Source organism: Andrena cerasifolii, unplaced genomic scaffold, assembly GCF_050908995.1.
Source record: "Andrena cerasifolii isolate SP2316 unplaced genomic scaffold, iyAndCera1_principal scaffold0040, whole genome shotgun sequence".
In the NCBI taxonomy this organism is placed as follows: Eukaryota; Metazoa; Arthropoda; class Insecta; order Hymenoptera; family Andrenidae; genus Andrena; species Andrena cerasifolii.
This window is the reverse complement of record NW_027484933.1, coordinates 39,901-111,989: the sequence shown is the minus strand read 5'-3', so window position 1 is coordinate 111,989 and position 72,089 is coordinate 39,901. Positions and strand designations below refer to the sequence as shown.

At 36.9% G+C, this 72,089-nt stretch overlaps 2 protein-coding genes across 2 annotated transcripts; one reads left to right on the top strand and one right to left on the bottom strand.

The window, feature by feature from the left end:
* Window positions 1–28,456: 28,456 nt before the first annotated feature.
* On the top strand, window positions 28,457–30,052 carry LOC143378056 (uncharacterized). The gene is made up of 2 exons (XM_076829900.1): window positions 28,457–28,732; window positions 28,816–30,052. Exon 2 carries the CDS (start codon window positions 28,900–28,902, stop codon window positions 30,040–30,042), a length of 1,143 nt encoding a protein of 380 aa, XP_076686015.1. The 5' UTR covers window positions 28,457–28,732; window positions 28,816–28,899; the 3' UTR covers window positions 30,043–30,052.
* A 15,325-nt stretch (window positions 30,053–45,377) lies between these two features.
* On the bottom strand, window positions 45,378–58,365 carry LOC143378057 (uncharacterized). Its single transcript, XM_076829901.1, has 3 exons — window positions 58,109–58,365; window positions 57,004–58,027; window positions 45,378–45,431 (listed from the first exon to the last, which is right to left on the bottom strand). Exons 1-3 carry the CDS (start codon window positions 58,363–58,365, stop codon window positions 45,378–45,380), a joined length of 1,335 nt encoding a protein of 444 aa, XP_076686016.1.
* Window positions 58,366–72,089: the final 13,724 nt, after the last annotated feature.

Sequence of the window (72,089 nt, the reverse complement as noted above, 5' to 3'; positions counted from 1 at the left end):
TTTGGTGCGTCTTCCGGCTTCATAGGGATTTGGTGGAATCCAGAAGCGAGGTCGAATACGGAGAAGTATTTTGCTCCTCCCAATTGATCCAATATCTCATTGATATTAGGAATTGGGTAAGCATCAGGAACGGTCTTTTTGTTCAAATCTCTAAAATCAATCACCATTCGCCACAGGAGTTCCCCATCGGGTCCCGGTTTTTTGCACACGATCCAAATAGGCGAATTGTAGGGTGATAATGACGGCTGTATAATTTCGTTTTCTAGTAATTTACAGACTCGTTTACCAATTTCCTTCTTGTGTATTGGAGGGAAGCGATATTGTTTAGTATTGACAGACACTGGATCCGTTGTCTGGATCCCATGCTGGATAGGTTTCGTATGACCCAACTTCTCATCTGGTAGATGGAAAAGGTCATGGTATTTACTTAAAATTCCTTGGACATGAAGTTTTTCTTCCGGATTCATATGTTCCGTTGAAATTAATTCGAGCACTTGTTCCATCCTTGTTGTGGGTTTTTTCAGAAATTATCGATACCTCACCCGACGCAATAGTAAGGGACTCACGGAAATTTGGGTAGACGGTTGATCTGGCATAATGCACAGGGGGTGAGAGTGAGTGCACTTTCGTGGGTGCCTCGATTTGGTGGATCGACGGATCCTGGGGTAAGAGGGACTTGTTTGAATTTAGGGCGGGGATAGGAGTGACGCATTTAGACGTCATAATCTCTTTTGTTCGTCTTTGTTTGGGTTCTGGAATCACAATTTCAAATTCTTCCAATTCAACAGTAGGTGTTGTGATCGTTATGTCCATTTCATTAGAATTTATTATTTGTAAGTACGCTTTGCCGTCTCGATTACGGACAAGAGCGTTACCAGCGTGAATCCCAGTGCCTAAGTCTAACCGGGGTACATACCCTTCCTTTATATTCGAATTTAATATATTAATAAAGGAAACGGTTTTTGATCTAGCAGGTTGCATGACTTGGTTATTATTTACGAAAGGAATGGAGTTTCCTTGGAAGTCCAACTCCCTCTTGGAATAGTGTATCGAGACATTCTGTTTTATAAAGAATTCCGTGCCTAATATTCCTTGCGGCTTAATTGGGAAGTCGTTTTCGACTACGTGGAACGTGACGTTATCGCCCGAAAGGGTTATCCTTACTGTGCCAAGCGTGGTGACAGGGCCTGGAGAGATGCCTTTGAGTATTAATCAATTTTCCGTGTTTATCTCTTGCGGTAGCTTTACAGTTTGAATTTTCAATAAGTTCACCTGGGTCCCAGTATCAATCATTAATTCAGGTGTAGTTTCGAAGTCGGGGGAGGAAATCATTACAGACGGAGCTTCATCGGCAGTGGTTAACCATGCTGTTGCGATTCTAGTTTCGATATTCCCGGTTCCGTTTGTATTTCTATTGGACGCGCTCCTGCTTCGCCCGTTCCACGGTACGCCTCCATAGTTGACCGTAGGGGCAGAGCGTTTCCCGAGTCACGTTCTTGGAAGGTTCCAGGATTTCTCTCATTGCGATTGAATAAGCGTTTTCTACATTCTGAGATTAAATGTCCGGGCTTTTTGCAATACGCACAGATCCGCAATTCTGTAGGTCTTGAGGGAGGAGGTCGAGTTTTGTCCCAGTAAGGGAGCAGAGGATTGGGTGCAGGGTTTCCGTATCCTACAACGCGGTTTGGAGGGTATCTCTCGAAGAGTTGTGAAACTATATTTTGATTGCCTCGGCAGGACCGTGCGTCGTGTCCTGTCTTATTGCAGAGTTGGCACGTTAATTTCGGGGCCTTTTGTTCTGAAAACCATTGACGATCCCTCTCAATCTTCTTATCCACGTGTACAGCTAGCTCAAAAGCTTCATCGAGCGTTTCGAAATTATGTTGGAATAATCTTGTTCGTATATGGGGAGGAAGGCCATCTACAAATGAGTCTAACGTCAAACGATCTAGGTCCTCAGGGTGATTCGGTGCGAAATCGCGATAATATTCTCTGTCCTCTTCCAAAATAGCGAATCGGAGATCCTTAACACGCGAGATGTATTCTAGTACGTGTTTGTTATTTCCTTTAATAATATTAGCAAGTTCCCCACGATAATGGTCCGAAGTTTTGGCAGGGGAGAAAGTGCGTTTAAGTTGTTTAATTAAATCATTTACAGAGTCAAAAACCCTATCCTCAACGGCCAAACAGGCGTGGTCCTACAGTTTATTGCGTAACAACCTCGCCAGCTGGGGTTCAGCCTGCGGGGGAACCAGAGCTTTAGCCCTATTGCAGGCTCTCGCGAATTGCACCACTGGTATATTATGTCAGTTAAAATTAGGGACCGTTTCTATGGCGTCTCTTAACGTGATCTGGGGTGTTGGATCCTGGTTCGGAATATAGTTACGATTCATTGCCTCAGGAACGTTATTATAATTTGGCACCGGTTATCTATCGAAACGGGAGGAACCTGGAGTAGTAAAATTGTTTGCCGTTGGCGGGGGTGCAAGATGTTTTTCCATAATTTCGCGGATGGCTTGAATTTGACCGGAAGAACCTTCCAATGCGGGGCCATCTGAACTGGCGGCCACGCCCGAACGCGTGTTGGTTTTCGGGTTTATAACATAACTCCCGTACAAGCTCTCAATTTCAGCTTGTTTTTCCCGCAATAATTTCACCCGTTCCATTAATTCGGCGGTTGCGGTGTCTACAGCTTTAGTGGAAGGGCCTGAGTCTTGGTCCACCACGCAAGAATCGTCGGTTTCCCCGTACACGGACATGTTTGATTTCTCCCGAAATAGTTTTGGGTTTTCTTAATTTGGGCGTACGGTAGCTGTTATTCAAAGCCTACCGTGCTCTCTACCCGGGTAGTTAATATCGAATCTGTTATGATTTTTACTTATTTGACGGTAATGCTCTGTACACACGGTAGGTAACTTTGAACAAGAGGTTTTTGCAACGAGGGCATTCAGGGAATATATCGTTAGGTTGGTGGTAGTGCACTTGATATATCTCGTCCATTTCCACCGGGTTTGAATTAAAACAATTTAGGCAAAATTTTACGCCTTCCGTGGTCGTTGCTACGCCCCCCGTAACACAGATTAATGCGTTTGAATCTGACAAAACGCCCCGCAGCCTGCGGCTTCGGTAATATAACGTGTTTTGACGTTAACGCGAATCGCGCATGTTAGGTATCAATGTATTATGTCTCGTCAGGCAGTTTGTTTAGATTTCGTAGGTAAATGTTTCCTAAGTGATTCAGACTTGGTTTGAAAGAAAGTACCACCGTGTGCACACGACACAATTGGTTGCGGGACGCGTTTGTAATAAAACTGTATTGCACCGAGGGCAATTAGGGAATGTATAAGGCGTATGTAAGAAATGAATTTGATACGTTATCACCGTATTTGTTGGATCTAGTTGGGAGCAACTTAAGCAAATTTCGTCGTCTTCGTTATTTGCTACTATGGTTTCGGAAACACAGACCATCCACTGTATAGATGCCGTCAAATTTTGTAATTGGCGGCTCCTGTAGGCTGGTTTCCACGGACTAACGTATTCTGTATACACGCTAAATAGGCAATTGTGGGTACAGTATGTTTGGGAATTTATTCCTATTAACAGTTGACGGATCCCACCGCTTTCACCAAAAATATGTCACGTCCCGGGTGAGGTCTTTAGGAACGATGACTATGGGGAAGGAAAAAGACAGGCGCGAATCTAAAATCCAGCACTCTGAGATTTTGGGGGAAGACCAGGCGCGAATATTAAATCCGTCACACTGAGGGTTTGGAAGGAACTTAGGCGCGAATATTGAATCCGTCACACTGAGGGTTTGGAAGGAACTTATGCGCGAATATTGAATCCGTCACACTGAGGGTTTGGAAGGAATTCAGGCGCGAATCTATAATCCAGCACTCTGAGGATTTTGAAGGGGATCAGGCGCGAATATTAAATCCGTCACTCTGATCGACCAGGGAAGGTTTTAAAAGGCGAATACACACCCTGGAAACACCTGTTAGGTCTTATTTTAGTTTTGGCTTGGTAATTGGATTTACCGTTATATTATTCGGCTCATGCAATAGTATGTTTGTAAACAGAGTAAGCGTCTCGCGTTCACTAACAGAAATCAGCTGTTGCGGCAGCTTGTTTGTTTGGGATCTTGGTAACCAAAGGGTGCACACAATAATTCAAAGCGTGATTTAAAACTAAGCGGTTTATTAATAATGCTATGGATTTTGAGCATTGGCACATGACATTGATATAGATGGTAATTAATCACAATATGAAAATATGAATATGAAGTACATAGATATAAGCAAATGATATTATTATAGAAGCAATAAGCGTTGCTAATACGAAATATAAATGATCGCAATAAGCTTTAGAATGCAATATAACATGGAATACAGTAAGAATAGTAATGCAAAAAATATATATACACAAAGAAAGCATTAATGAGAATATATATATGTAGGTAATAAACGTTAGTAATACAAAATAATGAAGTTTCGCAATAAGCTTTGATAGACAAAATAATAATAGTCAATGGTATGGAGATGAATAACAATATTAATAATTATAATTGCTTACGGTAGTTGCCGTAGAGCACTGATTTGAACACTTTTGGAATCATCTAATTATAAACTTTTCGTAATATAATTTAGTTGTTCACGGACTTTCGTGACAGAAAAATGAATGCTCCGGCCTCTCAGGACCTCGTATTTATAAGATTTTACAGGAGTATCGCGGGGGGTACGCGCGGTAAAGACCTTGACACAATTAAGAAATAAGTCGTAGTAGAACTTCAGGGGTTTTTTATAAACGGTACGTCTATTAATAGACGTATTTATGTCACGTACGCCAAATATACGTCGCAATTAGATTTCTGGGGTTTATATGACTGCGAAAAGAGATACTCAACTCGTCGTATGGATTTCGGGTGTTTTATAGGAAAGGGGTTAGATTGGCTTGGACTCTGTGAGTCGTAAAGAGGGGATTGAGACGTGGTGTCGATTTAAGAGGATTTTTGTAACGATGGACTTGTTTGAATTCGTTTTAAAGGGAAGGATTCGTGCCTCATGTGGCGAATAGGCGAAGGGGTTTTGTAACGATTATCTCGTGATGGGGATCTCTAAGATACATCATCGAGGTGGAGTTTTGTATCGATCATCTTGTATTGGGGACCGCTAAGGTACAACATCAAGGTGATCGACGATTGAGGAGATGGGGTAAGAGTTGAGTTTCAGGGACTTCGGTGGAGTGGTTTTGAGGTTTACTAATAGATTTTTGGAATAGGACCGCGCGAAAAATAGTGAGACGTCAAACTTCTTTTATTTTTTTTTAATTTTTTAAAATGTTATTTTATTTTTTTTTTTAATTTTTTCTTATTTTTTTTTTAATTTTTTCTTATTTTTTTTTTAATTTTTAAATTTTTTTTTATATTTTTAATTTTTTTTAAAAAATTATTATTATTTTTTTAATTTTAAATTTTTTTTATTATTTTAAATTTTTTTAAATTATATATATATTTTTTTTATTTTTTTAAAAATTTTTTTATAATTTTTTTAAAAATTTTTTTATAATTTTTTTTTATAATTTTTTTTAAAATTTTTATAATTTTTTTTTTAAATTTTGTAAAAAATTTTTTTTTAATTTTAAATTTTTTTTAAATTTTTAAATTTTTTTTTAAATTTAAAAAAATTTTTTTTGCTAATTTATTTTAAAAATTAAAAAAAATTTGTTTAATTTTTTTTTTAATTTTAAAAATTTATTTTATATTTTTTTGTTAATTTTTTTAAACTAAAATTTTTTTTTAAATTTAAAAATTTTTTTTTTTAATTTGAAAATTTTTTTAATTTTTTTTTTAAATTGTTTTAAATATTTTTCTAAATTATTTTAAATTAAAAAAAAAATTATAATGTTTTTTTAAATTTTTTAAATATATATATTTTTTAATTTTCTTTTTCAAATTTTCTTTTAATTTTATTTAAATTTTTTTATATTTTTAATTTTTTTTTAATTTTTTTTAATTGTCTTTTTGTTTTTTTTATTTTTTTTTATTTTGGTTCATTTTTTTATTTTTTTTTTTAAATTTCATTTATTTTTTGCTTCTTATTATTTTTTTTATTTTAATTTAAATTTTTTTTTTTATTAATTTTTTTTTAATTTCTCCTTTTTTAAATTTCTTTTAATTTTTTAATTTTTCTATAATTTTATTTGATTTTATTTTTTTTTTAAATTTTCTTTAATTTATTTTTGAATTTAAAAAAATTATATTTTTTAAAATTTTTTTTAAAATTTTTTAAAAATCCTTTTTTAATTTTAAAATTTTTTTTTTTAATTTTCTTTAATTTTGTTTAATTTTTCATGTTACATGGGCCCTTTAGGTCCATCCCGTGCTTGCTGTCCACGCGTCGCTTTTGTTTCGCATGGGCGATCCAGCGGAATCGCCTCGCGTGTAGCAATCGAGGGGTGCTGAGCCCGTGGCAACAGCGATGGGGACAGCGACCGCGCTCGGCCCAATTCCCACAATTATTTCTCAATAATCAGGGAATTGGTGAAGCAAGCGACAGCTGCCGACGGGGCAGTTTCCCCCATTCATAGGGATCGTTCGTGGTTCGGCCCGCGATCGGGAGCCGCTAAAAGGTTCATTATTATTCGAGTGCTCGAGTTAGGAAGAGGACCGTCTAGATACCGCGACCACGTCTCCACGCAGATTCCGCGAAGCGCGATCGGCCGATAGTAATTCGTAAGAAGGGTAACTCCGTCCGACACACAGGAAACGGCATAGCCGGGAGAGCCCTTGCGCGTCAATCGAGACCGACGTAGGACCGCGTAGAAGTACGTTAGAGACAGTGCGGTACGACGGGCTCTAGGCCACCGACATCCGAGAAGCACAGCGAGCGACCACGACCTACCCGTGGGTCAGCGACACTGCGAGCGACCGAAACACGAGACGGCAAGCGTGCCGCGCGACACCCGAGCGACACAGCGAGCGACAGCTGAGACGAAGCGCTGTCTCGAGGTAGGATAATCTTATTTATGTAACAATATATTTATCCTTATCGTTTCTCCCTTATATCCCCTGTACTTTATTCTTTCAACCCCTTGTCACCTTCCATATTCCCGGTAAGTATAGTCAACGTGGGCCTTAGCCCTTCGATAGAGCAAGAACCCGGTAAATCATTCCAACCGCTCGGGGTGATTTACAGGAAGTCCTATATCGGGACGTAACATTCACTTATTTTTTCCATTTTTATTATTTTTTTTATAAAATTTTTAAAAAAAAATTTCTTTTTAATTTTTTTAATTTTTCTTTAAATTTTATTTTAATTTATTTTTAAATTTTTTAAAAAAAATTTTTTCTTTTTCATTTTAAATTTTTTTTTATTTTTATTTTTTTTTAAATTTTATTTAATTTTATTTTTCAAATTTTCTTTTACTTTTATTTTATTTTTTTTTAAATTTTTTCTTTCCGATTTTTTATTCTTTTTTTAATTTTTTTTTAAATTTTTTAAAATAAAATTTCTAAATTATTTTTAAATTTAAATTTTTTAATTTGATTTCATTTCAACTTTCATAAACAAAATTTTTGTTAATTTTTTTAGAAAAATTAAAAAGTCAAAAAATTAAAAAAAAATTTTAAAAAAATTTAAAAAAATTAAAAAAAAATTTTAAATTTTTAAAATTTTTAAAAAATTTAGAAAAACTTTAAAATAATTTTTAAAAAATTTTAAAAAATTTAAATAATTAAAAAAAAAAATTTAATTTTTTAAAGAATTAACAAAAAAAATATATAAAATTTTTTTAAAAAATTAAAAAAAATTAAACAAACAAAAATTTTTTAAAATATTTAAAAAAAAAACAAAAAGTATTAAAATAAAAAATTTTATAAATAATATTTATTTTTTTAAAATAATTAACAAAAATATTAAAAAGAAAAAAAAAATTTTTTTAATTTTAAAATTAAGAAAATTTCTTTAAAAAATCATAAAAATTTTGTTTTAAAAAATTACAAAATAAATTGTTGGAGATAGTGCAACATACATTGCGGACGCACCAGGCAGTCGTGAAAAGGCTGCCTTGATGCCCTGGGACTCCCTCCAGACGGCGACCTCTGGATCCCCTCTCTGTACTCGTCCCAACCTAGCGACACGCGCGGGTTGTACGTCTTAACGTTTTCCAAATTGTACTTTATAAAAGTTAATTATATCACTTGAAACTGACCGCGTATTATCTTCCTTTCTTCGACCTGCAAACTCTAACATAAATAAATAACTAAAGAATTAAACACAAATTTAAGAACAAAAATTTGAAATTTTTTTTAAAAAAATACAAAAAAAAATTCAAAAAAAAAATAAAAAAAAGAATTCAAAAAAAAATTTTAAAGAAATTTAAAATATATATATATATTAAAAAATAAATAATGTTTACAAAATAAGTAAATAAAAATTAATACAAAAATTAATAAAAAAAAATAAAAAAAAAATAAAAAAATTTTAAAAATTAAAAAAAAAATTAAAATAAAAATATATAAAAAATTAACAAAAAATTTTAAAATAATTTTTAAAAAAATTGAAATAATTTTTTAAAAAAATTAAAATAATTTTTAAAAATTTAAAAAAAAAATTTTTAATTTTTAAAAAAAAATAACAAAAATATATAAAATTTTTTTTTTAAAAAATTAAAAAAAATTAAAAAAATTAAAAAGAAACAAAATTAAAGGAAAAAATTTTTAAAAAATTTTAAAAAATTAAAAGAAAATTAAAAAAAAATTAAATATAAAATTGAAATATATTTTTTTAAAAAATTAAAAAGAATTTTTTTAAAAAAAATTAAAAATAAATTTTAAAAGATTTTAAAAAAAATTTCTTTTTAATTATTCTAAAAAAAATTTTGTTAATTTTTTTTTATTTTTCTACAAAAATTTTTGTTAATTTTTTTAATTTTTTTTTTAAAAAATATTTATTTTTATATTTTTAAAAAATTTTAAAATTAGTGTAAATTTTTTTTTTTATTTTTTTAAAATATTTTTAAATACTTTTTTAATTTTTAAAAAATTTTTAAAATTTTTTTTTAAATTTTTTAAAATTTTTAGAAAAAAATTTTAATTTTATTTTTAATTTATTTTTAATTTTTAAAAATTTTTTTTAATATTTAAAAAAAAATTTTTTTAATTTTTTTTTATTTTTTTAAAAAAATTATATTTTTTCGTTATATTTTTAAAAATTTAAAAAAAATTAAAAAAAAATTTTATTTTTCAAATTTCCTTTTAATTTTATTTTATACTTTTTTTATTTCTTTATTTTTTATTTTTTATTTTTTATTTTTTAAAACAAATATTTTAATTTTTTTCTTTTTTTATCCTTTTTAATTGTTTTTTTATTTCTTGTTTTAATTTTTTTTAAATCTCATTTATTTTTTTTGCTTTTTATTATTGTTTTATTTTAATATTTTTAATTTTTTTAAAAATTTTTAAGAAATTTCATTTTTAATTTTTTTAATTTTTTAATGTTTTTTAATTAAAAAAATTTTAATTTTAATTTTTTTTTTAATTTTTAAATTTTTTTTATTATTTTTAAAAAAAATTAATTAATTTAACATTTTTTAAATTTTTAATTTTTAAAAAAATTATTTTATTTTTTTAAATTAGTTTTTATTTTTTTATTTATTATTTTTCTTTTAATTTTTTTTGCTTTTTATTATTTTTATATATACAGGGTGTCCCACTAAGGAGTGGACAGCGCGATATCTCTTAAAGTATTGTCGATAAAAATATAAAAAAATAGGGAATTGCATGGTTCGAGGGGGCCCATTTATTAGCGCGAACGAATTTTGTTTTCGATTATTATTTTAAAAGATACGATGGTCAAGTTCGGTTTTTCAAATGGAACTATTTTTTTTGAACACCTGAGTTGATAGTGCGTTCCAAGACAAATTCAATAAGCTTTAATGTATACACTTTATTTCCACCGGTTTTTAAGATATTGCGCTTGCCAATTTACTGATTTTCACTGCAAGAAACCCCTCTGGAATGGCAAAAACCGGGGGCGGTCTTACTGGCGCCACGGGTGGCACTGCCTGTTGAAATGGATACTTACCTGCCAAAGGTCTACGCCAGAAATGGCAGGCCCAAAGGCTGGACAATTCTTTTCTTTTGACACAATCTGCTCCCTATGGTTGAAATTTAGTCTAGCAACTTTCACTCCTCCTAACCTAACCAATCCAACTTGCATCCCTCCCGAAAGAACCGGCCATCCGAGCGTAGAAGCAAGTGCGAAATAATAGTAACGATGCGCTTCTCGATACCGCAGATGTACCTACCTAAGTAGCATTTCTGACGGAAAAGAATTGTCCAGCTTTTGGGCCTGCGAACCCTGTCGTAGACCTTTGGCAGGTAGGTATCAGTTTCAACAGGCAATACCACCCGTAGCGCCAGTAAGACCGACCCCGGTCCTTCCTATTCCAGAGGGTTTTCTTCCAGTGAAAATCAGTAAATTTGCAAGCGCAATATCTTAAAAACCAGTGGAAATAAAGTGTATACATTAAAGCTTATTGAATTTGTCTTGGAACGCACTATCAACTCAGGTGTTCAAAAAAAATAGTTCCATTTGAGAAACCGAACTTGACCATCGTATCTTTTAAAATAATAATCGAAAACAAAATTCGTTCGCGCTAATAAATGGGCCCCCTCGAACCATGCAATTCCCTATTTTTTTTATATTTTTATCGACAATACTTTAAGAGATATCGCGCTGTCCACTCCTTAGTGGGACACCCTGTATATATTTTTTATTTTAATTTGTGAGAATGTCATGTTTGGTGGCCGTGGATAATTAATCAGAGACTAATTATTGGTAGAACATGATTAATTTTATTGAGATTAACATAATATAACTTTAGTGATAGACAATCACATGTCAACATGTAACCAGAAACTTTTGTATATATAAAAAGTAAGTAGTGCCTGTATATAGACGGAAATCATTATAAGAGAAATAGAGCAATACTTTAGTCAAGTATACACATTATTGTGACGTGACGTATTTGGCGGGAAGATTTGAACCTAACACTCCCCTCTCAAATCGTACGTCACTATAACTTATTACTTTCCTAGTCCAAATATATGAACACAATTTTCACGAGCTGCACGACTTAATGGTTTCGTTAGAACGTCGGCCACCATCTCTTGTGTAGGTAGGTGCTGCACATCCACCAACTCATCCTTAATAGAATTTCGGATGAAATGAAACTTAATGTCTATATGTTTCGGCCGTTTATGGAAAACTGGGTTATTGGCTATACATTCAGCACCTCTATTATCAGTAAAGACTGTTATTTTACTGAGTTCTTTTAGACCAATTTCCATCATTAAGCTTCTCAGGTGTATAGCTTCTGATAGGCTAACATACTCAGCCTCTGCAGTGGATAAAGCGACTGTCTGTTGCTTCTGAGACCTCCAGGATATAGCTGCGTTGCGTAGGTTAAAGACATACCCTGTGAAGGAACAGCGGTCTGTGGGATCACCTCCCCAATCGGCATCAGAATATCCAATAATTGCATTATTTGACTTAGTATAGACTAGTCCTAAATCTTTGGTTCCAGCAAGGTATCTCAGAACTCTTTTTGCTTTAACAATATGCCACCTCTTTGGACAAATAGTGAACTGTGCTAACCTGGTTACTGTATTCGAAATATCGGGCCTTGTGGCTTCCGATAAATACATGAGAGCACCTATCAGTTCACGATAAGGATATTTCTCACATGCGTTATCACTTGAGCCATTATTACTTTCATCATAAAACTTCACTTTAGATGGTGTAGTGACTGTATTACATTTGTCCATTCCAAACCGTTTTATGATATCTAGAATGTAGCCTCTTTGGTTTATCATAATTTTATCTTTGGATTTGTTAGTGGTTAAAATAGTTCTTAGTTTAATTTAACTCTTTATAAGGTAGCTTTAAGTAGGTTAAGGTAATTGTAGCTAGGTTTAAATTAGTGTAAGTAGCATTCTAGATTTTTCACCAGCGCGAGTATCACGACCGGTATTTTGTTTATTAACTGAGAGGTTGATAATAAACCTGCGCACTGCACTTTTACTTGTAAACTATACTGCACAGCACAAAGAAACGAGTCTCAGCCTTTATAGAATAAAGTCCGTGGTTTGGGTTTGAGGTAGAAAAGTTGCAAAGTGAACGACTCCAGGAGACCGACTGCTTGGCTTGGGTTTGAGGTAGAAAAGTTGCAAAGTGAACGACTCCAGGAGACCGACTGGTTCGAGTATTCGCGATCGCGATCGGCGCTCGCGAAAGAGAGAGAGTGGGGAGAAGGCAATTGTTGCCGCGACAATCGACGAGATGGTGACACCGTTAACTTTTCACCCCAAACCAGGGAGAGCGCGTGCAGTTTCGCGCAAGCTAATCTAGTCTTAGTAACTAAAACAATGTAGAACTTAGATCTAATATTTACAATATATACAGTCCTAAACAGGATTGATTTATTTCTAATCCTAAATCTTTAATGTCAAACTTGGCTGCAAGTCCTCTTCTAATTTCTTCTATCCATTTGACATTTTTAGAAGCAATTACAATGTCGTCTACATATAATAACAGGAACAGAATATCATTTTTGCGATGAGCATAATACACACAGGGCTCACCAACAGTTGGAGTCAATCCTAGATTCTTCAATCTTTCATCTATTGCTTCGTTCCATTTTCTTCCTCCCTGGCGAAGTCCATACAATGCTTTGTTGAGTCTACAAGTATCACCACCAGTTTTTATAGAATTTAATAACCTACTAGCTTTGCGACTTATATTCTTGTCATTACTGTGGCTTATTCTTTGTAACATTTCTTCTAGCATGTCCGGCATTTTCATTATCACCTCTTCGTCAAGTCGACCATTCAAATAGGCCGTTACTATATCTATTTGATGCACCTGAAGGCCATAACTAGCTGAAATAGCCATCAACATATGGATCGTTTTTAATCTAGCAACTGGTGCGAACGTTTGATGATAGTCAATTCCAAATCTTTCACTATTCCCTTTTGCTACGATTCTGGCTTTATAGCGGACAATTGATCCATCTGGTCTATGTTTCTTTGTTAGAACGATGCGAGACCCAACTACATTCTGCCCATCCTTGTACTTTACTATCTCAAAAGTATCAGTTTTAATTAAACTTGAAACTTCAGCTTGAATTGCTCTTTCCCATGCTTCCTTCTCCTCACTACTCAAAGCTTCGTTGACTGAAACTTCAGCTATACCAGCAAACATTTCACTGTTTTCCCTTTCCTCATCAGCAAATACATTATAATCACCGATTTCTTCAGTTTGATTGTCGTCTTCACTTCGTTGTGAAGAATGATATATCTTCCATGGTCGACCTCTATATCCAGTACGGAGTAACTTAGTGAGTAGTAAAACAATGGGGATTCTAGACCAGGTCTTCCGAGGGGAGCGCGGGGTGGGGGGAAGTTACTGTGCGCGGGGAGCGCGGCGGAGAGAAACATGGGCGCGGGGCCTGCAGGGAGAGGAAGACCGGGTGCGCGCGCACGAGCCGCGGAGTGGGGGAAGCCGTAAGCGTGGAGGGGATCAGTTCGGGCCGAACCGCCGCGGAGGACTCTCCAGACCTGGCCCACCGAGGGAAATTTTTCAGAGGAAGGCATTGACCCCCGAAAAAATCTCTTTCAGAACTTGGCCCACCCGAAAATTTTTTCAGACCTAACCCAGGGTGGGGACTGTCCTAGAAATTTTTTTCCAAACCAATATGCATCAGAAATTGTTTCGGACGATGTCGGGAAAGATCGGCGTTTTTCGACACCGCGTCTTCGAGGGAAAGAGACGGAGCATTACTTTAAAGTTAAAATTCTAGGAGGGAAAGCGACACCACTACATAGGGGATTGAATCGCATGCATTCTAAAGCGAACAGTATTTCAAAGCGTTCCGATTTAACGTCGCTGCTTTTCGCGCAATCTCGCGTAATTCGACTCCTCTGGAGCAGCCGTGCAGGGCGATGTCACTTGGCAGCGCGAATCATAGAAAGAATTATGCAGCGTCAGCAAATCTTAAAGTTAGGTGACGAGGAGGATGATGGGTGAATGAAATGGAGAAATAATATACGTTTAAGATATTTATATTGTTACAAATATAAAATTAAAAGAATGTAATTTAACATTTTTTACTACGAGCATCATCCACAATAAGATTGATTGCACATGCTAACAATTCGCAATCGATCAATAAGTGCTGTTCGAAGTGTTCGCTTTCAGAAATTAATTTTACATAATCTGTTGGCGCGGTAGCGCTACGTGGAACGTCTACGAAAGTGGCATATTTACTGCTTACAGAGTACATATTTTCTGTTAGCCACGTATACATATGTTCAATGCAATGATTGTACGCGAATATTTTACACATCGTGGCTTCAGTCATATATATGACAACGCGATTATCGGTGATTTTAATAAGTTGATCAACATGCATACGCGTGAACTCTAGTCGTAAATGATCAATTAGAATGTGAGTTTGGGGCGATGTTGCGTTGCTGCGTAATCGTTGGAGTATGTCCACCTCGTTTTGTAGCAAGAGCTTCCACGGATCCAGAACTGTAAGAAACAAGTACATGAAATTGATACTTCGATCGTTTGCGTTTACAGTGAATGAAGTAAATGAAAAGTGTATAGTAACGCGTACATACTTCATATTGGATTGTTGATGATGTTGTTGTTGTTGCTGCTGTTGTTGGCAATTATTTGGAAACCCACCATCGTTGCCGGCTGCGCAGGATGAATCGTTTAAGCTGTGTTTGTACATTTTGATGTGCACTATATTTTTTATGGAGTACCGTCTGTTCCGTCAAAGTCACTGAGGCTACTGAGCGATTGATGGAATAGCGTCCAAGAGCTCGGCTTAAATAGAGGTGCAATTGCCTCCCCCACCACAGCATTTTATTTTAAAGCTACCAATTTCTCCATAATGTTTTCCAATCTTAACATCGCAACATATCGCGCGTTTGTATGTAATTTGAGCCCACCTTCAAGGATAAATGTCTCGACATGTGTTGAATGTAATATAATATCTGTGAAAGCGCCGAATCTTAGAATTATGCGGCGTCAGCAGAAACTGTGTCGGATGATTTTGCGCGCTAATTCGTCATACGCGCGAATCATAGAAAGAATTATGCTGTATCGGCAGAAACTGCACAGAACCATGCTGGGACGGATCGTCGTTTTTGCATGCGGTGCATTCGAGGGATGGGGGTACGCCAAAAGAGTTAGGCAGAGATACCAAACAATGGTATCAGTCTTAAAAGCGCACTCTAAACTGCACAAAGTCTCAAATCGCTGCAACGTGTTGCGCGGAAAAGACATATTCCATTTACAACCATGGGAGAATTCGCGCAAATAGAACGTCAATTGTTGGATCAATCTGCACGATTGATTTCACGCGATGAGTACCTCGCGTGGGAAGAACGGTGCAACGAGTGCATCGAATCGTTGGAAGAACACAGCCGAGTGAAACGCCCGCGATTATCGATCGGTGTTCAACAATCGCTGATTACTCGAATCGCGCGGCTCGAACGATTGAAACATTCGTTGCGCGGTCGTTTCGTGCGCGAAGGTGCCGGACATTCAAGCACAGGACTTTTGTGGCTCGAAATAGACATTGCGTTCGATAGTCTCGTATTAACTGGTGCCGTGTTAAATTCGAACTATATCGAGCCGCGCAACTTCCTCCAGGATGCGGAGACCATTGTGCTGGAGCATGTGCGGGGCGCTTTGAGGAAACGTCGAAGCCTCAAAGTGAACACTGTGTTTAACGGCGAATTTGTGGCAGGTGACAAGCATGCTTGTAAAAGCATCAATACCCGGAACTGCGAACTCTTCGGCACATCCGATCTGCAAGAGTGGTACCGCGACAGCGGATGGGCATTGACGAGGATTCTCAACCTAACCGTCAATGTTAATAAGTACAATCCGCTGCGTGTCGGGTGTCACCACAAGTTGCCGCGGAAATTGTCGCTGAAGAAGGCGACGATTAGTGCGCAATCCCCGGACAATGCATGTTTCGCGTGGGCAGTGGTCGCAGCTCTCCATCCAGCCGAAATACACGTTGATTGCTCAAGTTCACACCCCAACTATGCATCCGTGCTAAATCTCCGGGGCATTGAGATTCCAATGCCCCTGGAGCAGCTTGGGAAGTTTCAGCGGTAGAACGGCATCTCCGTCAACGTGTACACCTTCGGGATGGAGAAAGGATCGTGGGTCTTTCCGCTGCGCCTCACCAGCCAAAAGAGGGATCGACACGTCAATCTGCTCTACACGCCGAATCATAAGCACGGCGATGTAGGGCACGGTTTGCTGATCAAGGACTTATCCAGGCTGGTGGGTGCACAGCTGAGCAGACACAAAGAAAAAAATTCATCTGCGATCGGTATGTATATAAACTTATGAAACGTTGAAAAAATATCGTTGAAAAAATTTAAATAATTTTTTTTTATTTTTTGCAGATGCATGCACTACTTTGGATCTGCCGAGAAGTTGGAGGCCCATTCGCTGGACTGCGGGCAAATGAATGATTGCGCCATCCTGTTGCCCAGCGAAGGAAACAATCTGCTCAAATTCAGCAACCACTGTATGAAGGAGCGGCTCCCCTTCGTGGTATACGCCGATCTCGAGTGCATCATTGAAAAAACAGAGGACAATCACCGAATGGGTGAAATGGATAGTAAATTGCGCGCGTATCAACACCATAAAGTGCACAGCATTGCATATTATATGCATTGCTCGTACGAAATATCAGTGTCGACGTATCGATGTCGCCGCGACGCGGATTGTGTTTCATGGTTCGTCAACGAACTGGAAAATTTTGCAAACTTCGCCAAACCCATTCTGACCAGCAATGTTCCCATGCTTGATTTAACTCCCGAACAATGGACGACATTTCGCAATGCAACACACTGTCATATTTGCGAAGAACCATTCATGGCTGAAGATGTACGAGTTCGCGATCATTGCCATCTATCCGGACGGTTTAGAGGCCCACCACATTCGGAGTGCAATTTAAATTATAAAAATGCGTTTCACATCCCTATAGTTCACCATAATTTATCCGGCTACGATTTGCATTTCATTATCGAGGAAATAGCTACCGGTTTCGAAGGCAGCGTTGACGTATTGACCATAACGAAAGAAAAGTACATTTCATTCACAAAAAATGTTGAAGATACGGCTGACTCAAACTCGCGAAAATGTATTAAATTGCGATTCATCGATTCGTACAATTTTCTCAATACCAGTCTCGACAAATTAGCATGTTTTCTTAGCGCGGATAAAATATAATTTTTACGATCCGAATTTGAAACATTATCCATCGAAGATTTCAATTTATTGACGCGAAAGGGTGTATTTCCATACGAATACCTTGATTGCGCGAACAAGCTGCAGGATCCATGCTTACCACCGCGCGAGTCATTCTACAGTTCGTTAACGGGTGAGACTGTATCCGAGAGCGATTACGCACACGCCGAGACTGTCTGGCAGCGTTTCGGGATTAGAACCTTGGGCGAATACAGCGACTTGTATTTGAAAACAGATGTCTTATTATTGGCAGATATTTTTGAAAATTTTCGCGAAAGTTGTATCAAGAGTTACGGATTAGATTCAGCGCATTATTATACTTTACCTGGCTTTACGTGGGATGCCATGGTAAAACATACCAAAATTACATTCGAATTGCTCACAGACGTTGACATGGTCATGTTTATCGAACGCGGTATACGTGGCGGTTTAAGCCAATGTTCCGGAAGATACGCACACACCAATAACAAGTACATATCATCTTACGACCCATCGGAACAGTCATCGTACTTGATGTACTTTGACGTGAACAATTTGTACGGATAGGCAATGTGCCAGCTCCTACCATACGCCAAATTTCAATGGGCCGAAGATGTCGCAAATTTTGACGTGTTTTCGATCGCTATCGATTCGCCCACGGGATACATTCTGGAGGTAGATCTGGAATATCCGCAACATCTGCACGACGCTCACGCCGATCTACAGTTCTGCCCGACGCGTGCCAAACCACCTGGCAGCAGACACGACAAGCTACTCGCAACATTATACGATAAGCAGCGGTACATTATCCATTATCGCAACCTGCAGCAGTGCACGAGTCACGGTTTTCGTATTATAAAGATACACCGCGCGCTTCAATTCGCTCAATCTCCCTGGCTCCGCGATTACATCGAACTCAATACACGGTTTAGTACATGCGCGACAAACGACTTGGAAAAAAATTTGTACAAATTGATGAACAACGCGGTATTCGGTAAAACTATGGAAAATGTGCGAAATCACGTAGATGTAAAACTTTTAACACATTGGGAAGGGCGATATGGCGCGGAGGCAATGATCGCGAAACCGAATTTCCACAGCAGAAGTGTTTTTTCGGAAAATTGAATAGCTGTTGAATTGCGAAAACTTGAGGTGAAATTCAACAAACCGATATATGTGGGTATGTGCATTCTAGACTTATAAAAAATTTGTTTGTACGAATTTCATCACGAGTACATGTCTCCCCTGCACGATCAAAATTGTAAAATTCTATACACCGACACATACAGTCTCATTTATCATATTCGATGCGATGATATCTACGAGTCCATGAAACGTAATATCGATAGATTCGACACAAGCGATTATCCTACTGACAATCCATATAATATGCCCCGCTTAAATAAGAAGGTCCCGGGGCTGATGAAGGACGAAAATAACGGTGTTATAATGACCGAGTTCGTAGGTCTTAGAGCGAAAATGTATCCACTTCGCGTAGACGGCAAAAGAGATACGAAAAAGGCGAAAGGCGTCAAGACCAACGTCATAGCCAGGACGATAACTTTCGACGACTACGCGCAGTGTTTGCAAAAGGAGATCGAAATGGTTCGCAGACAATCATGCATACGGTCTAAATTGCATAAAGTGTACACCATTTCAGAATCCAAAATCGCTCTAAGTCCATACGACGACAAGCGGTATATCGTACCCGATTCGACCGACACTCTGCCCTGGGGACATTATAAAATTCCGTTGTAAAATTCCATTATAAAAAAAAAGAAATTTGAACTTGATGAAACTACACATCATGTTGATACGAAGTTTTCAAATTTGCGAGCGTGTTATAGCGGTGCGATGTCGTCGATGAAACTTTAGACTCGTGCTGCGCTGTTAAAGCTATACGTGATAGTGAATATTTCGATGATAAATCTCTTGTTGATTGCGAACTGCTGGCATGTGCTTTTGAATGATATTATCGACGGCGCTGGCAGCAAAGTATTAAATAAATTGTTCACATATGTATAACATTGTATTTATTGAACCATGTATTATTATTATTATTATTATTTTACAATACATTATGTTTATTTATCCAAGAATTGTGTGATTTATCAAACCCCAACCACTTGACGTATACCTTGTCCCCCTTTCTACGCAGCACTTTTTCCACTAGATACACATCAGGATCGGTGACGCGTTGCAGCTCGTGTTCATAGAATCCTCCGGCAACGGGTTTTCCACAGGAATCGACGAGCAGATACGTCGCGGGATTAGTTGTCTGTACTTTGGCTATCTCGAACACCTCCGTTGTCCAATTCGGTGTATAGCCTTTATCGAAGATGGTTTTAAATTTGCTCACGCGCACAAACTCGCCGAACTCGAATCTCGCTGGAGCAGCGATTTTTAGGTTGCTGTACACGGTAGCTAGCAGCTTATCGGCGATCGCAGGGGTAACATCGCAAGGACGCATTCCGATGGTTTTATGTTTTCGCGTGTTATACTCTGCAAGTAGACGCGGTAGCGAATCGGTCCATCTATAGGTTCCATTGAGCGTAAACAGTTTCCACATATTGTTCTTCAAAGTTCGATTGAAACGTTCTACGACGCAGGCCTTCATCACCGAATACGTCGAATAATGTCGTGCTTTTTCAAGAGTTTCTGCACATCGGTGTTGTAAAATTCTTTTCCTTGATCGGTTTGCAAATTTTTCGGATATCGATCTCTAAATATCTTTGCAAACGCTTTAGTCACCTCAGCGCCACTTTTAGTTTTGAGCGGCAACGCCCATGCATACTTTCTCAACACATCGATGACGGTGAGTATGTAGTGGTGACCCTGGTTGAATCGCGAGTATGGATGCATTTCTACATTGTCATTTTGCCACAGATCGTCGTATCCACGCACTATGACGCGCCTCCGAGGAAAATGTCTTCGAGCTGGAGCGTACAATTCCTCCACAAGTTGTAGCTTCTTGTGGCCATGGTTTTCTTCACTCATGGATTTCGATAATGGCTGCATGTTTGATCGCAGATGTATCTTTGCCACGAATGATGCGATAATTATCGTGTACGTGCATTATGTGTTCTCCACCGCCCCAAGGAAATTCTGGATAAGTTCAACCGTCTCGCATGATTCTCCTTCGCATTGTTGCTGCGGGATAGGATTCAATGCTTGCGATATCTTTTGAACGCTGTTTTGCAACGTCAGCATATCTCTCTGAAATGCGACCAGCTTCATCTCTAATTCTTCCTGCTGCTCTCTCAAAAGTTTAATGCTCTTTTCCACGTATAGTTTATTAACGGCATCTGTGTCGGCCACCGGCTGAGCTACGCGTCGTATCTTGCGCGATTTTGCATCAAAGTCGGCACCGGTCACGCAAAGAGCGTTATCACGCATATAATTTCGAAGCATGTCGCTCCATTTGTAATAGTCCATTGTAGCTGCTCCACTCTTCTCGAGCGATACCCCAAATTTGTTGATCGGCATCTCGACGCATACAGTGCACATCATCGGCGTGCGGTTTAATTTATAATGAGGCCTGCCTCACAGAGTTCCTCGATGATTGATAGAATTTCGTTGTCGTGCGAGTTGTTACCCGCCTGACGCGACGCTTCCAGCAAACGCAATCGATCCACCAGCTCGTTGGGATCATCCCAGTGCACATAATCGATCTTGTTATCGTTTACCACCATGACTCGCGGTGTCCTTAGACCTTTCACCGCTTTACTGGTCAATACACGGGGTAGTAGTGGCGCAATTACATGTTTGTACTTGTATCCCTTGTTACCCAATATGGGATTTCGTGCGCTATGGCCACGTCTGTGAGCATTCGTCATCAGCAGTATACTTTTTTATTTTTGTTTATCATCATCTGTGTACATAGCATCATCGGGAATTCTCTTGAAAATCAGTTCGTACAGACAGGGCGTTCCTCCATATCTTACACCGTCTATGATTATATTATCATCCTTGTCCATATCGAAAGCCTTATCCCCCAGCATCATTCCACTACCACCAAAGTATACACCGTACACATAATCTATGGTCGTATCCCTATCTCCACTTAGGATTGCGCTCATGTATTTTTGTCCCAGCGGATCGAAATTGTTGCGAAACGTTTCTTGCCCCTCGGATGTTTGGAGTTGCTCTCTAATAGATGCTGCAAGCGACTCATCGGCAAAAGTTTCATACACGTCTTCGTCATCATTGGTTGTGAGCGACTGTACATCGGGAAATGTATTTATTGACGCAGGAGGAACCGTGGAATCGTTTGATGTGACATTCTGTCGTTTCCGCTTCGATTGAACTGGTGTGGAGGTTACGAGCGAATTTTCCAATGACATGTATGACTGTTTACTATTTCTTTTACGCGATGCGTTCCATTTCGGCCGGATTTTTGTTATAGGCGTTAATGTTTCAATGCTCATACTCGTCGCAGGTGATATGTCAGCTTCTGTCTCAGCAGTATTTTCCACAATATGTTTTAAGGGCTCGGTAATAGGTTTAAAGTATCTTTCCAGCGCGATATCTTCATCCATCTTGTCAGTCTTCAAAGACTGATGTTTCCTGCGAATGGATTCGCTGGTTTTTGCAATTTTCATCGCTATTCTCTCACGATCCTTAATCTCCTGACTACTAATCATCATTGTATCGCAGACGTTGCCTTCCCACCGACGTGTTGACGACGATTGAGCATCTCACGGTACCGCAAACTCGTTAAATCCCTTTCTATAACGTCCATTGGACATCGCGCTATCTTTATCTATCACCATGAAACCATACTCCCGCTGCCAACAATTACGACACAAAGCGCAGAAATCCTCGTAAGACATATCAGTGTTTACATGATCGTTGTACACATGTTTCAAGTTGGTACGATCCTGCTTAAACAGTATCAACAGATTCGCATTGTCGCGTATAACATGTTTGGGAATCTTTGCATACGTCTGACAGAGATAGAAGCAGTCAACGTTCGAGTGGTACCCCATTGGAGAGTATTCCCTTATCGTATCTTGTTTGTCACATGCCACGTCATCAATGATAAAAATGGAATTCGGAAGCGATTCGCTCGGTGGGACGACGTCACTGTTATTCGAAAACGTAAAGTAGCCAATTTCATCTATCGGAGTCAATAAATTCTCCAAATACTTATATTTTGGCTGTTGCAACGACTTGGAATACACGTACACGTTCTCGAAGCACACGCCGTGAGGACTTTCCAACAAGCTGACCAGCACGTTGGTCTTTCCACAATTTGATGGGCCACAAATCAGACAGCGTATAGTGTTTGGTAGTATGCTACCGTGTCTGCGTCTCGTTTTCGGAGACATTATTTGCGATTTATCGTCAAAATTAGTCACGCGTATCGCCACAGGTTGTCGCACGAATCACATCCTCTCCGTGAACTGCGAAAAATGATTTTGATACGTCGAAGCTGCGGTGCGCTCTATTTATAGGCTCGCACCGAAGCAAAACAGCTCATTATTCAAAATGCTTCTGATCCTGTCGGATAATTGTGATATTCGAGACCTAACCGCTGAGCAGTTGAAATATATACCAAAGATTATTCTACTGCGAGAGTTTGGCAGACACATCGATCAGTTGTGGGACAGATTCCCCGAGCATATAAAAGCCGATTCTGAGGTTCAGCAGTATCGTCGGTGCTTGGAACATTATAATCGCCCTTGGCAGCGAACGCATATCGACGGTCCAGCACCATTGATTAAAAACTGCAGCGAATGTCGCCTAAGAGAGTAAAGAAAGGTTGTGGTCTGTTAAATCGGGCGATAAACGCGTTACCTGTCGAATTACATATTCCAGGATATCAGTTTTGTGGTCCAGGAACTCATCTGGCAAAACGATTGGCTAGAGGCGATAGTGGTATCAATCCGTTGGACGCAGCGTGTCGCGAACACGATATAGCATATTCGCGTAGCAACGACCTCGGTGAAAGGCACGCGGCAGATTAGGTTCTCGCTGACAAAGCGCGAAAACGCATCGTTGCGCGAGACTCGATTCTGGGTGAAAGAGGTGCTGCTACAGCTGTTTGGGCAGCTATGAAAGCTAAGACGAAAATCGGAATGGGGATGAAAACAAAACCCCGCAAAAGGACTGTAAGGAGAGCATCGCAAAAGCGGATTCTTCCGGTGGCAAAACGAGGTGGCATATTACCACTTCTCCCGCTGCTAGGTTTTCTCGGATCATTAGCCGGTGGAGCAGCGGGGATCGCCAAGGCGGTAAACGATAATAAGGCGGCGCAACATTAGCTGTAGGAAATGCAGCGTCATAATCGCACCGTGGAAGGTCGCGGACTTTATCTCGCACCATACAAGCGCGGACAGGGAATATCGAAACGAAAAAAAAAAACGCCGAGAAGACAATAAAAATGCTTGTGGGTGTAACTACAGATGCGCAATTGGAGGAGTTGGCAAAACGTATGCGTATTCCATTCTTTAGAGGTGTTTGTATGCACATTGCACTACCTGTTGGAGGAGTACGTCGAAACGAGAGCGGTGTCGTGAATTTGGACAATGTTGTGGGACCGGGGACTCATTGGGTGGCGTATGCGAAGAGGGGGCGTCGAGGTGTATACTTCGACAGCTTTGGCAATCTTCGACCGCCTAAGGAATTGGTACAATATCTGGATAAAGATGTCGTGAAAATCGAATACAATCACGCGCCTTATCAGGAGTAGAATCAGAGCAATTGTGGCCAAATATGTCTACGCCTTCTACAAACGATTGGGCGCAAATTTAAGTATTGACTTCTCACCACTTTGATTCAGTACAAGTCCAGTCGTACAGCTTGGAATATGTCGTTAACATTCAGTCTAACCGGCAAGAGTAGCACCCTCGCGGTAAGCTACTTTCCGCCCATAGATTTGAGCGACGATGATTACGAGCTTGGCCTAACAACCCTTGAAACTTATCATACAATACCCAACATCGACTCGAGCAACGATAAATTCTACTTCACCACAAACTATGAGACCAACAACAGCGTCGACACCAGCCATGAATACATTACGATTCCCCACGGTTCATACGAATTAGACGCCATTGCGAAGTATTTGAAACAGCGATTACTTGAGCGGTATCCTCAAAATCTCGATGGCACCGATGCCAACGATGGCGGCGACAATGATGTGTATACTATAGTGTTGCGCCCCAACAACAACACCATGAAAAGTGAACTGTACTGCTCGTTCATTGTAGACTTTACGAAGCCCAATAACATTGGATCGTTACTGGGATTCTCGACGAATCGCGTATTAGAACCGGGACAGTGGCACGAATCGGACGATCCGATTAATACCATGAATGTGAACATTATTCGCATCGAATGTAGCGTGACCGCTGGCGCGTACAGCAATGGGAAGCGCGTACATACGATACATGAATTTTCTCCCAGAGTACCGCCGGGATATAAGATATCGGAAACGCCCGCACAGATCATTTATCTTCCAATCACCGCACAGGTCATTTCGGATCTAACGATACGCGTTGTGGATCAAGACGGACGGTTGCTTGATTTTCGAGGTGAAGAGATTACCATCAGACTGCACGTACGACGACGTCGATGATAATACATGTGGTGTGGTCGAATGAGATGCTTGTGTTGAACGACTCCAGAAACACGTTTCTTCCAAACGAAATTGTTTGCAACAACAACAACAACAACAACAACAACTGCAACAGCTCTGATTACGCTAAAAAGAAGAGGCTCAGTGCTGCGAACACTGCATTTTTGAAATCGCTGGGATTCATTGTACGCAATTAAGTTGAAAAATGACCGACATTCTAAGCATTGGCGCGAAGCCGACGTTTTATGATCGCATCGTCAAGCTTGAGACTCACACATACAACCCTTACGTCAACACGACGTTTGGATACAGCGATGAGATAAGAATACCTATACAGCAACAGGATTTATACACATTACCGAGTGAAAGTTTCCTCTACCTGGAGGGGAAATTGGCGGTAAATAAGCCGAATGATGTATCAACGGTGATGTTGGGAAATAATTGCATGGCATTCATATTTGACGAGATTCGATACGAACTGAATGGTGTGGAGATTGATCGCAACAGATACGTTGGAATAACTAGCACGCTTAAAAACTATGTATCGATGACATCTGATGAAGACAAAAATATGGAGAATGCGGAATGGGGCTTGAAACGGCACGATGAGCTAATAGTGAAAAATCGTTTCAATTTTTGCATCCCGCTCAAATATTTGTTGGGATTTTGCGAGGACTACAAACGCATGGTTATTAATGCGCGTCACGAATTGATTTTAATACGATCGCGCAACGATAACAATTCTCTAATAGGATCGCCGACGTTGGAACCAGAAATTGAATTACTTAAAGTGCAATGGCGGATGCCTCACGTGACGCTGAACGACGTTAATAAGCTATCGTTGCTACATGCTTTGGAAAGTGGACAAAACCTGAGCATTAGTTTTGGCTCGTGGGATCTGTACGAGTATCCTCTCTTACAAAGCACGACGAAGCATTCGTGGGCCGTGAAGGCAGCTGCACAGTTGGAGAAGCCGCGATACATTATCTTTGCTCTACAGACTGCTCGAAAGAATGTGATGACTGAAGATGTTACTCGATTTGACCACTGCAAATTGACCAATGTAAAACTTTTTCTCAACTCGGAATTTTACCCGTACGATGACATGAACTTGGACTTTGACAAGAATAGGCACGCCATCTTATTTAACATGTATACGCATTTTCGTAAATCGTATTACGGACATAGTTGCAACGAGGCATTATTCACCGTGGCCCAATTTTTGCAATTTGGCCCCCTCGTGGTGATTGATTGCTCGCGACAAAATGAGTCGATCAAGAATAGCACCGTGGACGTACGCATAGAATTTGATTGTAAAGAAAACGTACCTGCAAATACTACGGCCTACTGTCTGATTCTGCATGATCGGGTAGTTGAATACAATCCGCTGACAAATGTGGTGCGCAAAATCAATTAAATTACTGCGCTACTTGCCCGCCCTCTCCTGTACCAAATTCGTACAAAATTTCATCGTGATAATCGAGATGCTTTACGAGACAGACCGCATTCTCCAGTCTGTCTTGGAAGCGAACGGACCTCTAAATTTTATCGATAATGGCCGTACCAACATTCGTTGACCTGCAAGGGTTCATCGTCGATGGAAGATTTGTCGCGAAGGAAGTGGCTATCCTACGAAAGGGATACAATTCTCTCGCACTATATTTTTGGGAGTTCGATGCTACAATATCTTCTTACAAAATCCGACAAATCGAGCATCCGGTGGTTGGTGGCAAAACATCATGGACTACGTTGAGAAGATGGAGACGTTCCGTACAGTATGGCTAAACAGCTAATTATGAAATCTGTAGCCGATGCGATCGACGAGGAAGATGACACACCCCATGTCGTATACGTTAAAGGGCTGCAGAAACGCGATTGGCTCGTGGATTTCCTCGATGAAAATACGAGAGCGGACGTGATCATCGAGACGCTAGACATTGACTGCGAGGATATCAAATCCCTAAATAAGCTAAACGTAGTTAATACTCTGCGATGTGGCAGACACGCAAAGCACTGTGTCATGCAAAATGTATTTAAAATATTCATCTGGTGGTCTAAACGCCAGAGGGAAATACACAAATAAAATATAATCAATTTTTAATGCATAACTGTTTTTTCTTCACCCTCCTCAACCTCCAACCTTCTGCATGTACGCTAGATTAAGACGATAGTTGTAATTATTATGTAGAAGTAGTACGATTCATGATCAACGCGGTACCATACACGTATGATAAACGTTTGATAGACGTTCAGAGTGGGACGTTAGGCGTTGAAAGTGGTCCAATACACGTTTGACACACGTTCAGAGTGGTACGATAGACGTTGAAAGTGGTCCAATACACGTTTGATACACGTTCAGAGTGTTACGAAAGACGTTGAAAGTGATACGATAGACGTTGAAAGTGGTACGTTATGTGTTGGAAGTGGTTCAATAGACGTCCAATACACGTTCGATACGCGATCAAAAGTGGTGTGACCTAGTCGAATGATGTGTCCAAAGAAGAAGGGACAAGAATTCGAAGAACATGATAAGTGCACTCTGAAGATGGTTAGTGAATAATTCGAATATGTATAGAAGGTGAGGATGGTCAGCGAAAATGCAGGTGGCCTGTGATGAAGATGGCGAAGAACAAAGGCATCCTACTTTGCAAAGCTATGCAACTTTAGGCATGGGCCCACATGTGGGAGCTTGGAGATGCAGCGAGACCAGTTGTCTTCAAATCGTAGTCAACGTGCAGTCACTTTGACAGTTCTTTGAAACACTTTTTTCATTTTTTGTGTTACGTGAAATTGCTTTGAAGAAAATTGCTTTTGAAGGACATTATCAATCGTTCAACGCATGGAAATACAATCGATTAATACCGTAAGTTTCCATTATCATATTTTAGTGAATCGTTGTGTTAATAACTTTGAGAATTATAAGAAAACTCGGTTTCAGATTATTTCATTGCCCATGAATTTGAAACGTCCGGCTACCGCTACGATCACCGCTGCTGCGGCAGTTATCCATTCATCCAGCCCGAAAATGTATGCGGCCTGTCGAAATGTTGCGGTTCAAACCGAAGAAATTCGATGTGCAGAACTTTATGAGGCGGAAGCTAATCAGGATGGCGACATTTTTTTAAAAGTTTTTAAAAAATGCGATAATCCAATACACGACTACTTCGAGAATGACGAGGACTATTGGATGCATCGATATGAACAACAAACGTTTTTAGGCGATTTCGATGATGATGATAATAAACAAATAACTATATCTCAGAATAATCATGCGTTTCATCCAAAGAGTGTGGCTTGGCGAAACGTCAAAGCGGAAAATATTGATTTTGATACCTATAGGAATAAAGTATCGGGGCTTCGGGCTAGTGTTGTTGCAGTTCAAACTGACCCTGTGCCAGTTCCTATGGATTTACCATTAACTAATCTATTTGCTGATGATGTGATCGAGTGGGATAATTAAGCCAAATAAATTTTAATTATTTTTTTTATATTCTATATTATTCCTTCATATTATTATTTGTAACAATATATATGTAAGCTTCGTGTATAGGCTGGTGAGTTACGTAGATGCTCGAGAGAGGTCAGGACTTGAGAAGATAAAGAAAACAGAGAATAGAGATAGACAGAGTGACGGTTAAATTGATTAATACAAAAATTAATTATATTGATAAATAGTGAGATCGAATTAATGAACCCAGTAGTACAGAATCTACAAGTGCAGGTCCCTATAAGAAAAGATCATATGTTGAGAGAATATAGAGAAGCACAAACATTTAATTGTTGATTCTCTATATTTTTAGGTTAGTGAAACACGTGGAAGTATGTATGTGATAATTATTTATTATGTAATTGATAATAAACCTCTATATTTTTAGACGAATCAACCTTGTGTTTTTGCTTAAGAAGGAATCCGAAATAATATCATAAATCAACAATTATCACGTTTGGGCAAGAAACGCGCACGAGAAGAGACGTCGAATACGCAACATTATGGAAAGGTTAAAATTCCAATTTGAAGTCGTTGCAGCGGAAGACCCCAAATCAAACGTCATAGCCATTACATCCATAACAAATGAAGAAGATATAAAATTTCATATCCCAAGAAACCTGTGGTCGCAAAAACATCATGCAGAGCTCACAGCTCTGCCCGAGTTCAAAAAAGTTACAACGACTCTGACGAAGCGCGGACATACACGAAGTGTATGGTTTAATCTAAGCGAAAAAGTATTAGGTAATTATAAAGACGGGAGTGGAAATATGGTAATAGGAGACTATCTATTAGAAGAAAGTCAAACATCCCAAAAACAACAAATCACGGCTCAAACAACACAAATAGATGAAAACCTACTAAAGATCTTGGAAAAGTTGTCTGAACATAAAGAGGATAGTCAAACTTTGAAGAATCGAAACCTAAGTAAAATCTCCGAAAAATTTGTAATTGAGAAATTCAATGGTAAGAACGTTAGTGTAAAGCTATGGTTATCGACATACGAGAGCGAATGTGACAGATTAAATATTACAAAAGACGTTGAAAAAATTGAAATTTTAAGATTGTTTCTAGAAGATAATTGCAGAGACTGGCATAGTTCTATGTTAATAAGAAATACACTAAATTCGGAATGGAGAATTTGGAGAGAAAATTTCCTAGGAACTTTTGCAGATAAAGGATGGTCACCGGTAATGCATGCGATAAATTACAGGTTTCTGAATGGCTCACTTTTAGATTATGCTTTAAGAAAAGAACGTCTATTGTTAGAAACAAACAAAGAAATAGATAGAAAAACTTTAATAAATCTAATTGCTGCGGGATTACCGGCATTTGTGAGAGACAAAATCGATAGAGAAGATTTAGAAAACTCAAAAGACTTATTTAATGAATTAAGAAGATACGAGAAAACAACGAATAGAAAGATTACAGAGGATAACAAAGAAGTAAGAAGAATTACAAAATCAGAAACGAGAAGTAGTGATAAAAAGCCATGCAAGATTTGTGAAGAAAAAGGTAAGAAAAACCGATACCATCCAGAAAACCTATGCTGGTATAAAGCAGAAAGAAATGGAACTCAAAATAGAAATATATCTACAAATTCAATATTAGAAGTTGAACTTAATACAGAGGATCAAAAAAACTGAATTTCCCGCCGTTAATCAAACTTGACGTTCTATTAAACAACGTATTGAAAGTTAAAGGAATTTATGATCCTGGTTCAAACGTGACCGTGATAAATTCCAAATTAATAAAATTAAAAAACAGAGAAAAAGATCAACAAAGCAGCACGTTAAGATCGATTAATGGCAGGGGAAAAACTGAGGGATTGATAACTCTAAAAGCAAGAATACTGGACGAAGAAAAAAATATAAATGCATTTATATTGGAAAGTAAAGATTTTGATAATGACATGATATTGGGACTAGATACAATAAAAAATTTTGGATTGACTCATGATGAAAATTTAGATGTTAAAAAGCTAAAAGAAAATATGAAAGAGAATAAAAAAAAAGAACAGGACACAGGAAAATTAATTCAAGAATATGAAGTAAATTTCAATGAAGGAATAGACACAAACCGATTTATTACTGACACGGAACACTTAGATTCAGATCAAAGAGAAGAAATAAACGTCTTAATAAATGAATATAAACAGATTTTCGCCAAAGATAAATATGACGTAGGCAAAGTAAAAAATTATGAAGCATTCATTGACCTACAAACGGAAAAATATTGCTATAAAAGACCATATAGATGTTCAATCACAGATAGAATTGAGATAGAAAGACAGATCGCGGAACTATTAAAACATAATTTGATTGAGGAGTCATATAGTCCTTTTGCAGCGCCAGTGACACTAGCCTTTAAAAGAGATGAAGGGAAAAGAAGTCGTTTATGTATAGACTTTAGAGAATTAAATAAGATAATAGTTCCTCAATCTCAACCGTTTCCCTTAATAGAAGACCTAATGACTGAGACCATTGACTGTAAATATTTTACAACTCTGGACATAAACTCAGCCTTTTGGTCCATACCTTTAAGAATTCGAGATAGACCAAAAACAGGATTTGTGACGCAGGAAGGACATTATCAATGGACGTGTCTTCCTTTTGGCCTAAAGACGTCTCCAGCAATTTTTCAACGAATTTTAAGAGGTATTATAAGAAAATATGGACTATCTAGATTTGCAAAAAATTATATCGACGATATATTAATTTTCTCAAGAACATTTGCTGAGCATATAGTACATATTAAAAGATTACTGGACGCTATAAAAAAAGAAGGACTTAGACTAAAATTCACAAAGTGCAAATTTGCATCAAATTCAGTAAAATACTTAGGACACGTAATAAAAGATAATACAATTACACCTCTAAAAGATAACTTAAAATCAATAAGAGAATTTCCAACTCCACAAAACAAAAAACACGTAAGACAGTTTTTAGGGAAAATTAATTTTCATGGAAAGTATATTCCAAATGTTACAATAATACTGGAGTCGCTACACAATCTACTCCGTAAAGATACAAAATTTTACTGGTCAAATGAATGCCAAGAAGCATTTGAAATAATCAAAAATCATCTCTGTTCTAGACCAAATCTTGCAATTTTTGATCCAAAATTACCGACAGTTATTTATACGGATGCTAGCATACACGGTTTAGGAGCGGTTTTGAAACAAATCCAATTAAATGGAGATCTGAAAGCTGTAGCTTACTTTTCAAAAAAGCTGAACGAATCTCAAAAAAAGAAGAAAGCCATCTTTTTAGAATGCTTAGCCATAAAAGAAAGTCTGAAATTCTGGCAACATTGGTTACTGGGAAACTCCTTCACGGTATATACAGATCATAAACCGCTAGAAAAGTTAAATGTCAAAAACAGAACAGATGATGAACTAGGGGATATGATTCACTATTTGTCCCAATACAACCTTACAATAAAGTACAATCCAGGAAAAACGAATATAGAAGCAGACTGCCTCAGCAGACACCCAGTGTTTGAAAATCACGAAAATAACGAAGATAACCTGAAAACGGTAAATATTATTAGTCTAGAAGATATAAAAAGTGATCAAGCACAAAACAAACAGTTGAGAGAGAATGCAAAATTTACTATGGAAGATGGCATCTACTACAAAAAAGATAAAAGAAAAAGGAAAAAAATAATATTAAGTGAAGAATATAGTAAAATTGTGCTGAAGAAAATTCACGAAAACTACTGTCACATAGGAATAAATCAGATGGAAGCTAAGGTAAAACCTTTTTACACGGCACAGAATATAATGAAAAACATCAAAATAATGTGTAAAAACTGTGAAGTTTGCATAAAAAATAAAACAAGAGCAAACAGAAAATACGGTCTAATGTCACAATTAGGTCCAGCCGAGAAACCCTTCCAAATAATGTCTTTGGACACAGTTGGCGGATTTGGGGGTCGAAGATCAACAAAGAAATACCTACATCTACTAGTGGACCATTTTACAAGATTTACATACAGCTCATGCTCGAAAAATCAAAACGCTCAAGACTTCATAAAACTAATTGAGAAGGTTTCGAAAGATAACACGATTGAAATACTGCTCTCAGATCAATATCCGGCCTTAAATTCAAACGAATTCAAAAATTACCTTGAAAATCGAAATGTACAACTGATTTTTACAGCCGTAGACGCACCTTTCTCTAACGGTCTAAACGAAAGGTTAAATCAGACGTTGGTGAATAGAATACGCTGTAAACTGAATGAGAAAGGAAAAAAATCAGCATGGTCCAAAATAGCAGAAGAATGTACAAATAAATATAACGAAACAAATCACACAATTACAGGATTTTCACCAAAATACCTGCTAAGTGGAGAATCTACTGACTTGTTACCACCTGAATTAAAAGAGAAAAATAAAAATACAAGAAGTTTGGAACAAGATAGAAGAATAGCACTGCTCAAAACAAAAAAATCCCATGATTATAATAAATCTATATTTGATAAAAACAGAACACAGTATAATTTCAAAGAAGGAGATTTAGTTTACGTGGTTAATGGAAATAAATTAAACAGGAAAAAAATGGATGAAATCAGGATAGGTCCCTTTGAAATATCGGAGAAAGTATCAGATTCAATTTATAAAGTAAACACGGGTCATAGAAAAAGATCACTTGGTTTGTATCATATAACAAAGCTCACACCTGTGTCGACTGATGTATGGTAAAAATAACGCTAAATTTGCATCTTAGGATGAAAATTAAGCGTCTTGTGGAGGGGAGATGTAAGCTTCGTGTATAGGCTGGTGAGTTACGTAGATGCTCGAGAGAGGTCAGGACTTGAGAAGATAAAGAAAACAGAGAATAGAGATAGACAGAGTGACGGTTAAATTGATTAATACAAAAATTAATTATATTGATAAATAGTGAGATCGAATTAATGAACCCAGTAGTACAGAATCTACAAGTGCAGGTCCCTATAAGAAAAGATCATATGTTGAGAGAATATAGAGAAGCACAAACATTTAATTGTTGATTCTCTATATTTTTAGGTTAGTGAAACACGTGGAAGTATGTATGTGATAATTATTTATTATGTAATTGATAATAAACCTCTATATTTTTAGACGAATCAACCTTGTGTTTTTGCTTAAGAAGGAATCCGAAATAATATCATATATATACGTGCAGTTTTTGATACACGATTATAACGGTGGTGGGTTTAAGGTATTAAAATAAAAGGAGCCCAGTGGGCATTATACCTGTACACGTCCAATTTTCATTTTTCATTGGTTATGGGCCCAGGCACGTGAAGTACAGGCAACATAACCTAAAAACACGCCACGTTGAAAAAGGTTTCAACTCTGCAACAGGTGAGCAAATTAATATCATTTACCACAAGAATGAATGATAATACAAAAGTAGACTTGCAAATTGCAAAGTTATCGGACGGTAACTACCGCACTTGGAAAATAGAAATGAAATGGTATCTAAAAGGTAAAGGCCTATTAAACCATGTGCTCACCAAGACTGAATCACCACAAAACGCCACAGCTGAACAAAAGAAACTACTTGAGGCAAATGACGATAAAGCGATAGCAGCTATAGGACTGCATGTAGAACCGAACCAACAAGTGCACATAGAAGACTGCGCTAACGCACATGAAGCATGGAAAGCATTAGAACAAGTGCATCAGCCCAAATCTAGAGTAAGAATAATGCAATTGAAGAAACAGCTTTACCAGTCTAAAATGAAGGAAGAAGAATCCATATCGTCATATATTTCTAGAATAAAAGTTGTGGCAAATAATCTTAATGAAGCAGGTTCCGACGTAAAGGATGAGGACATGGCATATATTCTACTGGCAGGATTGCCAGATAATTATGAAAACTTAAATATGTCCCTAGCCAGCCTACCAGACGACAAGTTTACATCGGCGGAGATCACAAAATCACTTCTCACCGAATTTGATAGACGTAAATCTCGCCACGGAGATGAGGATGAAGGCCACAAGGAGGCATTGCAACTTGGAAAAGGACCCAGGCAAGTACCGAACAAAATTACAAGCTCGTTAAATAGACCAAGACCGCGTTTTACTCATATTGTAAGAAACAGGGACATGACATAAAGAACTGTTGGTTAAAGAATAAAAACAAGAATCAAAATCATCGTCAAAACTCTAATAATACAAACAGAGTTAATAATGAAGGATTCTTATTGTCGCTAAATAATATTGATATAGAAGGTACATGGTTGTTAGATAGTGGCTGCACACACCACGTATGTATACGTAGAGAATGGTTCAAAACTTTTAAAGAAATTCGATTAGAGCCAATTAACACAGCAGCAGAACCAAATGGGAAAGGAAACGATAAATTTGAGGAGAAGGGAATTGGTGATATCGTAATAAAATCCTTTATCGGCAACGAAACCCAGTATGTAACGTTGCACAATGTATACTATGTACCTAACGTTAGAAAAAATTTAATGTCCGTCTCTCAAATAGAACAAAGGGCAAAAGAGGTCATTATTAGGAATGGAAAAGCAAAAATACGTGACATAACAAATGGACGAATCATGTGCATAGCAGATAGAAAAAATGACCTATACGTAGCACGAGCGAAAACGGTAGTAAACACAGAACAATTAGTAGAATCTCATAGCGTAACGGTAAAAGATAATAGTATATGGCATCGGTGGTTTTGCCACGTTAATCAGAAGACGATCGAAAAGACAGCGGGATCAAATCGTGTTCACGGACTAGAGAACACAATGATAGACGAGAGTATATGCGAAGATTGCTGTATTGGTAAGTCGACAAAAATCCCTTGTCGAAAAATTAAAGATCGCCAGTCGCGAGAAGTCTGCGAGCTCATTCACTCAGATATCTGTGGACCTATGCCAGTCAAATCGCTGAGTGGAAAGCGATATTTCGCTACATTCGTCGACGACTATTCGAGACACACTACTATCGCATTCTTGAACTCGAAGGATGAGGTTAAAGATCACATCAGAAAATACATTGCAAAAGTAGAATTAGAAACAGGTAACAGAATTAAGTGATTTTGCTCCGATAACGGAAAAGAGTACTGTAATAAAGAATTGAATAACTACTTTGAGGAAAAAGGTATAAAACACGAAAAGTCAAATGTAGAAACGCCTCAAATGAACGGAATAGCCAAACGCACCAATAGGACGTTGCTCGATCTAGTGAGATCAATGCTCAGGTCAGCTCAATTACCTCAAAAGTTTTGGGCAGAGGCGGTTGCCACGGCTGCCTACATTGGAAATCGAGTATCCCATACATCCCTCAAGGATCAAATCCCACTCACTATTTGGACAGGGCGAACTCCAAGCGTAAGGCACCTAAAAGTATACGGATCGCTAGCCTACGCTCATCTACCGAAACAGGGACAAAAGAAACTAGACGACAGAGCAGTCCCTTGTATATTCATTGGGTATGCAACTCAGACGAAAGGTTACCGCTTATGGTGTCCAAAGAAACAAGACGTAATTATTACCAAGCATGTGCGTTTCGCAGAGGACAAAATGGGATACGAATGGATATATCGTGGAGATAGTCAATACGAATACACGTACAATAACACTTGGCCAGGAGAAGAAACGGCGATTGAATCAAGACAAACGGATGTCGAATAAACAGAAACTGAACCCCAAGAAATCGACGCGACCGACGAAATAGTGGGGGTAAAGGATACAAAACCAAAGAAAAAGGTTGGTAGACCAAAAAAGATTATCAGAAATCCATACGGAAGGAGGGGCAAACCCAAAGTACAAGAAAGCGAGACAACTCCTTCGGAAGGTGAAGACACAGACAGCGTAGAACTGAATTTCATGGAAATCGTTGAACCAAGCACACTAGATGAAGCCATGTCAACCCCACAAGCAAGCCAGTGGGAACAGGTCATAAGCGACGAGATGAATAGTCTAATTCAACGAGAAACCTGGGAAATAGTAGACCATTTGCCCGCTGGACGAAAATTTATTGGCAGTAAATGGGTTTTTAAAATAAAGAAAGATAGCGAAGGTAATGTACATAGATTCAAAGCCAGGTTAGTAGCTCAAAGTTTTTCCCAACAGAAGGGAATCAATTACAACGAAACTTACGCACCCGTCGCGAATTTCTCAATAATACGACTTCTAATAGCTATTTCAGTTTTCTTCAACTGGTTTACTAGACAATTAGATATAAAATGCACATATCTCTATGGAAAACTCGAAGAAGAGATATACATGAGATTGACTCCGGCACACCAAAATGAAAGAGAAAGAATAGTAAGACTAAAACGGCCCATATATGGACTAAAACAATCTGGGAGAAACTGGAATGACGAATTGGATCGTTTTCTTACGGAAAAAGGGTTTGAAAGATTACGTTCATCTACTTGCGTGTATAGAAATAGATACTGGACCATAGCAGTAGTATATGTAGATGATATTTTCCTATTTTCAAACGACCCAAAGTCAATTAATAATTTTGTAAAGTCTATAAGCCAAAAATACGAAACGAAAGACTTAGGTGATATAAATCACATGTGTAGTAACAAAATAACCGGCAGTTACCGGTCGCGATCAAAACAATTATTAAATGTAAACAGTCGGCGACACTGGCCTCTCCTTGGAGCGAAGGTGTGTGTATGCGTGTGCGTTTGCGACGACAAAGGCGATGCCTCGAAACGGCAGTCGTTAGTCGGGAGATGGTTTTCGAATTCGCCAGACGTTAGGCGAGAAACCGAGAGACAATAGCCGCGGGCAATCAGAGTCTCTATTTTCCTTTATTTTCAATTCAACTTCACTTACTCCTTTTGCGTTTTCTGTGTGTCAGAATATCTACTAATAAATCCAATACAAACCCGCGTATAATCTCATTTTTTATACAATTTCCTACAAAAGTGGGGGCTCGTCCGGGATTGTATAAAACAAGTACCATCATAATCCAAACGCGGGATAGGTTGGACATTTTCCAGTGTGACCAAGAACTATTAAAGACTTTAAAGATGAGTGACGGTAAAAAAGGGGAAGGTACCAGTGCGGAGAACGTACGTGATGAATCCGATCTGGCCAAAATGACAAGGGAGGACCTTCGAGTGGAGTTGAAAAGGAGAAAGTTAAAGATAGCCGGAACCAAAGAAGAGCTACAACGTCGGTTGGAAGCGGCGCTAGCGTTGGAAGGCGAACGTGAAGAAGAAGATGACGCAGACAAAGGCGTGGAAGACGACGGAAGCGACGCTGCTAGCGGACATGCAGACGGCAGTTCTGAAAGCAATGACAATGACGACGATGACGATAGTGATGTGAGATACAGATTAAGACGCAATACTCGCAGAACGGACAGACGTGTAAGGTATGTGCCTAGTTTCAAAGATGTTGAGGAATCGATGACAACGTTTAGCGGTGACGACAAGCGAAGTATAAAACGTTGGATCAGCGATTTCGAGGAAACGGCCGAGATGTGCGAATGGACCGGCATCCAAAAAGCCATGTATGCTAGAAGACTTCTGCGAGGATCGGCGAAGCTGTTCGTCAATTATGAAAAATGTGGCAAGAGCTGGAATTGTTTAAAGAGTGCCTTAAGATCCGAATTCGGAGATAAGGTCTGTAGTCACAAAATACATCGAGAGTTGCAGCAGAGGAAAAAACAGGACGACGAGTCGTACCAGGAGTACACCTACAAGATGCTCGACATAGCTACCCAAGCAGACGTAGACACTGATTCGGTGATACGGTATATAATCGATGGGATTCGAGACGAAGAGGCCAATAAAGTCATATTGTACGGGGCCAAAAGCATCGGAGAGCTGAAGAAGAGATTCGTCATTTATGAAGAATTGAGGAATAACATGAAGGCGAAGGCGAAGCGCCCCGAAGATAGAACGAAGAAACCAGTGCGTGCCGCCAATTCGGGAGGCAGAATATGTTTTAATTGTGGTTTGCCTGATCACATTAGTGCGAATTGCCCAGTAAAGGGCAAGGGATTAAAGTGTTTCAACTGCCATGAACACGGACACATTGCGTCAAAGTGCCCGAAGAAGGCGAATGCGGAAAAGAAAATGTGTAGCGTTACAGAGCTTCCACGAGGAAAACACTACAAACAGGTAAAGATAGCGGGGCGTGGTTTGATAGCACTTATCGATTCGGGTAGCGACTTGTGTTTGATGCGGGCGGATGAATATGTAAAGATCGGCGCTCCGCGGTTGCGAAATAACGAAATTTTGTTCCGTGGCGTGGGCTCCGATACGAATAAGACTTTAGGGGAGTTCTCTGCAGATATTACAATAGATAATAATACATACCCGATCACAATACGCGTGATCTCCTCCGACTTAATGCAGCAGGGGTTAATACTCGGTACGGACTTCATAAACACGGTCGACGTCAGTATAAAGACTGGTAAACTATCAATCTCTAAGCCCGAGAGTGATATTTCTCCTGGTCCCGAAGTAGCCGAGATTTTCAAAATAGACGATATTCGCGAGGTTAATAAAATAGATGTGTCGTATATCGCAGACGCTGCATGCAGAAGCGCTGTAGAAGATCTTGTCGTTAACTATAGGCCGATAAAAGAACAGAGCGTAGGCATAAAGATGAAGCTAATTTTGAAAGACGACGAACCAGTGTATCAGAGGGCCAGAAGGTTATCGCAATCGGAGCGAGAGGAAGTAAAGGCTCAGATCGAAGAATGGTTAGCCGAAGGAATAATTCAGCCGTCCTTATCCGAATACGCAAGTCCTATCGTTCTTGTCAGGAAGAAAAATGGTAAAATCAGAATATGCATCGACTACAGACTTCTCAATAAAAAGATCATAAAGGATCGGTATCCACTGCCTCTGGTGGAAGACCAATTAGATTTATTACAAGATGCAAAAGTCTACAGTACACTGGACTTGCGAAACGGATTTTTTCACGTAGACGTAGACGAAGATAGTAGAAAGTATACGGCTTTCATAATACCCGACGGACAATACGAATTTCTAAAAGTTCCTTTTGGCCTGTGTAATTCTCCATCAATCTTTCAAAGGTTCGTGAATTGCGTATTCAAAGATTTGATAGCCGCTAAGTGTGTACTGGCGTATATGGATGACCTCGTGATACCGTCTGTAAACTACGCGAGCGGGTTAAAAAATCTTGAGAAGGTGCTGAACACCGCGAGCAGATATGGATTAATCATTAATTGGGATAAATGCCGTTTTATGCAGACGAAAGTCGAATATCTGGGGCACATAGTCGAGAATGGCAGCGTGCGCCCGTCGGAACACAAAACAGAGGCTGTCATGAGGTTTCCAAAGCCGACAAATGTTAAGAGCGTCCAAAGTTTTCTAGGGCTGACAGGTTACTTTAGGAAATTCGTAAACCGGTATTCAATAATCGCGAGGCCGTTGACAAATTTACTGAGAGCCGATGTTAAATTTGAATTCGGTGCAAAGGAGGAACAAGCGTTTGAGCTTCTAAAAATGACACTGTGTAGTGGACCGGTATTGAAAATTTATAGAATAGGCGCGGATACGGAACTGCACACTGATGCATGTATGTATGGATATGGTGCAATGCTGCTGCAACGCGATGATGAAGACGGTGCGTTACACCCGGTATATTATGCGAGCGGAAAAACCAGCCCGGCCGAAGAGAAGTATACCAGCTACGAGCTCGAGGTCTTAGCAATAATAAAGGCGTTAAAAAAGTTTAGGGTTTACCTACTGGGAATATCTTTTAAAATAGTAACGGACTGTCAGGCATTTACTATGACCATGCGAAAAAAAGACCTCTGCGTACGAGTGGCTAGGTGGGCTCTTCAGCTGGAGGATTTTCAGTATGTTATCGAACATCGTCCCGGTAAAAGTATGCAACATGTCGATGCGCTGAGCCGTAATGCGTTGTCATTTTGTATGGCTGTGAACGAGAGTGAGGAGAGTGTGACCGCGCGACTCCGTGCGGCGCAGCAAAAGGATTGTGAATTGCGGAACGTTGTCGATCTGGTGCGGCAGGGTAAAACGAACGACTACTGCGTAAGAGGTGGTGTACTGTTTAAAGTGATTGGTGGAGATATGTTAGTTGTTGTGCCTAAATCGATGCAGTCAACGGTAGCCCGTCGTGCACATGAGGAGGGGCATTTCTCAACAAGTAAGACAGAAGCGCTCGTCAAAAGGGACTACTGGTTTCGCAATATGCGAGAAAAGATTGAGAAGGTCATTCGAAACTGCGTTAGCTGCATACTCGCAGAGAGGAAACAGGGAAAGCAGGAAGGTTTTTTAAATCCTATTGACAAAGGGGACCGGCCGCTAGACACTTATCACATCGATCACCTAGGGCCAATTCAGTCTACGAAGAAAGAATATAGGTACATCTTCGTCGTGGTGGATGCATTTACGAAATTCGTGTGGCTTTATACAACCAAGACGACAAATACCGCTGAAGTTTTAAAATGGTTGAGGAAGCAATCCACAATATTCGGAAATCTGAGGAAAATAATTTCAGATCGTGGTACAGCCTTTACGTCCCGCGAGTTTGCAGATTTCTGCAAAGAAGAGGGCATACACCATAACCTAATCACTACAGGTGTGCCTCGGGCCAATGGCCAGGTGGAACGGATTAATCGGACTCTTATTCCTTTACTGACGAAACTGTCCGCACCGAAGCCGCATGAATGGTACAAATACTTGGAAATAACCCAACGATTCCTTAACGCTACGCCGAGCCGGAGTACAGGATTGTCGCCCTTCAATTTGTTATTCGGAACGCAGGTGAAATTAAAAAGTGATCCGAAAATCCAAGAGATGATCGAGAACGAGTGGATAAATATGTTCAACGAGGATCGAGATGAATTGAGGCAACGAGCGAAGGAAAGCATACTGGAGGTGCAGCAGGCCAACAAGAAGACCTACGACGCGAAGAGAAAGGCAGCTAGACGATACGAGGAAGACGATCTAGTAGCTATTCGCAGAACGCAGCTCGGACCTGGTTTGAAGTTGTCGCCAAAATATCTTGGCCCTTATAGCGTAATTAAAATACAACGGAACGATCGTTATTTGGTGCAGAAGGTTGGACAATGCGAAGGGCCACGGCAAACCTCGACCGCTGCGGACTCCATGAAGCCGTGGATCGACGATTTTAGCGACAATAACTCAAGCGAGAGCGACCGTGGAAGTGTGAGAGACATCTGAGGGCAGATGTCAGATCAGGATGGCCGAGTGTAGTAACAAAATAACCGGCAGTTACCGGTCGCGATCAAAACAATTATTAAATGTAAACAGTCGGCGACACTGGCCTCTCCTTGGAGCGAAGGTGTGTGTATGCGTGTGCGTTTGCGACGACAAAGGCGATGCCTCGAAACGGCAGTCGTTAGTCGGGAGATGGTTTTCGAATTCGCCAGACGTTAGGCGAGAAACCGAGAGACAATAGCCGCGGGCAATCAGAGTCTCTATTTTCCTTTATTTTCAATTCAACTTCACTTACTCCTTTTGCATATTCTGTGTGTCAGAATATCTACTAATAAATCCAATACAAACCCGCGTATAATCTCATTTTTTATACAATTTCCTACACATGTTAGGCGTTAAGGTAGAAAGAAATAATAAGAAAGTTACATTACGTCAAAAGACATACATAGAGTCATTGGTAAATAAGTATAATATGAAAGAATGTAGGGGTGCTGCGACACCGTTAGAGCCAGGATTAAAATTAGCAAAAGACATGCAATCAAACTATCTAAGCGAAAGAGCAAAGACGGCATATCGAGAATTAATTGGTTCACTAATGTATGTAGCTTTGCGTACCAGACCAGATATATTGTTTGCCACAACAAAATTGTCACAATTTAATACACATCCAAGCGAAATGCATTGTATACACGCGAAACACGTATTACGTTATTTAAGTAAGACCAAAGATTATACGTTAGATTATAAGTGTAACAAGGAACCGAAAATCGAGATTTTCTGCGATGCGGATTGGGCAGGAGACGTAGATGATAGCCATTCATTTACAGGTGTAGTAGTAAAGATAGGATCTAATACTATAGATTGGATGGCGTCTAAACAGAAAAACATATCCATGTCAACAATGGAAGCCGAATATGTAGCTCTAGCATCAGGTGTAAAACAATCCACGTGGCTGAGCATGTTTCTAAACGAACTAAATTTATTTAAACAATTTTCAGGGAAGTGCGATCTATATTGCGATAACAGAGCGGCAATAGCTTTTTCAAAAAGTCGAATAGAAAATTTGCGAACAAGACATATAAACATAGCATGCCATATTGTCAGAGAAGAATTGCAGAAAGAATCAATTAGCTTGAGATATGTTCAGTCGAACGAAAATGTAGCAGACATAATGACCAAGGCACTCAATCGCGTTGCACATAAAAATTGCACCCAAACAATGAACTTGGGAATCGTAAAAGTGGGGGATTGAACAGATTTACGCTTCCCGCCATGGGTGCCCTGCTGCCCTATCCCCTCCCTCTTTATACGGGATTGATCTAGATCATTCGAGTCGATCGTGCCTTGTTCTTCGATGGCGTTACGTACCGCGTGCCATGATCTTTTATTCGACAGTATTATATGTATCACGCTTATACTTTTTATATATATATATATGTGTGCAGTTTTTGATACCCGATTATAACGGTGGTGGGTTTAAGGGGGCCGTCTCCTTTTTGTTATGGTCCGAATCGATCGAAGCGCCCTTGTAAACAGACGGACCCTAATGAAACTCCTGCGGTCGGTAAAAAGAAGTTGTACAATGGTGACATCTACCGGTACTCTACGTAGACGAATTTTTGACAGCATAGTTGCCGCATGTTCTGTTGTCTCCGTCTCTGCCGCGCTGTTGCCACAGCTCCTTCTATTGAGAAGCTTGGAGGAATACGGCACGAGAGCTGCGTCTAGGCAGCGATCGCCGGGCTCCATGTACCGCTGATCGAGGGGGGAACATCGACAGGAGCGGTGGTTATGTGTGAGGAACTGCGGTGCGTCAGTCACGCACACATAACCACCGCTGTAGGTGTTTCCTCGTGCATCAGCTGTAGCTGGAGCCCGCCAATTCCTGCGTCTAGCATCAGAGCCTCACTGAACGTAAAGGAGGATAGCACTATTGAAAGATAGAGAGGTTGAGTAGTGAAGTTAGGAAACATGTCAATGAAACAATACTAATTTAGTATTTATTTATACATAGAACGATGCAATACTTTGTATAATCAATGTGCAAATTCAAAGCATACAATTTGAATAAGGTACATCACCGAAGTGTAACATGTCCATCGTAATGAAATTTATGAATGCAGTAATTCTTCTAAAAACATATGCCGCTTTTTTTCATCTAACTATACATCAAATTATCTTTTATATCAACAAGAATTGTCTGTTTCAATAATAGTTTTGTACATGGTTTTCTTCGGAATTGTTATTCCACGGTTGTAAAAATTTATCAATATAAACCAGAGTTCAGTACTAACAATACTGATATTTGGGAATGTCCCATTAAACGATTTTATTTAGCTACGATCCTCTGCGTGTTTGTTTGTTTGATTCAAATGTGGAAACTCAATTTTAAACCACTTTCAACCATCCAATTCCCTCGAAACTTTGCAGAGGTGCGTAGTTTGGTTGACAATACAAAATTATGAAAAAACTCCGAGTGGGTGAAAAAATTACCTAGTCACCAATAAATAATAACCCATAACAATAAATCAACCATTCTTCAAGCAAACTGTTAAACTGCATACAGCAATAAGAGTAATGTAAATCCACAAACACTAAAAACTAGAAAAAGTATATTAAAAAATGTATAATAAACGATTTTATGAAAAATGCATTAAAAACTAAAAAATAATTATTTTCCTATACTACAATTTCGATGGTGTATTTTCACATAAAATCGTGGAGCAGGATATCTCGCAACAAATTCATTTCGACACTTGAGGCTATACTAAATTGATTCATATTCTGTTATGAAATATCCTGAACCACGTTTTTATTTAAAGTTGAAAAACACCATCGAAATTGTAGCACAACACTAGAAGTATTTTTTAGTTGTTAGTGCCTTTTTGACAAAATCGTTTAACAGAACATTTTTTTATATATTTTTTGTTTCTAATCAAGTTATAGTCATTACAATAAAACAATCCAACTTCATTGGAGAATTGAAATTCGACATTCAAGCTTTCGCCCCTTTGAAATGGACAATTACAGATAAAAAAGTATATATTTTTTTAAGAATACAGTATTTTCTCGTTAGCGGCTCGGTTTGGTGTACACCAGAGATGGGCAAAGATAATATCTAGATAAACTCGAATAAAAGATACTTTACGTTTATTCGTTATTCGCAACTTCGAATAACACGATTTATCTTTATTCGAAACATCGCGGATAAATAAATTTATTCGAAGTGAATTTATTCGGCAGCGGAAGATAATTTTTTTATTCGCGGAACTTTCATTCGAACCGTCGAATAAGGTTTTCATCTTTATCCGTAGTTTATTCGACTTTTATTCGAAGCCTTCGCGCTGAAGATGAAAACCTTATTCGACGGTTCGAATAAAAGTTCCTCGAATAAAAAAATTATCTTCCGCTGCCGAATAAATTCACTTCGAATAAATTAATTTATCCGTGATGTTTCGAATAAAGTTAAATCGTGTTATTCGAAGCTGCGAATAATGAATAAACCTAAACCGTGTTATTCGACGATTCGAATAACGAATAAAGATGAAGTATCTTTTATTCGGCACGTTATTTAAATAATTGATTATCTAGATAATGCCCATCTTAGGTGTACACGATGTGGACTTTTCGCTATGCCCACGACTGAAACCGAGCGAGAACGGGCGCGAGCAGACGCGACGCGTTGATGTTTTTCTCGCTCCGTCTTTCGGACGCCGTGACACTCCGTCCTTTACGTTCGCGCCTGTCGCGCACGCAAAGCATCCCATCTCGCTCCCCACTTCGGCCAGAAAGAAGCGAGAAACGAATACTCGGAATTAGGCCTCTGTTCACACTGACTGTTCAACACCGATCCGGATCAGCGATCCGCTAACGAGACAATACTGTAATAATATTATATTCTCTCATTTGGTGTATTTCCTCTTCTTCTTTGACGGTCTTCCTACAATTTTCTTAGGTCGCTCGTACCGAAAGATGACATAGGCAGTGTGGATCTGTAACACATTATGAAGTTCATTAGGAAATACTTGATTGTAGTTTTGTAAACGTACAAAATTTTACTGTAGATGTATAAGCTGTTAAACTTTACCTGAAATATGGTACTTATCATTCCATTTGTCCTGACATTACTGTCCCATACACCATGTTTGCAGTAATTTGGTATAGAATCCGCCTGTAACAAATGATCGCAGACATTTCTGTAAGTTTTATATAAAAGTAAAAATTTGTTTCAATAATTCGTCGAAAATCATATATACCTGCGAGGCCCGTGTGAATCAACCTGGCGCATTTGATCGAGCCCGATTCCGTCTGTCTGCTCCTGTGAACTAGAGCTGTTACTTTTTTACCCGTCGGGTACTCGGCTACCCGAAACAACTTCAAGGAATTGAATGCTTTATTGTCTATGGTATTGTTTGATATTAGCTAAAAATGATCGAACAATACCACATTCAATGGCTTGAAGTTGTTCCGGGTAGCCGGTTACCCGACGGGTCAAAAAGTAACAGCTCTACTGTGAATTTAGAAATGTGTCTGAAAAAATTAAAAGGTGAATTAAATTTATTATTTTCTTCTTCACTTCTTTGGGGAAGTGACAGCGGCGTCGATCGACTCGCGTGATCATATGATCCGCGAGTAAAAGTGCCATCGCTGGCACTTATCACCACTGACGATAGTCAGCGGTTCGACGCCGGATCGATCATATTTATTATTTTCTTCGTCACTTCTTTGGGGAAGTGACGGCGGCGTCGATCGACTCGCGTGATCATATGATCCGCGAGTAAAAGTGCCATCGCTGGCACTTGTCACCACTGACGATAGTCAGCGGTGCGACGCCGGATCGATCATATTTATTATTTTCTTCTTCACTTCTTTGGGGAAGTGACGGCGGCGTCGATCGACTCGCGTGATCATATGATCCGCGAGTAAAAGTGCCATCGCTGGCACTTGTCACCACTGACGGGTTCAGTGGTACCGCGCTTTACAACGCGGTGCGATGCCGGGCCGTTATAATAGTTTGATTATTTCTGGAGGGAGACCTTTTTCGCTTTTTCAAGCTTTTCGGTTTTTCTTTCGCTCTCTCTGCTAGAATAAATTGTGGCTCCCGAATAGTCATGCACCTATTGTGCCGACTATCTATTAATTCGGGTAGCATGCATTCTAAATAAAATTGAACAAGTTTTGGCTCCATTTCTCTTTTCCAAAACGCATCATCTCTCTCTACTTTTATATTGTTAAGTACATACCTCTGGATTCTCTCTGCACTCAGGGGCAATTCGTATGAATCCCATTTTTTAGGAAAAAAATGATGCTCACAAAGCACAAGCTCACTGTCACAGCTGCTGTCACGATTTGAATGCAACTGGTCTCGATACATCTCCTGGCTCTCGCACGTCAAAACCCCCTCCAATGATGAAATCGAGAAATGCATAGCTTTGCAAAATAGGATGCATTTGTTCTTCGCCATCTTTATCACAGGCCACCTGCATTTTCGCTGACCATTCTCCTCCTCCATGTACTTATCTTCTTCTTCACTGACCGTTCTCGGAGCGCACTTATCATGTTCTTCGAATTCTCCTCCCTTCTTCTTTGCACACATCATTCGACTAGACCATACCACTCTGATCACGTATTGAATATCTACCATACCACTCTGAACGTGTATCAAACGTGTATTGGACCACTTTCAACGTCATCTATCGTACCACTTTGAACATCTATCGAACGTCTATCGTACCACATTGAACATCTATCATACCACTTTCAACGCCTAACGTACCAGTCTGAACATCTATCGAACGTCTATCATACCGCGTTGATCATGAATCGTACTACTTGTACATAATTACAACTATCGTCTTAATCTAGCGTACATGCAGAAGGTTGGAGGTTGAGGAGGGTGAAGAAAAAACAGTTATGCATTAAAAATTGATTATATTTTATTTGTGTATTTCCCTCTGGCGTTTAGACCACCAGTTGAATATTTTAAATACATTTTGCATGGCACAGTGCTTTGCGTGTCTGCCACATCGCAGAGTATTAACTACGTTTAGCTTATTTAGGGATTTGATATCCTCGTAGTCAATGTCTAGCGTCTCGATGATCACGTCCGCTCTCGTATTTTCATCGAGGAAATCCATGAGCCAATCGCGTTTCTGCAGCCCTTTAACGTATACGACATGGGGTGTGTCATCTTCCTCGTCGATCGCATCGGCTACAGCTTTCATAATTAGCTGTTTAGCCATACTGTACGGAACGTCTCCATCTTCCCAACGTAGTCCATGATGTTTTGCCACCAACCACCGGATGCTCGATTTGTCGGATTTTGTAAGAAGATATTGTGGCCTCGAACTCCCAAAAATATAGTGCGAGAGAATTGTTCCCTTTCGTAGGATAGCCACTTCCTTCGCGACAAATCTTCTATCGACGATGAACCCTTGCAGGTCAACGAATGTTGGTACGACCATTATCGGTACAATTTAGAGGTCCGTTCGCTTCCAAGACAGACTGGAGAATGCAGTCTTTCTCGTAAAGCATCTCGATTTTCACGATGAAATTTTGTACGAATTTGGTACAGGAGAGGGTGGGCAAGTAGCGCAGTAATTTAATTGATTTTGCGCACCACATTTGTCAGCGGATTGTATTCAACAGTACTGATTGTATCAAACAGTAGGCCTACTGATTGTATCAAACAGTAGGCCGTAGTATTTGCAGGTACGTTTTCTTTACAATCAAATTCTATGCGCACGTCCACGGTGCTATTCTTGATCGACTCATTTTGTCGCGAGCAATCAATCACCACGAGGGGGCCAAATTGCAAAAATTGGGCTACGGTGAATAATGCCTCGTTGCAACTATGTCCGTAATACGATTTACGAAAATGCGTATACATGTTAAATAAGATGGCGTGCCTATTCTTGTCAAAGTCCAAGTTCATGTCATCGTACGGGTAAAATTCCGAGTTGAGAAAAAGTTTTACATTGGTCAATTTGCAGTGGTCAAATCGAGTAACATCTTCAGTCATCACATTCTTTCGAGCAGTCTGTAGAGCAAAGATAATGTATCGCGGCTTCTCCAACTGTGCAGCTGCCTTCACGGCCCACGAATGCTTGGTCGTGCTCTGTAAGAGAGGATACTCGTACAGATCCCACGAGCGAAAACTAATGCTCAGGTTTTGTCCACTTTCCAAAGCATGTAGCAACGACAGCTTATTAACGTCGTTCAGCGTCACGTGAGGCATCCGCCATTGCACTTTAAGTAATTCAATTTCTGGTTCCAACGTCGGCGATCCTATTAGAGAATTGTTATCGTTGCGCGATCGTATTAAAATCAATTCGTGACGCGCATTAATAACCATGCGTTTGTAGTCCTCGCAAAATCCCAACAAATATTTGAGCGGGATGCAAAAATTGAAATGATTTCTCACTATTAGCTCATCGTGCCGTTTCAAGCCCCATCCCGCATTCTCCATATTTTTGTCTTCATCAGATGTCATCGATACATAGTTTTTAAGCGTGCTAGTTATTCCAACGTTTCTGTTGCGATCAATCTCCACACCATTCAGTTCATATCGAATCTCATCAAATATGAATGCCATGCAATTATTTCCCAACATCACCGTTGATACATCATTCGGCTTATTTATCGTCAATTTCCCCTCCAGGTAGAGGAAACTTTCACACGGTAATGTGTATAAATCCTGTTGCTGTATAGGTATTCTTATCTCATCGCTGTATCCAAACGTCGTGTTGACGTAAGGGTTGTATGTGTGAGTCTCAAGTTTGACGATGCGATCATCAAACGTCGGCTTCGCGCCAATGCTTAGAATGTCGGTCATTTTTCAACTTAATTGCGTACAATGAATCCCAGCGATTTCAAAAATGCAATGTTCGCAGCACTGAGCCTCTTCTTTTTAGCGTAATCAGAGCTGTTGCAGTTGCAGTTGTTGTTGTTGTTGTTGTTGTTGTTGTTGCTGCAAACAATTTCGTTTGGAAGAAACGTGTATCTGGAGTCGTTCAACACAAGCATCTCATACGACTGCACCACATGTATTATCATCGACGTCGTCGTACGTGCAGTCTGATGGTAATCTCTTCACCTCGAAAATCAAGCAACCGCCCGTCTTGATCCACAACACGTATCGTTAGATCCGAAATGACCTGTGCGGTGATTGGAAGGTAAATGATCTGCGCGGGCGTTTCCGATATCTTATATCCCGGCGGTACTCTGGGAGAAAATTCATGTATGGTATGTACGCGCTTCCCATTGCTGTACGCGCCAGCGGTCACGCTACATTCTACGCGAATAATGTTCACATTCATGATATTAATCGGATCGTCCGATTCGTGCCACTGTTCCGGTTCTAATACGCGATTCGTCGAGAATCCCAGTAACGATCCAATGTTATTGGGCTTCGTAAAGTCCTCAATGAACGAGCAGTACAGCTCACTTTTCATGGTGTTGTTGTTGGGACGCAACACTATAGGATACTCATCGCTGTCGCTACCATCGTTGGCATTGGTGCCATCGAGTTTTTGAGGATATCGCTCGAGTAATCGCTGTTTCAAATACTTGGCAATGGCGTCTAATTCGTATGAACCGTGGGGAATCGTAATGTATTCATGGCTGGTGTCGACGCTGCTGTTGGTCTCATAGTTTGTGGTGAAGTAGAATTTATCGTTGCTGGAGTCGATGTTGGGTATTGCATGGTAAGTTTCAAGGGTTGTTAGACCAAGCTCGTAATCATCGTCGCTCAAATCTATGGGTGGAAAGTAGCTCACCGCGAGGGTGCTACTCTTGCCGGTTAGAGTGAATGTTAACGACATATTCCAAGCTGTACGACTGGACTCGTACTGAATCAAAGTGGTGAGAAGTCAATCCTTAAATTTGCGGCCAATCGTTTGTAGAAAGCGTAGACATAGTTGACCACAATTGCTCTGATTGTACTCCTGATAAGGCGCGTGATTGTATTCGATTTTCACGACATCTTTATCCAGATATTGTACCAATTCCTTAGGCGGTCGAAGATTGCCAAAGCTGTCGAAGTATACAGCTCGACGCCCCCTCTTCGCATACGCCACCCAATGAGTCCCCGGTCCCTCGACATTATCCAAATTCACGATACCGCTCTCGTTTCGGCGTACTCCTCCAACAGGTAGTGCATTGCGCATAAAAACACCTCTAAAAAATGGAATACGCATACGTTTTGCCAACTCCCCCAATTGCGCATCTGTAGTTACGCCCTCGGGCATTTTTATTGCCTTTCGGCGTTTTTTTTTTTTTGTTTCGATATTCCCTGTCCGCGCTTGTATGGTGCGAGATAAAGTCCGCGACCTTCCATGGTGCGATTATGACGCTGCATTTCCTGCAGCTGATGTTGCGCCGCCTTATTATCGTTTACCGCCTTGGCGATCCCCGCTGCTCCACCGGCTAATGATCCGAGAACACCTAGCAGCGGGAGAAGTGGTAATATGCCACCTCGTTTTGCCACCGGAAGTATCCGCTTTTGCGATGCTCTCCTTACAGTCCTTTTGCGGGGTTTTGTTTTCATCCCCATTCCGATTTTCGTCTTAGCTTTCATAGCTGCCCAAACAGCTGTAGCAGCACCTCTTTCACCCAGAGTCGAGTCTCGCGCAACGATGCGTTTTCGCGCTTTGTCAGCGAGAACCTTATCTGCCGTGTGCCTTTCACCGAGGTCGTTGCTACGCGAATATGCAATATCGTGTTCGCGACACGCTGCGTCCAACGGATTGATGCCTCGATCGTCTCTAGCCAATCGTTTTGCCAGATGAGTTCCTGGACCACAAAACTGATATCCCGGAATATGTAATTCGATAGGTAACGCGTTTATCGCCCGATTTAACAGACCACAACCTTTCTTTACTCTCTTCGACGACATTCGCTGCAGTTTTTAATCAATGGTGCTGGACCGTCGATATGCGTTCGCTGCCAAGGGCGATTATAATGTTCCAAGCACCGACGATACTGCTGAACCTCAGAATCGACTTTTATATGCTCAGGGAGTCTGTCCCACAACTGATCGATGTGTCTGCCAAACTCTCGCAGTAGAATAATCTTTGATATATATTTCAACTGCTCAGCGGTTTGGTCTCGAATATCACAATTATCCGACAGGATCAGAAGCATTTTGAATAATGAGCTGTTTTGCTTCGGCGCGAGCCTATAAATAGAGCGCACCGCAGCTTCGACGTATCAAAATCATTTTTCGCAGTTCACGGAGAGGATGCGATTCGTGCGACAACCTGTGGCGATACGCGTGACTAATTTTGATGATAAATCGCAAATGATGTCTCCGAAAACGAGACGCAAACACGGTAGCATGCTACCAAACACTATACGCTGCCTCATTTGTGGCCCATCAAATTGTGGAAAGACCAACGTGCTGGTCAGCTTGTTGGAAAGTCCTCACGGCGTGTGCTTCGAGAACCTGTACGTGTATTCCAAGTCGTTGCAACAGCCAAAATATAAGTATTTGGAGAATTTATTGACTGCGATAGATGAAATTGGCTACTTTACATTTTCAAATAACAGTGACGTCATCCCACCGAGCGAATCGCTTCCGAATTCCATTTTTATCTTTGATGACGTGGCATGCGACAAGCAAGATACGATAAGGGAATACTTTGCAATGGGACGCCACTCGAACGTCGACTGCTTCTATCTCTGTCAGACGTATGCAAAGATTCCCAAACATCTTATACGCGACAATGCGAATCTGTTGATACTGTTTAAGCAGGATGGTACCAACTTGAAACATGTGTACAACGATCATGTAAATACTGATATGTCTTACGAGGATTTCTGCGCTTTGTGTCGTAATTGTTGGCAGCGGGAGTATGGTTTCATGGTGATAGATAAAGATAGGGCGATGTCCAATGGGCGTTATAGAAAGGGATTTAACGAGTTTGCGGTACCGTGAGATGCTCAATCGTCGTCAACACATCGGTGGGAAAGCAACGTCTGCGATACAATGATGATTAGTAGTTAGGAGATTAAGGATCGCGAGAGAATAGCGATGGAAATTGCAAAAACCAGCGAATCCATTCGTAGGAAACATCAGTCTTTGAAGACTGACAAGATGGATGAAGATATCGCGCTGGAAAAATACTTTAAACCTATTACCGAGCCCTTAAAACATATTGTGGAAAATACTGCTGAGACAGAAGCTGACATATCACCTGCGACGAGTTTGAGCATTGAAACATTAACGCCTAAAACAAAAATCCGGCCGAAATGGAACGCATCGCGTAAAAGAAATAGTAAACAGTCATACATGTCATTGGAAAATTCGCTCGTAACCTCCACATCAGTTCAATCGAAGCGGAAACGGTTGAATGTCGCATCAAACGATTCCACGGTTCCTCCTGCGTCAATAAATACATTTCCCGATGTACAGTCGCTCACAACCAATGATGACGAAGACGTGTATGAAACTTCTGCCGATGAGTCGCTTGCAGCATCTATTAGAGAGCAACTCCAAACATCCGAGGGGCAAGAAACGTTTCGCAACCATTTCGGTCCGCTGGGACAAAAATACATGAGCGCAATCCTAAGTGGAGATAGGGATACGACCATAGATTATGTGTACGGTTTACACTTTGGTGGTAGTGGAATGATGCTGGGGGATAAGGTTTTCGATATGGACAAGGATGATAATATAATCATAGACGGTGTAAGATATGTAGGAACGCCTGGTCTGTACGAACTGATTTTCAAGAGAATTCCCGATGATGCTATATACACAGATGCTGATAAACAAAAATACAAAAGTATACTGCTGATAACGAATGCTCACAGACGTGGTCATAACGCACAAAACCCCATATTGGGTAACAAGGGATACAAGTACAAACATGTAATTGCGCCACTACTACCCCGTGTATTGACCAGTAAAGCGGGGAAAGGTCTAAGGACATCGCGAGTCATGGTGGTAAACGATAACAAGATCGATTATGTGCACTGGGATGATCCCAACGAGCTGGTGGATCGATTGCGTTTGCTGGAAGCGTCGCGTCAGGCGGGTAACAACTCGCACGACAACGAAATTCTATCGATTATCGAGGAACTCCGCGAGGCAGGCCTCGTTATAAATTAAACCGCACGCCGATGATGTGCACTGTATGCGTCGAGATGCCGATCAACAAATTTGGGGTATCGCTCGAGAAGAGTGGAGCAGCTACAATGGACTATTACAAATGGAGCGGCATGCTTCGAAATTATATGCGTGATAACGCTCTTTGCGTGACCGGTGCCGACTTTGATGCAAAATCGCGCAAGATACGACGCGTAGCTCAGCCGGTGGCCGACACAGATGCCGTCAATAAACTATACGTGAAAAAGAGCATTAAACTTTTGAGAGAGCAACAGGAAGAATTAGAGATGAAGCTGGTCGCGTTTCAGAGAGATATGCTGGCGTTGCAAAACAGCGTTCAAAAGATATCGCAAGCATTGAATCCTATCCCGCAGCAACAATGCGAAGGAGAATCATGCGAGACGGTTGAAATTGTCCAGAATTTCCTTGGGGCGGTGGAGAGCACATAATGCACGTACACGATAATTATCGCATCATTCGTGGCAAAGATACATCTGCGATCAAACATGCAGCCATTATCGAAATCCATGAGTGAAGAAAACTATGGCCACAAGAAGCTACAACTTGTGGAGGAATTGCACGCTCCAGCTCGAAGACATTTTCCTCGGAGGCGCGTCATAGTGCGTGGATACGACGATCTGTGGCAAGCTGACATTGTAGAAATGCGTCCATACTCGCGATTCAACCAGGGTCACCACTACATACTCACCGTCATCGATGTGTTGAGCAAGTATGCATGGGCGTTGCCGCTCAAGACTAAAAGTGGCGCTGAGGTGACTAAAGCGTTTGCAAAAATATTTAGAGATCGATATCCGAAAAATTTGCAAACCGATCAAGGAAAAGAATTTTACAACACCGATGTACAGAAACTCTTGAAGAAGCATGACATTAATCATTATTCAACGTATTCGGTGATGAAGGCCTCCGTCGTAGAACGTTTCAATCGAACTTTGAAGAACAATACGTGGAAACTGTTTACGCTCAATGGAACCTATAGATGGATCGATTCGCTACTGCGTCTACTTGCAGAGTATAACGCGCGAAAACATAGAACCATCGGAATGCGTCCTTGCGATGTTACCCCTGCGATCGCCGACAAGCTGCTAGCCACAGTATACAGCAACCTAAAGATCGCTGCTCCAGCGAGATTCGAGTTGGGCGAGTTTGTGCGCGTGAGCAAATTTAAAAACATCTTCGATAAAGGCTATACGCCGAATTGGACAACGGAGGTGTTCGAGATAGCCAAAGTACAGACAACTAATCCCGCGACGTATCTGCTCGTCGATTCCTGTGGAAAACCCGTTGCCGGAGGATTCTATGAACACGAGCTGCAACGCGTCACCGATCCTGATGTGTATCTAGTGGAAAAAGTGCTGCGTAGAAAGCGGGATAAGGTATACGTCAAGTGGTTGGGGTTTGATAAATAACACAATTCTTGGATAAATAAACATAATGTATTGTAAAATAATAATAATAATAATAATACATGGTTCAATAAATACAATGTTATACATATGTGAACAATTTATTTAACATTTTGCTGCCAGCGCCGTCGAAAATATCATTCAAAGGCAAATGCCAGCAGTTCGCAATCAACAAGAGATTTATTATCGAAATATTCACTATCACGTATAGCTTTAACAGCGCAGCACGAGTCTAAAGTTTCCTCGACGACATCGCACCGCTATAACACGCTCGCAAATTTGAAAACTTCGTCTCAACATGATGTGTAGTTTCATCAAGTTCAAATTTCTTTTTTATAATATTTTTATAATGGAATTTTACAACGGAATTTTATAATGTCCCCAGGGCAGAGTGTCGGTCGAATCGGGTACGATATACCGCTTGTCGTCGTATGGATTTAGAGCGATTTTGGATTCTGAAATGGTGTACACTTTATGCAATTTAGACCGTATGCATGATTGTCTGCGAACCATTTCGATCTCCTTTTGCAAACACTGCGCGTAGTCGTCGAAAGTTATCGTTCTGGCTATGACGTTGGTCTTGACGCCTTTCGCTTTTTTCGTATCTTTTTTACCGTCTACGCGAAGTGCATACATTTTCGCTCTAAGACCTACGAATTCGGTCATTATCATCCCATTATTTTCGTCCTGCATCAGCCCCGGAACCTTCTTATTTAAACGCGGAATATTATATGTATTGTCAGTAGGATAATCGCTTGTGTCGAATCTATCGATATTGCGTTTCACGGACTCGTAGATATCATCGCATCGAATGTGATAGATGAGGCTATCAGTGTCTGTGTATAGAATTTTACATTTTTGGCCATATAGTGGAGACATGTACTCGTGATGAAATTCGTACAAACAAATTTTTGATATGTCTAGAATGCACATACCCACATATATCGATTTGTTGAATTTCACCTCGAGTTTTCGCAATTCAACAGCTATTAAATTTTCCGAAAAAACACTTCTGCTGTGGAAATTCGGTTTCGCGATCATTGCCTCCGCGCCATATCGCCCTTCCCAATGTGTTAAAAGTTTTACGTCCACCTGATTTCGCACATTTTCCATAGTTTTACCGAATACTGCGTTGTTCATCAATTTGTACAAATTTTTTTCAAAGTCGTTTGTCGCGCATGTTCTAAACCGTGTATTGAGTTCGATGTAATCGCGGAGCCAGGGAGATTGAGCGAATTGAAGCGCGCGGTGTATCTTTGTAATACGAAGACCGTGACTCGTGCACTGCTGCAGGTTGCGATAATGGATAACGTAACGCTGCTTATCGTATACCGTCGCGAGTAACTTGTCCTGTCTGCTGCCAGATGGTTTGGCACGCGTCGGGCAGAACGGTAGATCGGCGTGAGCGTCATGCAGACGTTGCGGATATTCCAAATCTACCTCGAGAATGTATCCCGTAGGCGAATCGACAGCGATCGAAGACACGTCAAAATTTGCGACATCTTCGACCCATTGGAATTTGGCGTATGGTAGGGGCTGGCACATTGCCCATCCGTACAAATTGTTCACGTCAAAGTACATCAAGTACGATGACTGTTCCGATGGGTTGTAAGATGACATGTACTTGTTATTGGCGTGTGCGTATCTTCCGGAACATTGGCTTAAACCGCCACGTATACCGCGTTCGATAAACATGACCATATCAACGTCTGTGAGCAATTCGAATGTAATTTTGGTATGTTTTAGCATGGCATCCCACGTAAAGCCAGGTAAAGTATAATAATGCGCTGAATCTAATCCGTAACTCTTGATACAATTTTCGCGAAAATTTTCAAAAATATCTGCCAATAACAAGACATCTGTTTTCAAATACAAGTCGCTGTATTCGCCCAAAGTTCTAATCCCGAAACGCTGCCAGACAATCTCGGCGTGCGCGTAATCGCTCTTGGATACAGTCTCACCCGTTAACGAACTGTAAAATGACTCGCGCGGTGGTAAGCATGGATCCTGCAGCTTGTTCGCGCAATCAAGGTATTCGTATGGAAATACACCCTTTCGCGTCAATAAATTGAAATCTTCGATGGATAATGTTTCAAATTCGGATCGTAAAATTTTTAATTTATCCGCGCTAAGAAAAGATGCTAATTTGTCGAGACTGGTATTGAGAAATTTGTACGAATCGATGAATCGCAATTTAATACATTTTCGCGACTCTGAGTCAGCTGTATCTTCAACATTTTTTGTGAATGAAATGTACTTTTCTTTCGTTATGGGCAATACGTCAACGCTGCCTTCGAAAGCGGTAGCTATTTCCTCGATAATGAAATGCGAATCGTAGCCGGATAAATTATGGAAAACTATGGGGATGTAAAACGCATTTTTATAATTTAAATTGCACTCCGAATGTGCTGGGCCTCTAAAGCGTCCGGATAGATGGCAATGATCGCGAACTCGTACATCTTCAGCCTTGAATGGTTCTTCGCAAATATGACAGTGTGTTGCATCGCGAAATGTCGTCCATTGTTCGGGAGTTAAATCAAGCATGGGAACATTGCTGGTCAGAATGGGTTTGGCGAAGTTTGCAAAATTTTCAAGTTCGTTGACGAACCATGAAACACAATCCGCGTCGCGGCGACATCGATACGTCGACAGTGATGTATCGTACGAGCAATGCATATAATATGCAATGCTGTGCACTTTATGGTGTTGATACGCGCGCAATTTACTATCCATTTCACCCATTCGGTGATTGTCCTCTGTTTTTTCAATGATGCACTCAAGATCGGCGTACACCATGAAGGGGAGCCGCTCCTTCATACAGTGGTTGCTGAATTTGAGCAGATTGTTTCCTACGCTGGGCAACAGGATGGCGCAATCATTCATTTGCCCGCAGTCCAGCGAATGGGCCTCCAACTTCTCGGCAGATCCAAAGTAGTGCATGCATCTGCAAAAAAAATCAAATTTTTTTTTTATTTAATTTTTTTTCTACGATATTTTTCAACGCTTCATAAGTTTATGTACATACCGATCGCAGATGAATTTTTTTTCTCTATGCCTGCTCAACTGCATGCTCACCAGTCGGGATAAGTCCTTGATCAGCACAAAGTGCCCTACATCACCGTGCTCATGATTCGGCGTGTAGAGCAGATTGACGTGTCGATCCCTCTTTTGGCTGGTGAGACGCAGCGGAAAGACCGTCGATCCTTTCTCCATCCCGAAGGTGTACACGTTGACGGAGATGCCGTTCTGCCGCTCAAACTTCCCAAGCTGCTCTAGGGACATTGGAAACTCAATGTCTTGGAGATTTAGCACCAATGTATAATGTGGATATGAACTTGGCCGATGAGGGTTTCTGTCGGCGGGATGGAGAGCTGCGACCACTGCCCGCGCGAAGCAGGCGTTATCCTCGGATCGCACGCTAATTGTCGCTTTCTTCATGAATATTTCCCGTGGCAACTTGAAGTGGCACCCTGCGCGCAGCGGATTGTACTTATTAATGTTGACGGTTAGGTTGAGAATCCTCATCAATGCCCATCCGCTATCGCGTTCCTGAAACTCTTCCAACGATGCCAGGGTGGGTTCGATGACGCATCGTTGGTACCACTCCTGTAGATCACATGTACCGAAGAGTTCGCAGTTCCGGGTATTGATGCTTTTACAAGCATGTTTGTCCCCCGCCACAAATTCGCCGTTGAACACAGTGTTCACTTTGAGGTTCTGATGTTTCCTCAAGGCGCCTCGTACATACTCCAGCACAATGGTCCCCGCATCCTCGAGGAAGTTGCGCGGCTCGATATAGTTCGAATTTAACACTGCACCAGTTAATACGCGGGTATCGAACGCAGTGCCTATTTCGCGCCACAAAAGTCCTGTGCTCGAATGTCCAGCACCTTCATGCATGAAACGTCCGCGCAACGAATATTTTAGTCCTTCGAGATGAGCGATTCGAGCAACCAGCGATTGTTGAACACCGATCGATAATCGCGGGCGTTTCACTCGGCTGTGTTCTTCCAACGATTCGATGCACTCGTTGCACCGTTCTTCCCACGCGAGGTATTCTTCCTGTGAAATCAATCGCGCAGATTGATCCAACAATTGGCGTTCTACTTGCGCGAATTCTCCCATGGTTGTAAATGAAATATGTCTTTTCCTCGCAACACATTGCAACGATTTGAGGCTTTGTGCAGTTTAGAGTGCGCTTTTTAAGACTGATACCATGGTTTGGTATCTCTGCCTAACTCTTTTGGCGTACCCCCTCACTCGAATGCACCGCATGCAAAAACGGCGATCCGTCCCAGCATGGTTCTGTGCAGTTTCTACCGATACAGCATAATTCTTTCTATGATTCGCGCGTATGACGAATTAGCGCGCAAAATCCTCCGACACAGTTTCTGCTGACGCCGCATAATTCTAAGATTCGGCGCTTTCACAGATATTATATTACATTCAACACGTGTCGAGACTTTTATCCTTGAAGGTGGGGCTCAAATTACATACAACCGCGCGATATGCTGCGATGTTAAGATTGGAAAACATTATGGAAAAATTGGTAGCTTTAAAATAAAATGCTGTGGTGGGGGAGGCAATTGCACCTCTATTTAAGCCGAGCTCTTGGACGCTATTCCATCAATCGCTCAGTAGCCTAAGTGACTTTGACGGAACAGACGGTACTCCGTAAAAAATATAGTGCACATCAAAATGTACAAACACAGCTTAAACGATTCATCCTGCGCAGCCGGCAACGATGGTGGGTTTCCAAATAAATGTGAACAACAGCAGCAACAACTACATCATCAACAATACAATATGAAGTATGTTTTTAATTCTTAAAAAATTAAAAAAAAATTTTTTATTTTTTTCAATTTTTTTTAAAATTTAAAATTTTTTTTTTAATTTTTATTTAATTTTTATAAAAAAAAATTATAAATTTAAAAAAAAATTCTAATATTTTTTTTATTTTTTTATGTATTTATGTTTAAAAAATTTTTTAAAAAAAATTTTAAATTTTTTTTTATTTTTTTTTAATTTTTTTTTTAATTTTTTAAAAAATTTTAAATTTTTTTTTCAAATTTTTTTAAAAATTTTATTATAATTTTTTTTATATATATTTTTTAATTTTTTAAAAAAAAAATTTTTTTTAATTTTTTTAATAATTTTAAAAAAAAATTCTAATTTATTTTTTTTATATATTTTTTTTTTTGAAATTTTTTTCTAAAATTTTTTTTTTATTTTTTTTCTTTTTTTACATTTTTTTATTTTAATTTTTTTTATTCTTTAAAGAATTTTCTTTTAATTTTTAACAAAATTTTTTAATTTTTTTCTTTATTTTTTAATCCTTTTTCAATTTTTTAAAATTTTTAAATTTTTTTTAAAAAATTAAAAATAAAATTTATATTTTTTAAAAAAAATTATTTATTATTTTTTTCTCTTTTTATATTTTTGATTTAAATTTCTTTTTAATTTTTTAAAGAATTTAAAAAAAAAGATTTTTATTTAATTTTCCTTTATTTCATTTATGATTATTATTTTTTTATTTTTTCTTTATTTTAATTAAAAAAATTTCTTTTTATTTTCAAATATTTTTTTTTGTTTTTTTTAATTTTTTTTAATTTTTAAAATTTTTTAAAAAAATTTTCTTTTAAATTTTTAACAAAATTTTTTAATTTTTTATTTATTATTTAAATTTTTTTTTAAAAAATTAAATTTTTTTTAAATATATAATAATAATAAGTGAATTAAAGAAAAAATAAACAAAAAAAAAAATCTTAAAATTTAAAAAAAAAATTTTTAAAAATTGAATTTTTTAAAATTAAAGAAAGAATTTTTTAAAAAAAATTAAAAAAATTTTAAAAATTAAAACAAAATAATTTAAAACAAAAATAAATAAAAAGGAATAAATAAAAAATTTAAAAAATAAAAAAAATTACACAAATTTAATATAAATAAACAATTTTTAAAAATCACCAAAAAAAATAATAAAAAAAATTAAAAACAATTTTAAAAAATTAAAATAAAGAAAAAGTTAAAAAAATAAAAATAAATGAATTAAAGGAAAATTAAAAAAAAATTAAAGAAAATTTAAAAAAAATTAAAAAGAAAAATTTTAAAAAATTTTAAAATAATTTAAAAAAAATATAAAAAAATTTAAAAAAAATGTTTAAAAAATATTTTAACATTTTTTTAAAAAATTAAAAAAAAATTAAAAAACAAAGAAATTTTTTTTAAATTTAAAAGAATTCTATTAAAAATTTAAAAAAATTTAAGTAAAAAAAATGAAAATTAAAAAAATTAAAAAACATTTTTTGTAATAAAAAAATAATAATTATAAAAATTTAAAAAAATGTAAAAAAAATAATTTTTAAAATAATAAATAAAATTTAAAAAAAAAATTTTTAAATTAAATTTTTTTATAAATTTAAACATTAAATAATTTAATTTTTTTAATAAATTCAAAAAAAAATAAAATTTAAAAAAGATTTTTAAACAATTTTCAAAAATTAAAAAAAATATATATAAAAATAAATAATTTAAAAAATAAATAAATAAATAAAAATAAAAAAAATATAAAAAAATTAAAAAAAAAATTTCTAAAAAATTTTAAAAAATTTAAAAAATGTTTCCAAAAAATTAAAAAAAAATTAAAATTTTTTCTAAAATTTAAAAAATTTTAAAAAATTAAAAAAAAATTGTAAAATTTAAAGAAATTAAAAAAAAAGTTAATAAAAAAATTTTAAAATTTTAAAAAATATAAAAAATTGTTTAAAAAATATTTAAAATTTTTTTAAAAAATTAAAAAAAAAATTTTAAAAATTAAGAAAAAAATTTCAAAAAAATATAAGAAATTTTTTAAAAAAAATTAAAAAAATTAAAAAATTAAAAAAAATAAATAAAATAATAATTTTTAAAAAAATAAATAAAATTAAAAAAAAATTTAAATTAATGTTTTTTTATAAATTTAAATATTAAATAATTAAATTTTTTAAAAAATTCATAAATAAATAAATAAATAAAATTTAAAAAAAATATAAAAAATAAAAAAAAATATTTGAAAAGTTTTTTAAAAAATTTAAAAAGAAATTTTAAAATTTTAAAAATATTAAAATTAATTTTTAAAAAAATTCAAAAGAATAATAATAATAATAATAATAATAAATGAATTAAAGGAAAATTAAATAACTTTTTTTTTACAAATTCTTTATAAAATTTAAAAAGAATTAAAATACAAATTCCAAAGAATGAAAAAATTAATAAACAATTTTTTAAAAAATTAAATAAAGAAAAATAAAAAAAAATTCAAAAAAATTGTTAAAAAATTTAACAAAATTTAAAAACTAAAAAATTTAAAATAATTGGGAAAATTAAAAAAAAGAGGGGAAAAAATTAAAGAATTAAAGTGAAAAAAAAAAAAATAAAAATAAAAAAAAAATTTTAAATTATAAAAAAATAAAAAAAATTAAAATAATATTGTTTTAAAAAATAAATAAATAAATATATTAAAAAAATTTCAAAAATAAACAAATATCATAAAAAAATTTAAAAATTAAAAAATATTTAAAAATAAATAAATAAAAATATAAAAAAAATTTTAAAAATAAAAAAAAATTATAAAAAAAATAAATAAAAAATTTAAGAAAAAAATTAAAAATTAAGAAAAAAATTAAGAAAAAATTTTTTAAAAAAATTAATAAAATTTTTTAAAAAATTAAAAATAAAATGATAATAAAAAAGTAAAAAGCAAAAGATAAGTGAAGAATAAAAAAAATAAATAAAATTTTTTTTTAAATTTTCTTTAAAAAAAATTTAAAAAATATTTTAAAAAAAAAAATTTTAAAAAATTGAAATTTTTTTAAAAAAATTTGAAATTTTTTTTTAAAAAATTTGAAAAAAATTAAAAAAAATTTTCTTTTTAAATTTCTTAAAAATTTTTTTTTTTAATTTTTTAAATTTTTTAAAAAAGTTTTTTTTAATTTTTAATATATTTTTTTAATTATTTAATTATTTTTTGTTTTTTAATATTTATTATTATTTTTAAATTTTACTTTTTTTGATTTTTTTTTAATTTTTAATTGATTTTTTTATTTATAATTTTTAAAAAAAATTTCATAATTTTCTTTTAATTTTTTTTAAAAAAAAAATTTTATTTTTCAATTTTTTTAAAAAATCCATTTTAATTTTTTTAAATTTTTTTTTTTAAATTTTTTTAAAAAATTTTTATTTATTATTTTTTTAATTTTTCATCATTTCCTTTTTTAAATTTTTTTCTTTATTTTTTAATTTTTTAAATTTAAAAAAAAAATTTTTTTTAAAATTTGAAAAATATTAAAATAAAAAAGGTAAAATTTAAAAATAATAATAAATATTAAAAAACAAAAAATAATTAAATAATTAAAAAAATATATATTAAAAATTTAAGAATTTTTTTTTAAACATTTAAAAAAATTAAAAAGCAATTTAAAAAAATTAAATTTTTTTTTAAAAATTTAAATAAATGTAAAAAAATAAAAATATTAAGAATAATAATAAGAATAATAATAATAATAATAATTATAATAATAAGCAAAAAATATGTAAAAAATAAAAATAATAAATATTAAAATTTAAATTTTTTTTAAACATTTAAAAAAATTGATAAACAATTATGAAATTGAAATTTTGTTTTTAAAAATTTAAAAAAAAAATTTTTAAGGAATTTAAAAAGAATATTAAAAAATTAAAAAAAAATTTAAATAAAATTTAAAAAAAAATTTTAAAATTTTGTAAAAAAAAATTTAAAAAATTAAAAAAATTAAAAAATAAAGACAAATTTTTTTAAAAAATTAAAAAAATTATGAAAAATATTAAAAAAAAATTATAAATAAAAAATTTAAGAAAAAAATTTTAAATTCTTAAAAAATTCAAAAAAAAAAAATTAAAAAATTTAAAAAAAAAATTTAAAAATATTTTTAAAAAAATAAAAAATATTAGTAATAATAACAATAATAATAATAAGAAAAAAATAAGTAAAAAAAAATTTTAAAAATTAATTTTTTTAATTTTAAAAATAAAAAAATGTATACAAGTAAATAAAAAAAAATTTTAAAATTGAAAAAAAAATTCAAAAAAAAATTTTAAAAAAATTTGAAAAAATTAAAAGAAATAACAAAAATTTAAGAAAATTAAAAAAAACGTTTTAAAAAATTAAATAAATAATTTAAAAAAAAAAAATATTTAAAAAAAAAATTTTTTTTAAATTTAAAAAAAAATTAAAAAATTAAAATATAAAGAAATAATTTTCTTTAAATGTCACGTCCCGGGTGAGGTCTTTTGGGAACGATGACATTAGGAAAGGAGAAAGACAGGCGCGAATCTAAAATCCAGCACTCTGAGATTTTTGGGGGAAGACCAGGCGCGAATATTAAATCCGTCACACTGAGGGTTTGGAAGGAACTTAGGCGCGAATATTGAATCCGTCACACTGATGGTTTGGAAGGAACTTAGGCGCGAATATTGAATCCAGCACACTGAGGGTTTGGAAGGAGAGGAACGTCAGGCGCGAATCTTGAATCCAGCACACTGAGGGTTTGAAAGGAATTCAGGCGCGAATCTATAATCCAGCACACTGAGGGTTTGGAAGGAGAGGAACGTCAGGCGCGAATCTTGAATCCAGCACACTGAGGGTTTTGAAGGAGAGGAACGTCAGGCGCGAATCTTGAATCCAGCACACTGAGGATTTTGAAGGAGAGGAACGTCAGGCGCGAATCTTGAATCCAGCACATTGAGGATTTTGAAGGAATTCAGGCGCGAATCTATAATCCAGCACACTAATCGTTTTACGGGGAGGAACGCCAGGCGCGAATCTATAATCCAGCACACTAGTCGACCAGGGAAGTTTAAAGGCTAGAGCATATTTGGGGAACACCCGTTAGCACTTTGTTTTGGTTTACCTAATATCAGATTTACCGTTGCATAGGCACAAAAAGTTTCCTCGTAATATTTCTTGAGAAATTCGTCTATACGTGCAGCTATGCAAGGGAATGTTAGTAAACACTGTCACTGTTCTCTAGTTCGCGATCCGCGATCAGCTGTTTCGCCGACTCGTTGGTTTGTATCTTAGTACGTTCGTAACTAATGGTTGAACACAAATAACTTGAAGCAAGATTTTAAACAAAGCGATTTATTAACTTCGTTAATCGGTTATTATAATCGTGCGAGGGGGCTTTTAGCATTGGCACAATATTTGTAATATGGTTATAACATTTAATATATATATATGGACATGAGATACAATATAAGTCGTTTAATAATGATCGTTAATAATAATAATATGATAAGATTGCGATAAGCAGTTATAAACAAAATAATAGAATAGTAAGATTGCGATAAGCAGTTATAAACAAAATAATAGAATAGTAAGATTGCGATAAGCAGTTATAAACAAAATAATAGAATAGTAAGATTGCGATAAGCAGTTATAAATGAAATAATAGAATTGTAAGATTGCGATAAGCAGTTATAAACGAAATAATTGAATAGTAAGATTGCGATAAGCAGTTATAAACGAAATAATTGAATAGTATGGTGTGGTGGTGATATGCACAATAATATTAAGTAATATAAATGGCTTACGGTGATCGTCGAACACTGAGTTTAATATTAACACTTTAAAGATATACTTTTCAAGTAAGCCTTCTACCGAAGAGGTTTCTGTCGAAGAAAGAGGACTCGGCCTGTCAGGACCTCATATTTATGTACTTTCACAGGAGTATTGTGGGGTACGCGCGGTAAAGACCTTGACACATTTCGGTTTAAGTCGCAGTAGGACTTCCGGGGTTTTTACAAACGGTACGTCTATTAATAGACGTATTTATGTCACGTACGCCAAATATACGTCGCAATTAGGTTTCTGGGGTTTTTATGACTGCGAAAAGAGATACTCAACTCGTCGAATGGATTTCGGGTGTTTTACGGGAAAGGGGTTATTAGAGTGGCTTGGACTTCATGAGTCGTAAAGAGGGGGTTGAGACTTGGTCTCGATTTAAGAGGGATTTGTAATGAGGGACTTGTTTGAATTTGTTTTTGGAGGGAATGATTCGTGCCTTGTAAGACGAATAGGCGAAGAGGGTTTTGAAACGATCATCTCGTGATGGGGACCGCTAAGGTACATCAGCGAGGTGGAGGTTTGTATTGATCATCCTGTGTTGTTGACCGCTAAGGTGCAACATCAAGGTGATCGGTGATTGAGGAGATGGGGTAAGAGTTGAGTTTGATAGACTTTAGTGGAGTGATTTTGAGGTTTACTAGTGGAATTGGGAATAGGAAACGCGCGAAAAATCGTGGGACGTTACAGAAAAATAAAAATTAAAAAAAAATTTAAATTTAAAAAATATTTTTTGAAATAAAAAAATAATAATTTATAAAAAATAAAAAAAATAATAAAAATTTAAAAAAAAAATAAAACAAAGAAAAATTTAAAAAAATTAAAGAAAAAAATTTAAAAATTTAGTATTTTTTTTTAAATTTAAAGAAAATTAATAAAAATTTTTTTTAAAATTTTTAAAAATTTGAAAGAAATTTAAAAAATTTTTAAAAAATAATATTTTAAAACAAAAAAAATAAAAAAATAAAAATAAAATTTAAAAAAAAAAAAAATATACAAATTTAAAAAAAAATAACAAAAAATTTAAAAAATTAAAATAAAGAAATTGTTAAAAAATAATAATAATAAATGAATTAAAGGCAAACTAAATAAAAATTATTTTTTTCAAATTTCCTTTACTTTAATTTTTTTATTTTTTTAAATTTTTTTAAAATCTTTTTTATAATTTTCTTTTAAATTTTGATTTATTTTTTTAAAATTTTTTTTTTAATTTTTCTCTACTTTAATTTTTAAATTTTTTTATTTTAATTTTTTCTTTTTTCTTTAATTTTTTTAAAATTTTTTTTTAAACATTTTTTATAATTATTTAATATTTTATTCTTTTTTATATTATTTATTTTATTTTATTTTAATTTTTTAAAGAATATTTTAAAAAAATAATTTTTATTTAGTTTTCCTTTAATTCATTTATTATTATTATTTTTTTAACAATTTCTTTATTTTAATTTTTTAAATTTTTTGTTATTTTTTTTTAAATTTGTATATTTTTTTCTATTTTTTAAAATTTTATTTTTTTTTGTTTTAAAATATTATTTTTTAAAAAATTTTTAAATTTCTTTCAAATTTTTAAAAATTTAAAAAAAATTTTTTATTAATTTTCTTTAAATTTAAAAAAATTATACTAAATTTTTAAATTTTTTTCTTTAATTTTTTTAAATTTTTCTTTGCTTTATTTTTTTTTAAATTTTTATTATTTTTTTTATTTTTTAAAAATTATTATTTTTTTATTTCAAAAAATATTTTTTAAATTTAAATTTTTTTTTAATTTTTATTTTTCTGTAACGTCCCACGATTTTTCGCGCGTTTCCTATTCCCAATTCCACTAGTAAACCTCAAAATCACTCCACTAAAGTCTATCAAACTCAACTCCTACCCCATGTCCTCAATCACCGATCACCTTGATGTTGCACCTTAGCGGTCAACAACACAGGATGATCAATACAAACCTCCACCTCGCTGATGTACCTTAGCGGTCCCCATCACGAGATGATCGTTTCAAAACCCTCTTCGCCTATTCGTCTTACAAGGCACGAATCATTCCCTCCAAAAACAAATTCAAACAACTCCCTCATTACAAATCCCTCTTAAATCGAGACCAAGTCTCAACCCCCTCTTTACGACTCATGAAGTCCAAGCCACTCTAATAACCCCTTTCCCGTAAAACACCCGAAATCCATTCGATGAGTTGAGTATCTCTTTTCGCAGTCAAAAAAACCCCAGAAACCTAATTGCGACGTATATTTGGCGTACGTGACATAAATACGTCTATTAATAGACGTACCGTTTGTAAAAACCCCGGAAGTCCTACTGCGTCTTAAACCGAAATGTGTCAAGGTCTTTACCGCGCGTACCCCACAATACTCCTGTGAAAGTACATAAATATGAGGTCCTGACAGGCCGAGTTCTCTTTCTTCGACAGAAACCTCTTCGGTAGAAGGCTTTCTTGAAAAGTATATCTTAAAAGTGTTAATATTAAACTCAGTGTTCGACGATCACCGTAAGCCATTTATATTACTTAATATTATTGTGCATATCACCACCATACCATACTATTCAATTATTTCGTTTATAACTGCTTATCGCAATCTTACTATTCAATTATTTCGTTTATAACTGCTTATCGCAATCTTACAATTCTATTATTTCATTTATAACTGCTTATCGCAATCTTACTATTCTATTATTTTGTTTATAACTGCTTATCGCAATCTTACTATTCTATTATTTTGTTTATAACTGCTTATCGCAATCTTATCATATTATTATTATTAACGATCATTATTAAACGACTTATATTGTATCTCATGTCCATATATATATATTAAATGTTATAACCATATTACAAATATTGTGCCAATGCTAAAAGCCCCCTCGCACGATTATAATAACCGATTAACGAAGTTAATAAATCGCTTTGTTTAAAATCTTGCTTCAAGTTATTTGTGTTCAACCATTAGTTACGAACGTACTAAGATACAAACCAACGAGTCGGCGAAACAGCTGATCGCGGATCGCGAACTAGAGAACAGTGACAGTGTTTACTAACATTCCCTTGCATAGCTGCACGTATAGACGAATTTCTCAAGAAATATTACGAGGAAACTTTTTGTGCCTATGCAACGGTAAATCTGATATTACGTAAACCAAAACAAAGTGCTAACGGGTGTTCCCCAAATACGCTCTAGCCTTTAAACTTCCCTGGTCGACTAGTGTGCTGGATTATAGATTCGCGCCTGGCGTTCCTCCCTGTAAAACGATTAGTGTGCTGGATTATAGATTCGCGCCTGAATTCCTTCAAAATCCTCAGAGTGCTGGATTTTAGATTCGCGCCTGTCTTTCTCCTTTCCTAATGTCATCGTTCCCAAAAGACCTCACCCGGGACGTGACATATTTTTGGTGACAGCGGTGGGATCCGTCAACTGTTAATAGGAATAAATTCCCTAACATACGGTACCCACAATTGCCTATTTAGCATGTATACAGAATACGTTAGTCCGTGGAAACCAGCCTACAGGAGCCGCCAATTACAAAATTTGACGGCATCTATACAGTGGATGGTCTGTGTTTCCGGGACCATAGTAACAAACGACGAAGGCGACGAAATTTGCTTACATTGCTCCCGACTAGTACCAACAGAAACGGTGACAGAGTATCAAATTCACTACTGCCAAACACCCTATACATTCCCTAATTGCCTAAGGTGCAATAGCGTGATATATCAAACGCGTCCCGCAACCAATTGTGTCGAGTGTACACAGTGGTACTTCCTTTCAAACAGAAACTGAATCACTAATATCCTTTTACCACGAAATTTAAACAAACTGCCTGACGCAACATAAGACATTGATAACTAACATGTGCGATTCACGCCAAAGTCAAAATACATTATATTTCCCAAGCCGCAGGCTGCGGGGCGTTTTGTCAGACTCAAATAAACTGATTTGTGTTTCGGGAGGAGCAGCTACGACCACGGAAGGCGGAAAAATTTGCCTAAATTGCTTTAATTCAAATCGGGTAGAGGTAGACGAGATATATCAAGTGCACTACCACTAACCTAACGATATATTCCCTGAGTGCCCTCGTTGCAAAAACCTTCTGTTCAAAGTACGGCCTATTAGCAGTCGTGCCGCGTGCACAGAGCATTTACGTCAAATAAATAAAAATTATAACAGGTTCGATATAAACTACCCGGGTAGAGAATATCATAGATTTTGAGTAGCTGCTGCCGGACGCTTAAACATAGGAAACCTCTTAAATCACCCTAAAATAATAAAATTTACCGAGTTTAAAAATGTCCGAATCCGGTGATACCGACAACCTCCGCGTGCTAGACCAAGACGCGGAGCCTTTCAATAGCGCTATAGAAAACGCCACCGCCGAAATAATGGAACAATTACAAAAATTACGTGAGAAACGAGCCGAAATCGACAATTTGCACATGAGATTTGCGGTAAATTCCGAAACTAAAACGCATACGGGCGAAGGCATCGGACCGCCCGAACCCACGCTTAAAGGTCTTTCCGATAAAATACAGAATATCGAAGCAATGATGAAAAAACTTCTTGCACCCCCGCCAATTGCGAATAACTTTGCTACACCGGGTTCCTCCCGTTTCGATACAAAACCGGTGCTAAATTACAATAAAACTCCTGAGGCATTGAATAGTAATAATATTCCGGACCAGGATCCATTGCCCCAGATCAAATTAATGGACGCTATAGAAACAGTCCCAAAATTTAACGGTCACAATATGTCTGTTTTGCAATTCGCTAGAGCCTGCAATAGGGCTAAAGCTCTGGTTCCCCCGCAGGCTGAACCCCAGCTGGCGAGGTTGTTGCGCAATAAACTGCAAGACCACGCCTGCTTGGCTGTTGAGGATAGGGTCTTCGACTCAGTAAATGACTTAATGAAACAACTAAAACGTACATTCTCCCCCGCGAAAACGTCAGATCACTATCGAGGAGAATTAGCAAATATTATCAAAGGAACAAATGAACACGTACTAGAGTACATCTCGCGCGTTAAGGATCTCCGATTCGCTATTTTGGAAGAGGATAGGGATTATTATCGCCACTTTGCACGGAATCATCCCGAGGACCTAGACCGTTTGACGTTGGATTCATTTGTGGATGGACTTCCCCCCCCATATACGAACAAGATTACAACAACATGATTTCGACACGCTCGATGAATTTATTTATTTTATTTTATAGTATTTTTTAATTTTTTTCAAATTTATTTCTTTATTTATTTTTTAATTTTTTTTATTATTGTTTTAAATTTTTGTATACTTTTTTTATTTAAATTTTTTTTGTATTTTAAAATTTTTTTTTAAATTTTTATTTGTTTTTTTTATTATAATACTTTTTTTATTTTTCTTTTAAATTTTTGTATATTTTTTTTTATTTAAAAATTTTTTTTTGTATTTTAAAATTTTTTTCTTAATTTTTAAAATTTTTTTTTAATTTTTTAAATTTTTTATTTCTTTTTAAAAAAAATTTTAAATTTGTTTAATATTTTTTTAAATTTTTTTAAAATTTTTTTTTAATTTTTGAAAATTTTTTTAAAAAATTTTCTTTACTTTAATTTTTTTCAAATTTTCTTTACTTTAATTTTTTTATTTTTTAAATTTTTTTTAAAAATCTTGTTTATAATTTTCTTTTAAATTTTGAATTTATTTTTTTAAAATTTTTTTTTAATTGTTTAAACAATTTTTAATTTTTTTTTATATTTTTTTAAAACTTTTTATTTTTTTATTTTTCTTTTAATTATTTGTATATTTTTTTATTTTTTTTTTATATTTCAAAAATTTTATTTTACGTTTTTTTTAAATTTTTTTAAAAAATTTTTAAAAATTATTAAAATTTTTTTAAAGAATTTTTTTAAAAAGTAATTTTTATTTAAATTTCCTTTTATTCATTTATTATTTTTTTTAAAATTTCTTTATTTTAATTTTTAAACTTTTTTTAAAATTTTTTGTATTTTTTTTTAAATTTTTAAATTTTTTTATTATTATTTATTTTTTTTTAAATTATTTTTTTTTTAATTTTTTTAAAATTTCGTAAATTTTTTTACAATTTTTTAAAAATTAAAAAAAAATTATTATTTTTTTGTAATTTTTTCATTTTCTTAAAATTTTTTTTATTTTTTAAAAAAAAAAATTTTCTATATTTTTAAATTTTCTTCATTTTTTAAAATTTTTATAAAAATTTTTTAAATTTTTTTAAAACTTTTTATTTTTCTTTTATTTTAATTATTTTAATTTTTTAAAAAAAATTCAAAATTTTTAAAATTTTTTTTTTAATTTTTAAAAAAATTTTAAAATTTTTACAAATTTTTTTAAAATATTTTTTAATTTTTTTAAAATTTT

Coding starts and splice junctions, on each gene's coding strand:
- LOC143378056 (XM_076829900.1), top strand. CDS start 28,900: ATGGAAAGGTTAAAATTCCAATTTGAAGTCGTTGCAGCGGAAGACCCC.
- LOC143378057 (XM_076829901.1), bottom strand. CDS start 58,365: ATGTCCCTAGAGCAGCTTGGGAAGTTTGAGCGGCAGAACGGCATCTCC. Junction 58,028..58,108: donor AAAAAATTCATCTGCGATCG/GTATGTACATAA, acceptor TTTTTTTTGCAG/ATGCATGCACTACTTTGGAT. Junction 45,432..57,003: donor ATTACGCGCACGCCGAGATT/GTCTGGCAGCGT, acceptor ATATTATTACAG/TATTGTCTCGTTAGCGGATC.